The 72089-nt window shown below is 38.8% G+C and overlaps 1 protein-coding gene and 2 non-coding genes across 3 annotated transcripts; 2 read left to right on the forward strand and 1 right to left on the reverse strand.

Annotated features, from left to right (window-relative positions):
• Positions 1-7387: 7387 nt before the first annotated feature.
• On the forward strand, positions 7388-8701 carry LOC127078984 (uncharacterized). The gene is made up of 3 exons (XM_051019402.1): positions 7388-7948; positions 8069-8271; positions 8389-8701. The coding sequence occupies exons 1-3, from the start codon at positions 7388-7390 to the stop codon at positions 8699-8701; spliced, it is 1077 nt and encodes a 358-aa protein (XP_050875359.1).
• A 39660-nt stretch (positions 8702-48361) lies between these two features.
• LOC127090194 (small nucleolar RNA R71) lies at positions 48362-48468 on the forward strand. Its single transcript, XR_007791722.1, has one exon. It is a non-coding gene; the product is annotated as a small nucleolar RNA R71 (small nucleolar RNA).
• A 13014-nt stretch (positions 48469-61482) lies between these two features.
• Positions 61483-61589, reverse strand: LOC127089414 (small nucleolar RNA R71). Its single transcript, XR_007791013.1, has one exon. It is a non-coding gene; the product is annotated as a small nucleolar RNA R71 (small nucleolar RNA).
• Positions 61590-72089: the final 10500 nt, after the last annotated feature.

Raw genomic sequence — 72089 nt, forward strand, 5'->3', positions numbered from 1 at the left:
GTGGATGACTAGTTGAGTATTCTCCTTAAAATGACAAAATGCTTTTTCACTAAAAATGAATCAAAATAAACACTTTTGTTTTTTTTACCACGGACTATGAGTTTTTTATCATCCATTGCACTTTGTTGGTACGTAGGCACGAGACTCAGAAAGTCCTGGAAAACAATGGTTTTTAAAGGACTATGAGTAAAAAACATTTATTTTCTCACCACTCTAATCTTTTTCAAACAACACCCTTTTTTAAATCCAAAATGCACATATTTTCAAAGAGGTTCCTATAGAGTACTATAAATGTTTAGGGTGTTAATATCTTCCTTTTGCATAACCAACCCCCGGATCTTTATCTCTTTTTTTATTAGTGTTAAAACTTCTTTGGGTTTTGTTCATACGTTTCCCCCTTTCCTTTGTAAATAATAAAAGGGTGATGGCGACTCTTGCTTTGTGAGTTAAGTTAATCAATAACTTAAACTCAAAAATTTTACCACTTCACACAGGAGAACCAAGAATACATAAGAGCATCAGAAAAAGGTACCTCTTTCTTCTATGACATTTCCTCATTGCTTGAGATAATTCTAACAGTTTTTCTTTCAGATTCGAAAGCGTGAGACTCCCCTGTTACCAAATCCAAGAAAAAAAAGAAGTCTATAACCACTTTGATTCAGGTATATAATTGATTTTGACATTCTTTTATGATCTTTTTAGAAACTATATGTCTCATTTGACTTAACCTTTAGGCTACTCCAAAGCCAACAAAAACTCAGGATGAAAAAGAAAGCTCAGAGGAGACTGGGGAAAATCTTATCTTCTCAAGGACAAGGCCTAAAGCCTCTCCCAGACCAAACATAAACCAGAAAAAGAAAGGAACCCTCAAGAAGTCGAAACTCAAGAAGGATACCATTGCCTCAACTGTCGGTCCCTCCAACAAGAACAAAGAATAAGTAGAGGCAGGAAGAGAAAATGATAAGAAAAAAAAGAATCAATAGAAAGCTCAAGATCTTCCTTCAACCGAAAATCAAAAAACAAACGCGCCTCAAAGAAAATCGGTCGCAAAACCAGACAAAGTTGACTCTCAGGTACTTCTCAATTCACCCCATACTCTGCTTTTTGTACCTTATTTTAGGCTTCGACTCATTATTCTTTCCTCTTTTTTGGGAACAATGGAAATGAACCAGAGTGAGGAAAAAAATCCACCAGGTATCCTTCGTTGAATTCCTTCTAAAACAGTATCTCACATCCATTGGTCGTATTTTCTTGATTCCAACATTTCATTTGTTCATCCAGACAACCAACCCATAAACAAAATACCAAACATTTCTCCAGAAACTGAAGTGGAACAAAACGTCGACCGACTTTCTCCACAATGCAACGACAAATTGGACGACACCATTATATTCGTTTAAGATAACATGGCTTAAAATTCCCCACAATCTGATAGCCCAACAAAAACTAAAGAAGAGAAGGCTATGCCCAACGTCAAAACTTCCCCACTCACAGAAAATGATCAACCTGCCACTAAAGAACCAGAGCAAGCTCAAGTTGACGTCCATGATTCAGTGTCGAACACGTCTTTGAGCCAAGAGGAAATCCTTGCTCCCAAAATAAAAAATCCCATTGAAGCTCTCAAGACACTCCAAAAGCTCTGCAAGCTGTAGACAGGCTCCAGGTCAAGTCACTTTTCTAACGTCTCGTTAGCTGATACTGGAAATGACTCAATCAACTTCTTGATTCAGTAATTGAAAGCCAATATCTTTGAGGTCGACCTTATCAACGCCATCGAAGGATATGCTCGACTAATGGATGATATTCAACACTTGCTGGCTGAACTTAACAAACAACAGATGTCTGATACCTTGGTTTGATATCTCTTTGAATTTGAGGCTTACTTTGATTAAGTATACAAATACATTGATCTCAAATGACCAAATAACTCTTAGCTTCAAAAGGTGAAAGACGCCATGGCAGTGGCTTGGGATGCAAGAAATGCACCTGAACAAGAGGTCAACAAGCTCGAATCAAAACTTAAAGAATACAATGAATAAAAGACCTCACTAGAAAACTAAATTGCATAATGTCGAGCAAATATTCTCGAGCTAAACAAAGAAATTGATAACATGGAAAAAGAGAAAGTTGAGTTAGCCTACAAGAAATCACTCCCCTCCAGAGAGATGATCGGTGAAGAAGCCACTAGAGGCATCGAACATGCTGAAGTCGCTCTTAACTTATGGCTTGAAATTAACTCCCTAGAAGAAATCAATGATCAAATGGTTACCAGAATTGACTTCTCCAAGACTAAACTTGAGGAATTCATATCAAAATTTCCAGTTTAAATCTCAGTGTCATAACCTAATTTTTAATCCTAAGATCCCATATATCATTTGCATCATTGCACACAAATAAGGTCACATCATGGTCTTTCCCGTTTTCCTTCTTTGGTTTTGCTTCTTGTAGGGATCACTAAGCACCTCTTTGCTATTTTTTTTACCTTTGTGTTTACATGATTGATTGCTTATCTAACCACTAATAATAATACCAAAAATATGTATTCTTTCCCTTAACTTTATTTTCAAGGTAGGGCTTTTTAACCAAGGGCATCTCAAAGTTTTGTGGCTTACTTCTCAAAGAAAGTCAAAGGTTCATGTGTTTATTTTCATACCTTCTTCAACAAGAAACTTCAAGCTTTAAGAAATTTAATCAAGAAAAAATCAAGGACACCTTATTTTGAGTTCATATGATCACCCATGTGCTTTGAAATGCAAGAAAAGACCAAGTACGCAAGCTTGTTCCAAGAGGTTTGACCAAAAAGTCAACATTTTGAAATCAAAGTTCCAAGGATCACAACTCCTTCAATTATCAACATTTTTTAATGCTTCTTTTTTCACATGACTCTTATCAACATCCTCTACAATTTCTATTTACATGACAAGAGCCAATTATGCTTAGAGGATCATCAAAAGTTTGGAGACATTATTGGTGATTTATGGACTTAGTGAAATTTGACCTATTTTCAAGTGACTTTTCCCCAACTTTCAAGATTTATAACTTCTTAAATTTTCAACATATGAGTCTGATTCATTTTGAACAATGTCATCTGTGATAACCTCTACAAGTTTGCTTTAAGGACCAAGGTCAGAATATGCTCAGAAGGCCTTGGAATTCGTTGAGACATTACATGCCACTTTCATCCATGAAGCACTCCGAGTCTCCAAAAGTTAATTGACCCTTCAAACGCATCATTTGGCTGAGTTTTGATGAGTTTCCAAGTCACACTTTTCACACACTCAGATCAAATTCATTTTGCATGAATTCTGCATCATTTCACACGTATTTGGATCCAATCACATTCCCTATAAATAGAGGAAGTTATTGCATTCATTTCCAAGCTTTTGAGCGCCAAGAAATCCCTGCTACAACTTGGAATTCTTCCAGAAAATTCAATTATCGTGTTTTGAGTTTCAATTTGTTTTAATCCAATTTCTTGATTCCATTAGCACCTTCAGCATCCGCTGAATCTTTTGCAACAATTCCCAAGCTCTGAGACCTTCTGAAGTGCTCTAATCAGATCGAGCTTCATCAACTTCTGATCACCATCTAGACAAGGTAGTTATGAGCATCATTTAAACTCAAACAAGTTATTACAATGTAGTCCTTCACTCTCTGATGTTTTCACCTAACTTAGCGGTGTTGATTGATCGTGTTCATCATTTAATTTTATATTTCGTGGCTTGCTTGTTTCTAAAACTTCTCTAAAATTCCCTTTGCTCAATTCACATAAATGAATTTGGAGCATAAGGTTGAATTCGGGATGAGAAGAGGATCACAATGGTGGTGGTCTCGTGTCTTGAATTTACCAAATGATGAAACTCCGATGAGAGCTCACCGAAGAAGACGACCAGAACTTTCTCAGGTTGTCTGAGTTTGATCATACACGTTGGCAGAATGAAATGTTTTGATTAGTTGGATTTAAACTGGATCTTGTGTTTGCCTTGCAGTGCGTTCCATCGTGTTCTCTAATATTTGGAGTGTTGGGTCTGCCACGTCAATTAATGAGGCGTGATCCAATGCTTCGTATTTTTTCTGATTTTAATTATTTTACTTTTATTATTTTAAATTTCTTTTTTGTTTAAAAATTCATAGTAATTCCATTTTTTATCCAAAAAAATCCCAAAATAATTTCTAAAATTCTCTTTTATTCTTCTTCACCTGATTTTTATTTTTCCATTTTTATTTCACTGATTTTCTATTTTCTCCTTTGTTTTAATTGGTTTAAAAATATTTTTCTATATTTTAAAATTCTGAAAAAATTATTATATACTTCTTATTTTATTTCCAACCTTCCATAATTTTCTTGGCCATTTATTTGATGTTTTGAAAGACTTTATGGATTTTCCATTTTATTTCTATTTTAAATTTCATTTAAAAATACCTTTGATGCATTTTTATTTAATTTAATTGCATTTTATTTTGGGTGGCTATTGTGAACTTCTATTGGCCTTGGATCATGAGGGTTTGGACTTTAAGTCTCATCAAACTCAATGGATCTTGGGTGTTGATGGGGTGAAAACCCTAATCCACCAAAATGGATGATTGATTTTGATGATGACTTGATCAAACTTTTGGTCAAATTTGGGTGTGACTTCTCTTGTGTCTCTCTTCTTCATCTCCTTCTTTTCCCTTTGATCAATTGGATGGCTAGTGCCCATCTTGTTCATGATGTATGGATTGGTACTTGATGAACTTTCATTATTTCAAATTGACCTCCTAATTGATCATGGATCATTTAGGGTACTTTGGATTGATGCATAAGTTCATCCTAGGTATCATGAAGTATGGATTGAAAAGTAATGGACCATCCTCTTAGCCTTTGTGCTTAATCATCCCCTTTCTTTTCTTTTTTGTGTGGCATGTCTTTAGGAGAATGATTTACATATCATCTCTCTAGCGTGTTTTAACACAAATATTATTATTGACCGGCCTCAGATAGTTGTGACTTCTATATAAGTCCAATTATGATTTCTTAACATAGCGCTAAATTTGTCCCAAAGAAAACAAATGCGGTTTTATAAGTGAGATTGTAAGTCTCCTATTCCTCATGGTATTGTGTGAAAATGTTGCTCCTTTTTCATTTTTGAGAGTTGGTGGCATGCTTGTTAATGTTATCCAAGTTGGAGCCCTTCTCATGAATGGTGTATAGGTTCATATTTTCATGCTTGTGAGTGGATAGTTAAGTGTTCTCCAAAAAGTGACCAAAACATATTTTCATCTTTTACTAACACTTTACTTGCATTAACCTTTTACTTCAAAGTCATTTACTTTATGCTCTTTTATTTTATGCCATTTACTTTATACTTTATGTTTAACATTTCATATCATATTGTTTGTGATTATGTCATTTGTTCTTTGGATTTTACTTTCATATCTTTGTAAAGAAAACATTAATGAAGAAAAACCTAAAAAAACTTGGTTATCCTGATTAATGGACTTGTGGTTACTATCCTTGGCATCATTGTGAAGTTATGGACTTTGAATTAGGATCTTGACCTTTACTTTGGACTTGTGATTTGACACCTTGGGATTCATCTGATACCTTTGACTTTGGACTTCCTCTGGTGACTTGGTTGAGTTAATTTGGTTTCATCTGATGCATGGATTATTATTTGCTTATTCTGGCTTACTTGAGGCTTAATCCAAAGGAGGGAATTCTTGCTTGACTTATATCATAAAGCTTGATATTTCTTGGTTATATCTTTCCTCCCTAGCTTTTACTTTATTCTTTAGGATAGTCTCTTCTTCTCCTCCCCCCTTCTTTAATTTTAAAAATCTTCTCTCTTTTTAAAAACTTCTTATTTTTTTAACTTGAACTACTTTCTCAATAAACCTTGACTTTTGTCAAGAGATTTTCAAAACCTTTTTCTTAATAAATGCTAATCCATCTTAAGCATATACAAATCAATTTTAAGAGACTAAAAAATGCATAACTCATCCAAATCATTTTGGGCCCTTGTGCACTTTTCATTTTAGAAACTTTTCTCAAGGTATTAGACATGAGTCATTTCCATAGTTGAGATATAATTCTTCTATCCCCATAGTATTGATGACAATTATTTTCCATCTGTGAGAGCTATTGGTATACTTGTAGATCCTTATCCAAGTTGGAGTCCTTCTCATGATGATGCAAAGTACTCATACTTGTGGAGTGACTAGTTGAGCATTCTCCTTAAAATGACAAAATATATTTTCCCCTAAAATGAATCAAAACAAAATCCTTTTGTTATTTTTACCACGAACTATGAGGTTTTGATCCTCCATTGCACTTTGTTGGCACGTAGGCATGAGACTTCAAAAGTCTTGGCAAACAAAAAAATCATAAAAGATATTTCCTTTCCCATCTCTCCAATCTTTTTACAAACAACACCCTTTCTTTCAAACTGAAAGGAACATTTTCAAAGAGGTTCCCATGGAGTACCGTGGATGTTTAAGGTGCTAATACCTTCCCTTGGCATAACTAACCCCCAGATCCTTGTTCTCACTTTATTAGTTTGTTTTAAAACTTCTTCGGGTTTTGTTCGTACTTTTTCAATTTTCCTTTGGAAACAATAAAAGCACGGTGGCAACTCTTGCTTTATGAGTTAAGTTAATCAATAGCTTAATTTCAAAAAATTTACCACTACAAAAAAGTGGCGACTTTGCCGGGGAGTAGTCCCTAGTGGGTTAAGCCTATCTTTGTTTTTGTGCATATATTATGTTTGTTCTTGTTTGTTATTATTTGTTCTATCTGGTGCTTGGTGATCTCTGTGTGGTAAGATAAGTCTTATGATAGGAGGGTGGTATAGTCATGTTTGGCTTACGTGGAGTTAATCCTTAATAAGTTGACTTGAGATCCCTCATTCAGTGGAGGCCACTTTGGAATTACTGATGTCACACAAATAGTCGTAGTTGGCATTACTTTTTCCGACCTGGGAGCCCGAGAAGCTGAGGACCTTAGAACCCTTAAGCCATCTTGGCCTTTTAGGATGTAGTGCAGTGGCTATTCAGGTGTAGACTTGAATTAGTTATTACGTGATACTACACTCGGACGAGTTTCTCTTGAGAATATTATTGGTTCACGAGTAGTCGTATAAACCGATAATATCCAAAAGATGGAATTATGACTCTGGGAAGTTGTTAGAACCTTGTTCTACAGGTGATTATATCCTTAGTACACATATTATGGGTTGGTTCTTACCCTTGGCTCCATGCTCGTGACTCCGAACCTTTGGACCATGTTTGTGTGCTTTGTGTGATCTTGTTTGTGGTTGTTGCATCATGCACTCATGGCATTCATAAGAATTTTTCTTAGTTTTCAAGGAACTTAGAGACTCTTTTTGTAAACATCGTAGATATTTTGATCATGGATATTGGAAGAAGGAATACTCGGAAATACAATTTTAGATGTCCTGATCTTATGGAACTAAGGAAGCTAACATCTTATATGGATGATCCTAAGAGTTTCAGAGACCGTTATGGAAGACTTCTATCTATTGTATCTATTGATGTTGAGGATGACCTTCTTTGTACTTTGGTTCAATTCTATGATCCTGTTTACCAGTGCTTCACTTTCCCTGATTATCAGTTGTTGCCTACCATGGAGGAGTATACTGATCTTTTGGGTGTGCTAGTTTGTGATAGAGTTCCTTATAGTGGAGTGGAAGGAATCATGGAATCCCAAGTTATTGTTGAAGCCATTCACCTTAGGAAGTCTAACGTAGATGCCAATCTCACTGTCAAAGGAGGTATCAGAAGGTTGACTTTAATTTTTTTGATTGAGAAAGCCTTTTCTTTTGCTAACGCTGGTAGCATGATGACATTTGAGACTATTCTCGCCTTACTCATCTATGGTTTGGTCTTGTTTCCCAAAATTGATAACTTTGTTGATGTTAATGCTATGAGGATCTTCTTGATTAAGAATCTGGTTCCAACTTTTCTCGGTGACACTTATTTCTCCATTCATCATAGGAATTATAAAGGAGGTGGAACTATTGTCTGTTATACGCATTTACTGTACAGGTGGTTTATTTCACACTTGCCACAGTCTCATATCTTCATAGAAAACAAGAATTGCTTAAGATGGTCCCAAAGACTTATGTCTCTCACTAATGATAACATAACTTGGTATTCTTCTGTTTATGATAATGTTGAGATTATTGATAGTAGTGGGGAGTTATCTAATGTGCCTCTTCTTGGTACACAAGGAGGAATCAACTACAATATGGCTTTGGCGAGACGTCAACTTGGGTTCTCTATGAAGGACAAACCTCATAACACTTTGTTAGAAGGTTTATTTTTCCAAGAAGGGAAAGACACTCAAGGGTTGAAAGTTAGGATGGTTCGTGTTTGACACAATGTTCATAGGAAAGGAAAAGGTGAGCTTGGATGGAATAGTTGTAAAACTTTGGATCCTTACACTAGTTGGGTGAAGAAGAGAGAAAAGGAATTCAAGATGCCATACGCTTATGAAAGAGCTATGTCCCTAGTAATGGTTAAACCGCCCACTATTAAAGGCATAGAGGAGTTGCACGAGGATTTGGATAGGATGAAGCAAGAGAGGGATGATTGGGAAGACAAATTTCATACCTCACACCTTGAGAAAGTAGAATTGCATAAGAAACTAAAAGAGAAGGATGACTTGATAGAATTGCTTGAGAAACATGTTGTGAAGAGATGAAGGGACCAAGAGGATTTATTTTCCTCTAATAGCTCATCATCTACTCATCTTCCTACTTTTGGAGTTTGGAAAGGCATTGTAGACCAGCTCGGGATAGAGAAGGATGATTTGAAAAGAAACTACGAAAGCGAGATCAAAAGGCTTCGCAAGAAGTATCAACTTGGAGTTGGGTCGACATCAGATATGATTCCATAGATCTAGGTTATTTCCGTTTATGATCATTGAAATTGTATTTCTGATTGTAATTCTTTACGCTATTAATAAAATGAGATTTTTAGCACATCAAAATGTGTTATTCTTATTATGATGTTTGCAATTTATGTCTTAAAGTTCCTTGGGAAATAATAATACATTCGTGTTTGCATATCATGCATCATGTTGCATCTTGGTCTTACTTTGAGCAAGTTTGCCAGGGGTCTTATTTCTTTCTTGGTCTTCATCCAGACAAGTTGTCTCACTGGTACAATACTCGAGCTAATCAGTTGAAGAAGGTGGACCCCCTAGAGCAAGATAATCGTAAACTCCATGAAGGGGTGACAACTTTGAGGGACAACTGTAAGACCCCAATTTTGACCCTAAGATCCCTCATGTCATCTCATCATATGCATTAGCATTGGGATCATACCTTACCCTTTTTCCATTGGGTTTGTTTTGGGAGAGATCACCAAGCATCATGTGATTGTATCATTCTTGTATATTATCATTTTACTAACCAAAATACCAAAAACATGTCTTTGCATTTGCCTAACTCTTTTGTAGGTAGGGCATGATCACCATTGATCTATCAAGTTCACATCTAGGGTTTAAGACCCTCATTGCTAAAGAGAACAACCAAGGAATGACCCACAATGTCTCTAAGCATCATATATTAGTCCCAATGATCTCTACATGTTATTTTGATCAAGATTTCTTCAAGAGTTTGGAGTTGGTTTGCCTTGGAAAACCTAGTTCATCTGGGTATCTTGAGTAACTTCTTCAACAAGATTTCTCACCAATTGATCAAATTTCTAAAGTAAAACTTCAAATTCCATCATCTTATGCATATATGATCTACCATGAGCCTAAAAAGTCAAGAGAATTGCAAGTCAGCAAGTTGGTTGATGGTGGTTGGCCATATGAATTCATCTGATCAAAACTGGGTCTCCCTAGACCCTATCTCCTACAATTTTCATCATATTAAAATTATTCCAAGAGAAAAGTTAATCTAAATGACATTCCAAACAACTTTCATGTTGAGGTCTAGATCTAATTTTTCTTGGAAAGTCACCTTCTATGTTGAAACATTATATGTCATTTTGTCTAAACCTTGATTTGAAAGTCAACTTCCCAAGGCCGTAACTTGCTTAATTTTTATGAGATGAAATATTTACAAGTTTCACAATCAAATTAAATATGTATAATTAAAATTTTATGTTTGGAGTGAGAGCTAAATCAAATTTTACGAGCATATGATATGAGGATACATTATAGGTCATTTTGGACCAATACCATTGAACAAGTGATTTTCCTCAACTTCAAAAATGCTTACCTTACTCATCCTAAATCCAAATGATATCAAATTTGTGACCATTTTGAAGTTATTTGAAATATCTACAACTTTTATGAAGACCCCTTTCTCATTTGGAGCTCACATAAAAAGTTAAGCAAGGTGGAATAATTGAATATGTGACTTGACACTTAGAAAAATTATCAACATGTTGAAATTTCTAAACTACCACCTCAAATTTCACCATGATACAAGTTCCAAATGGAAAAGTGTTCAACATAAGAGTTGTTACTCTTGATCTAAGCTTTCCAAAGAGTCCCAATTCATTCATTTTGGACTAAGTTTGATAGGTTGGCGCGTGGTGTAAACATGCATGTATCAGTTGGCAAGATCAATACTCCAAATGTCCAAATAACTTTTCCTTAGCATTCAAGCTTCATGCAGACCTCATTTCAATTGATTATGGACCTAATTGGATTGCTTCATGGGCCTGTACACGCCCATGCAAGCATGTGCATTGCATTACCAAATTTGGACAATTTTTCAAGTGTGCAAATAACACTTCTCTTGGCTATAAATAGAGGTCTGATGCATCAATTCAAAGGACCTTGCGCGCCAGCTTTTCCCCCAACCTTTCAAACCCTCTCAATTCAAAGGAAAACCTGAGAAATTTCATTTAAAATTTGAGTTTGAATATCACTGTTTGGAAATTCAAAAACTCCAGGATCCAAAGCTTTGCATTATTCTTAAGCCACTTCCACAAGCTCCATAAGCAAGATCAAGCACGAATTAAAGCAAGAGAGATCCATTTCTACACAGTATTGAAGGTAATTTTCCAGATTTTTCTTCTCTTCGATTCTCTCTTAATACTCATCAGTTCTCTTGGATCTTTTGTTGTCTGAAGTCCTACCAGCTGTAGCACCTCAAATTTGCACCTCCCATTTTGTACATACATTTTCATATTAGGTCATTAACATTACATAGTCCACTGCATAGCATTGCATTGTCCTTTGCCCAAGTGCAAGCCATCAGTCAAAACTGGTCAGGAGATCTAGTCAAGCAAGCAAGCAAGTGCAAATCCTATTGAGACAAAGCCCTAGGGTTGGTTCATTAAGTTCATATGACTTAGGGATCATTTTGAAGTGGTTTAGCCAAAGATTGGATGATCAAAGCTCAACAGTCAAGCTGAATTTCATCTAAAACCCTAGAAAGTCAACTGTGGTCAACTATGCATGAATTCATGGATTTGAAGGTGGGAGATGGTTTGAAAGGCTTCATTTATGTCCATACAAGTCTCCTTTGACATTTCAAAGATCAAGATTGAAGAATTTGAGGTCAGATGAAAAGTTTCCAAAAATAGTAAGTGACCTATAATTTCAAACTGCCAAAAATGGAAAGTTCTTCTCCTCAAATTTACATCATCATACAAGCTTCAAATGGAATTTTGTCCAACATGAAAGTTGAAGATCTTGCTCTCACCTTTCCAAAAAGTCCAAGAACATCCATTTCTCATTTGTGGTTGGCAAGTTATGATCAAATCATTGGCAAGAAATTTTGAACTTCAAAGTGGGATAACTTTTGAACCAAAAGGCCAATTCATGTGATTCTTTTTTGAGCAAACTCCATTTGACATGCTTTATCATAATAATTCATCACACTTCATCAAAAATCATCACATAAAAAGTCCATTTTTCAAGTGAATCAATTTGAATTTTGGTGGGAAAAAAGGTGAATTTGAAAAGTACACATAATTTTCACTCCAAACCAATTGCATTGGCCTTGAAACAGAAATTGTGACTTGCTGCAAGGGATTTTGGCACTGTTCCATTGGCACATGATCATAAGGGCATTTTGGCATTTTTGCATAACATGTTCAACTTCACTAATCCATTTCATTTTTGCTAATCATGTTTAGCTAGTGTGATTAACAGGTGGTATAAAGCACTAATTGTAACAGAATTCTGCATCAACAATTCACAATCTCAGATCCAAACTCATTTTCATCTCAATTCTCTCAAATTCTCTCACTTTTTTTCAACTTTTTCCATCAAATTCCTCGATTCCTTTTGCTTTCTCCTTGTTCTAATCATCATTTGCAGGCATGATGAAGATCTGTTGAAGCAAGGTTGTGCATAATTCAAGCCAGATCGCAGCTGTTGAACTTGGAACATTCACAAGGCAGTTGGAATTTCAAGAGGAATTGAGCATTGCTGAGCTATTTTCTTGCTTTCATTCATCAACATAAGCACCATAGAAGTTTTGTTTCACCATTACAAGGCCAAGGAATCACGATTTCAGATCTGCTCTTCGATTAAGGTTGGATTTCGATGCTTATAATTCATGAAATTAGGTTAGGCATTGGATAGATCTTTGATTGTGGAGTATGCTGCACTTTGTAGAATCGAATTTCATTGAGAATTGATTGAGTTATCTTGATTCAAAGTTTGATGTTCAAAACTTTCTTTGCTCGATTTGGTTGATGTGATTAGAATTAGGTTTAATGGACATTGGATTGTTATTGTGCATGCTAAGGCGAGTGTAACGGTCTATCATTTGTCAATTTCTGTGAGATTTGTTCATCACCTGGATTTTGGACGAAGAACAGTTTGAATGCGCTCATGAACCCTAGCCAGAAGCGTGTAGATCCATTTGCCCGTGTTTCTGCATGAGATTCGTGTTTCTAAGCCATGTAGCCAATCGCGTTGCGCCACACACTTAAGTGAAACGCGGCGTTTCACTTAAGTGGCACCATATTTACGCTTTTGCCATTTTCCATTTAATCCATTTTAATTCATTTTCATTTCAAATTTTAATTTCATTTTCATCTTCAATCTTCCAAAAATCATAAGTCATTCAATACTTGTCCAAGTAATGTGGAATTTTTTGTGAAATGTTCCTCATGATCTCTAGTTTTTTATGCTGATTTTTCCAGAAATTATGCACGTGTGGATTTCTGTTTTGCCTAGGGTTTGTTCATGTGTATCCAATTTGTACCTTCCATGCCATTTTGCTTGTGAAATGATGATGCTTAATTGGATGGAGCTGAAATTTTGTATGCATATTCTAGACACCTTGAGGAGCATTTTGATATGTGGTTTGTGATTTTTGAGTTTCTGGATTGTGAGATATGCTATGATCTTTGGAGGTGTGACAATTTGTGTCACACCATTTCATGTCCAACTTCTTGATTTTATTTGCCATGCTTATTGAACTTGATTTGAGCTGGATTTTTGCATGAGGATACTTATGAATGTTGAGAATGTATATGAATTTTTCTGGAATTTTTGAGTGCATTTCCTATTTGATTGAGATTTTCTCCCCTGTTTGACCAAATGTGGACTTCTTGTGAGACATGATTTTATTTGATTTGTGAAATTCTTGTGGTTTATTGGATGGACTTGAAATTTGGCATGTGTATTATAGATATCTTGAAGTTTGCCATGGCTTTGGTTTCATTCATTTATCATGTTTGGTTGCTGTTTTATGATTGCTGGAAGTTGGTGCATGTTTTGGTGCATTGTATGAGCTTGTTTGAACTTGGCTTGACTTTATGAATTTAAATGACTTGCTTCCCTTGGTCCAAATAACTTGAAATTTGGTATGATTGTCATGTTATGAATTCTGTTTGACCATGAATTTTTTGGGGATTTATTGAAATGTTTGTGAGTTGATTTGAGTTGAATCTTTCTGTTTGCTTCTATGAGGTTCTAAATTGCATGTATTGCACTCTTTGCCTTATGAAATGATCTTAGTGAATGATATGAACATGAAACCACTTGGACTTGTTTCCTAATTGATTGATTTTGATTTTTGATAAGTTTTATGTTCTGTTTTGACTTTTTGTTCTCATTTTTGACCCTAGTCTTGTACTAGAGGTTTGCATCTCACATTTGAGCTATGTTTCAGGTCAAAGAGCACAATTGCTTATACTTGATGATGTGCACTCAATTGGAGTTGGCTTATAGCTTGTTTATGACTAACTTTGAGTTTATTTTGTAGGCTTTGAGACTTATGCTTATGCCTTATGGCTTGCACCTTTGTGCAGTGATGCTTGTTATCTGTTTGTGCTGTGGACTTGTAATTTTCTGTTTGACTTGTGTTTGTCTGGTACTGATTATGTTGGATTGATTTCAGGTACCTTAGTTGCTATAGTTCCATTGTGAACTTGTGTTTGCTTTGCTTGCTAGCTTGAGCACTGAGGTATAATGATCTCTTCTCCATGTAGTCTGGAAGACCTGGCCTGTTACTTGGCCAGGCACCTGTCTGAAGTCCTCCTTAAGAGGCAATGCTTGTGCTTGTTTATTTTTGTCCCCAAGCAGGAAAAGACCTTTGTTAAGGCAATTGGCAGACACAAGAGATGTGCAATCCATCTCCTGCTATTCTGTTGAGTCGTCCCTTGGCTCACATCACATGTTGATGCCTTGTGGACATTAACCCCAAGATCTATGTTGAGTCAGTGTCATAAGTGTAGAAGGGTTCCCACTTTCTGGACCCACACTTCATTGTCTGAAGCTCTCCCAGGCCAGGGATAAGAGCTGTGAAGTCTCATCTTCACTCACCTTTCATCAGCTTCACCTTGACTCTCAATGTCAAGGTTAAGAGCTAACATCACCCTGATACAGTTGGCTTGCTCTTGCAGCCTAACTTTTGTTTGAGCCCCACTTGGTGTGTATATAGTGTGTGCTATCTGTGATTGTTTGCTTTGCTATTGCCTGTGCTTTAGGTTTAGCTTGCTCCCTGTGCAAGTTAGATAGCAACCTTAACTTAGGGATGATTTTGCATGATAACATCTAGGCTCGAGTTAGTCTCCCTAGTTGTGTCTCCCTCTGTTATCTGGTTAGGCTAGTCCTTTGTCCCTGCGTAGGGGAACTACGTCGCCCTGATCCTCATACCAGATGAGGTACGTAGGCAGGAGATGAGCTGATCTCTCCGGGCGCCCTTTTGTTTTGTTTGTGTGAGTTGTTTCTCCTTTTCTGGTTGGAGCCCGACATAAGTCCAGCGATTGGCAGTTGGTTTCCAGTGTGCGTGTGTTTGGTTCGGAGTCTGATGTAAGTCCAGCGATTGGCATTCGGATTCCATGTTTGCCTGTTTGTGTGGAGTTTGACGTAAGTCCAGCGATTGGCAGTCGATTTCCTGTGTTTGTTTTGTTTGCGTGCGTTAGCGGAGCTACGGATGCTCTGATTCTTCTTAGTCCAAGAAGATACGTATGCATAGGATGTGACATCCTAGCGAGCATGTGTTTTCCCCTAGTCCGAACTACTTTGACTCTGATGTCTATGCTTGATAGACTAAGTAGGCCCAGGATGCGATATCCTGCCGAGTCAGTTTTGTTTGTTTTCTTGTGTCTCTTTCAGCCAGTGTTTGTTTGTTTATGAGCAGTGTTTAGCAACCATTTTCCTTCCTTTTGTGTGTGGATCCCGTCGAGTACGACGGATGCGTAGGGGTGCTAATACCTTCCCTTCGCATAACCGACTCCCGATCCCATTCTCTTTGGTCGCGAGACCATGCTTTTTCCAGGTTTACTTCGAGCGTTTCCTTTCCCTCTTTTGGGATAAATAACGCACGGTGGCGGCTCTGTTGTTCTTGTTTCCCGCCAGTTTTTCGCATAATGCGACAGCTGGCGACTCTGCTGGGGATACATAGAGAGGTTGACCTCTTGCTGGTCCATCTTCCCTAAGCGAGTCTCTCCTAGCGCTCTCTAGGTTAGGGTTTTGGTTGCTGTTTGCTGCTTTATTTATTGCATTCATTTATTCATTGTTTGCATTTATTGTTTGCATTGATGTTTGCATTCTTTCATGTTCATCTATTCATCTGGCGGTGATGTGTTCTCTCTGCTGGGGTGGGAGTTACTCGAGGTAAAAGGCCCAATACCCAGGCTATGAGTGAAATCTAGGAAACCTAGGAATAGAGTGATTCATGGGAAGCGGGTGGTATGCGCCACTTAGCGGAACATTGATATCACGAGCAGTTCAGACCCTGGTGGGATATTATCGTTACATACTTCGGGTGTGTATATGATGATATTCTGCGAAAGGTTATTTATGATGCGTTTCTCTCAACCTTACCCTGGCCTAGATGACACCCGTGAGTGGGAAGGGAATGATCATTATTACAGGTACAGTTGGTGACTTGTCGGTGACTTGTTGGTGACTTGTGGTCCTGTTGGTGACTCTTGGTTCTTCAGATGACAGTTCCTCAAATGACTTTGGGTTTCAGATGATTTGTGATTCCGAGTTCAGGCCGAAGCTTTGATCCTATGCCTTGGGATGCACAGCCTGCCAGTCATGTTCGCATCATTTGCATCATAGCATGTTTATTTTCAAAAAAAAATAATGCATGAAAAAAGGAAAAAAGTTAACCCGCATGTGCATATCCTTTATCAGGATCATTCATGATAAAATAGCATCCGCATCATACGCATATCATGCACATATCATCCTGGCATTACAGACAAGTTTGGGGTTAGACTTCTCACTCTGGTTCCTGTCCTAGGAAGGATAGCTGATCGAAGACCGCATCGTTACTCAACCAGACTCAATCATCAGAGGATTATGGACCAAGTTCAGACGGAGTTGGCTGAGATGAGGGCGAATATGGCCCAGTTCATGACGATGATGCAATGGGTTGCGCAAGGTCAAGAAGAGCTTCGAGCCCTGGTTCAGAGACAGGAGACCGTGATTCCGCAGTCCAACCGAGCGTCGCCGGTGGGCGTGCCTGTTCATGTCAATGTTGCTGCTCCCGCTAACGACTATGCCATCGGGGATGAACTCAGAGGAATAAGGATTAATGGACATCCTCTTGCTGCTGAGAATGGCAATGTTAGAGCTACCCGGGCTCCTATTCGTCATCCTGCTCCGATTGTCGACAGACAAGAGGACATATTCACATTGCTGAGTGAAGATGATGAGGTGGTCAGAGTTGAGGATAGGGATCGTAAGGTTGATGCCCTGGCTGAGAAGATTCGGACGATGGAATGTCAGAACTCTCTTGGGTTCGATGTGACCAATATGGGGTTGGTTGAAGGTTTGAGAATCCCATACAAATTCAAAGCGCCGACTTTTGATAAGTACAACGGTACCTGTTGCCCTCGCACCCACGTGCAGGCTTATTATCGGAAAATCTCTGCGTATACAGACGATGAAAAGATGTGGATGTATTTTTTCCAAGATAGTCTATCTGGGGCTTCTTTGGACTGGTACATGGAATTGAAGAGAGATTCGATCCGATGCTGGAGGGATCTGGGTGAGGCCTTCTTAAGGCAATATAAACATAACATGGACATGGCGCCGAGCTGAACCCAACTGCAGAGTTTGTGTCAGAGATCTGGTGAGAGCTTCAAAGAGTATGCCCAGAGGTGGCGTGAGCTAGCCGCAAGAGTACAACCTCCGATGTTGGAGAGAGAGCTGTCTGACATGTTCATCGGGACCTTGCAGGGTGTGTTCATGGACCGCATGGGGAGTTGCCCGTTCAGTAGCTTCTCTGATGTTGTTGTCTGTGGGGAGAGGACTGAGAGTCTCATCAAGGCAGGAAAGATACAAGATCCTGGCTCTTCGAGTTCTTCGAATTCTAAAAAGACATACTCCGGGGCACCCAAAAGGGGAGAGAGTGAAATAAATGCTGTGCACCGTCGGAGAAATGTGAGCAGAGGACAGTATCGTCAGGTTGCTGCTGTGACTGTTCCAGCAACTCAACCTCAACAACAGCAGAGAAGGCCAAATCAGCAATATCAGCATCAACAACATCGTCCTCAGCAGCAGGCTTACCAGCCTCACAATGGTAATCAATCTGGTACGAGTAATGAGAGGAAGAAGATCATTTTTGATCCAATTCCTATGTCATACACAGAGCTGTATCCCTCTTTGATAGAGCGGAACTTGATTACTCCCAGAGATCCGCCGGCTATACCCGTCAACCCTCGGTGGTGGTATAGGCCTGATCAGCATTGTGTGTATCATTCGGGTGCTCCTGGTCATGATGTGGAAAGCTGCTTTCAGTTGAAGAATAAGGTGCAAGACCTTGTGAGATCAGGAATTCTGAGCTTCGAGGACTTAGGTCCCAGGGTCAATCAAGCTTGAAGATAACAAGTCTCGGGCTGGCGCTGACTTTTCTTCTGAGGTCTTCAACGAATAGGGTTGTTCAAAAGCAGAAGCTGCTGATGCAAAGGATACTGACAGTTGTCATCCCTGGCGGGATCTATCACAATTGGGTCACTGTGGGCGTTCCTACAGTTGTTCATAAGTCAGAGTAATAATCACTTTGTTTAAAAACCCTTCTCCCATGCCAAAAGGAGAAGTGATGACATTGTTGGCAACATTTTGTACAATGATATTTTCATTCAAATAAAAGCATGTTAAAACATTTGTTTTTCCATTTTTTTTCCATTTTCGCTTTTTACATGAAATTGGTGATCACAAAAAACCCTAAAAACAAGAATAAAAGCAATCTTTTTATCTGCATAACGATTGTCTTGTTTGTTTTCCAAAAAGCTTTTCATCTCAAAATCATTATGCAGGTTGATTCTTAAACCCATTGAACATAATGATCCAACGCCATCTCCCAAATTTTGAATTCCCTGTATTCGAAGCGGAAGAAGACGATGTTGAAGGGATTCCTGACGAGATTTCTTGACTTCTTGAGCAAGAAAAGAAGATCACTCAACTGCATCTCGAGAATCAGCAGAACAGCCAACTGGGGCATTTCAAAAAAAAAAAAAAAAGGGGAGAAAAAAAGAAAGAAAGAGGAGGGTGCAAAATCAAAAGAAATCGAAATCAAAAAAATCAAAAGAAGGGAAAAAGAAATAAACAAAGGAAATAGCACCCTCGAAGTCCCAAGTTGACTGATGCTGAATGGATTCAGAGTCGCTACGACCAACTGAATCTAACCAAAAAGAAGAGATTAACTGCCATGTGTCATGGTCAGTTATATCAGCAGAGAGTGAAGAAGGCATTCGACAAGAAGGTCAAGCCTCGTGTGTTCCGAGAAGGTGACCTTGTGCTCAAGAAAGTCTTGTCTTTCGCGCCCGATTCCAGGGGTAAGTGAACCCCAAGCTGAATGTCCATACGTTGTCAAGAGAGCCTTTTCAGGCGGTGCTTTGACACTTACAACAATGGATGGAGAAGTTCACTCGTTCTGTGAATCCAGATGCAGTCAAGAAATACTTCGCCTAAAACAAAAAAAAAGCAGAACAGCTCGCTAAGTCGAACACCCCAAAGGGCGACTTAGGCAAAAAGGAGCGTCTCGGTGGATTGAAAACCCGAAAGGGCGATCCAGGCAAAAGTTAGAGACATGAAAAAAAAAAGAATTTGCATCCCGCTAGATTGAGCACCTCACACTGGGGCAATCTAGGCAAAAATTAGGGATTTGGCAAGTAACTGCATCCTGACAAGACTGTGCTCTATATCTGTCATCCGCCAGAGATTCTCGATTCATCGTCGACTGAAGCTTTGAATACATCGAAATTCGGAATGGTAGAGAAAAGGTTATTATGTTCAATGTAGCCCTCTTCCAATATATATCACCGATTTCAAACTTGTACAGATCTATGGAGTCTTGCCATTTGCAGACTACCATTCCATCACATCAATTTGAGCTTTTATCCAATTATTTGCACTCTTATTTGTTTCAACTCAACAAATGTTTTGCATGTTTTTAATTGATAAAGTATCATTGTTTTCAAAATAAACAAAATTTTCACAAATTGTTCTTAAACAAAGTGAACATTCACAATGATGGAAGGATACTTAGGAGGCCCGCAGTGCTCTCCCAAGGGTGGTATGATTACCAACAGGTAAGACATTTGTTCGTATCTCGAGCATAACTGTATCTTTTTCCTGTAGAACCTCTTTTGGTTTCTCCTCAGCAAGGTTGCTCAGTGCAATGTTGGTTGAAGTTGTTTATCTTCATGTCCCCGGCAGTGCAACATGCTTCCTCCAGGTCCCTGTTAGCTCTATTGTGGGGCATCCCCAGTAGAGTGTTGTTTGAGCCCTATCATGGGGCATCCCCAGCAAGGTTGCTGTTGAAATACTTTTGTGGGGCCATTCCCCAAGTAGAGTGTTTATCGAAGACTTCAACTCCCGTCTCTCCAGCAGAGCAGTCTTCTCCTCTCCCCGGCATGGGTGGTTTTCTTTGGAAGATTCGGTACTTAGTGGATTGATATCCCAGTAATCCGGTATGCCCTCGGATAGATCCCTCAGCAGAGTTGTTGGCATGGGGAGCTTTACCAATGCCTATCCATCTTCATCAGAGATCTGATTGCTTCTTGGTATCTCTGATCTCCGGCATGAGTTGTTATTGTGGCATGTCTGCCTGTATATTGAACTCTTCTCTCTGGTTGAGATTGATGATCCCTCCGGAAGCTTCTGGTGGCCTTCCTCCCTTGCAGGAAGATGTCGTTCCCTGATATCTCAGTTTCCAGCAGATCGCGTTTGCTCTCTGGTGATTTTGGATTTCCCTATGGAAGAAAAGTAGCACCGGATGGTTGATTCCTGGACCCTTTGTGTGTTAACATGTCTGTTGGTCAGCATTCATCATACATTCCTCATGCATAATGCATACATGCATAATCATAACATTCAGGTACTCATGGGGCATCTGTTGCCGTGTATCTGTTGATGGTTGTCTCCTGCTAATTGGTGGTACAGATCTCCCCAGTGGAACCTCCCCTAGCAGAGGTGGATGTGTCTGATATCTCCATATAAGAGTCAACCCCTTAAGCAGAAAGTGTCTGTCACTTCCTTCTGCGCTCCCCACGAGTTGTATCCTCGTGGATGACGGTTGTTTCCGTTCCCTCCCCACATCTAATGGGATGGGTTTTCCCTATTGAGCTCTTTCCTCATTAGGATGAGTCTTGATTCAGTCTGCCTTTTTTGGATCGATCCTAAATTGGCTTCCTATTGGCTGTCTCCTGTGTTTCCATGTGGTATAAATGAATAGTTGCTCACTAACCGGCACTCATTCAGCTTATCCTCAGCGGAATTTGGTGGCCTCTGCCTACAAATCAGCAGTTGTAAGTCCTATCTTTGTGGTCTTCTACCTACTAACCGGTAGATGTAATCCCCTCTTTGTGGTTATCATTATCCAGTCGGTATTGATATTCCTTTCCCCTTTCGGATATTCGCTTTGATTAAGCAATCTTATCCCCCAGCGGGTTTTCACCTTTCGGATATTTGCTCTGAGTCAGCAACTTTATCCCCAGTGGGTCTTCTTTCATTCACCGTTTGCCGGTAATGCTTGTTGTTTCCCCTTTTGATTGGTCATCTTTGCATACCTAGTCTGGTATCCCGATGCCTTTCTTTTCGGTCGATTTATCCTCTAACAACCTACAAACCGGTTAGGATAATCTTCCATGCGAGTGTATTATCTACGTTTTGACGGCTATAGGTAATATATCTCATGCGCTCTTTGGTCAATCTTTTGATTGTTTTCACCATCAGAGTAAGATTCGTATTCCTTTGTTCGGAATCGAATGTCCATCCTTTAACAAGATTGCTTTGCTCGCTCTCTTCAGGATGATGTCGGTCGATTTATCCTTTAACAACCTACAAACCGGTTAGGATAATCTTCCATGCGAGGGTATTATCTACGTTTTGACGGCTATAGATAATATATCTCATGCGCTCTTGGGTCGAAGTTTTGTCCTCCCCAGCTGAGTAAGATTCGTATTCCTTGTGGAATCGAATGTCCATCCTCTAACAAGATCGCTTTTCTAGCCCTCTTCAGGATGATGAGTGTTTTGGAACACAAACCAATTCACGCTTTGGTCGGTCACCTTTTTCATGCCTACAAACCGGTATCCTTGGTGTTCCTTCCTGTCTGCTCTCTGTTGTGTTCAGTATCCCCAGAAGAGTTCTCCTTCTCCGTTGGTGTCGATAAACGTTGAGTTTTTCCTATGCGTCCGATGACGTATGGTTGCTTATTCCCCACAGATCATTAGTTAATGGTTGTTGATTCCCCCCAGAATTACCTCTCCGTTGGTTTTGGTAAACGTCGAGTTTTTCCCGATCGTCTGTTGACGGTTGTTGGTGATATATTTCCCCATGCAGAGTTACCTCTCCGTTGGTCTCGGTAAACGTGGAGTTTTTCTCATTCGTCCGTTGACGTCTGATTGTGTATCCTATTCTCCAGTCATTCGTTGATGTCTGGTTGCTTCCCAGCCAGAATCCCTAGTAGAGTCGTCGGTGGACGTCTTATTCAGTTTCCGGTTGTCATACCCCTTCCTTAGTGAAGTGGCTTCTCCTCTCCGTTGGTGTCGATAAACGTCGAGTTTTTCCTAGTTATCCGTTGATATCTAGTTGTGTTTTCCCCAGTAATGCTCCTTCTCCGTTGGTGTCGATAAACGTCGAGCTTCTCCCGTTCGTCCGTTGACGTCTGGTCGAGTTTTCTCCTTCTCCGTTGGTGTCGATAAACGTCGAGCTTTCTCCCGTTCGTCCGTTGACGTCTGGTCGAGTCTTCCTATTCATCCGTTGATGTATGGTTACCTCTCCGTTGGTTTCGATAAACGTCGAGTTTTTCCCGATCGTCTGTTGACGGTTGTTGGTGATATATTTCCCCATGCAGAGTTACCTCTCCGTTGGTCTCGGTAAACGTGGAGTTTTTCTCATTCGTCCGTTGACGTCTGATTGTGTATCCTATTCTCCAGTCATTCGTTGATGTCTGGTTGCTTCCCAGCCAGAATCCCTAGTAGAGTCGTCGGTGGACGTCTTATTCAGTTTCCGGTTGTCATACCCCTTCCTTAGTGAAGTGGCTTCTCCTCTCCGTTGGTGTCGATAAACGTCGAGTTTTTCCTAGTTATCCGTTGATATCTAGTTGTGTTTTCCCCAGTAATGCTCCTTCTCCGTTGGTGTCGATAAACGTCGAGCTTCTCCCGTTCGTCCGTTGACGTCTGGTCGAGTTTTCTCCTTCTCCGTTGGTGTCGATAAACGTCGAGCTTTCTCCCGTTCGTCCGTTGACGTCTGGTCGAGTCTTCCTATTCATCCGTTGATGTCTGGTTACCTCTCCGTTGGTTTCGATAAACGTCGAGTTTTTCCCGATCGTCTGTTGACGGTTGTTGGTGATATATTTCCCCATGCAGAGTTACCTCTCTGTTGGTCTCGGTAAACGTGGAGTTTTTCTCATTCGTCCGTTGACGTCTGATTGTGTATCCTATTCTCCAGTCATTCGTTGATGTCTGGTTGCTTCCCAGCCAGAATCCCTAGTAGAGTCGTCGGTGGACGTCTTATTCAGTTTCCGGTTGTCATACCCCTTCCTTAGTGAAGTGGCTTCTCCTCTCCGTTGGTGTCGATAAACGTCGAGTTTTTCCTAGTTATCCGTTGATATCTAGTTGTGTTTTCCCCAATAATGCTCCTTCTCCGTTGGTGTCGATAAACGTCGAGCTTCTCCCGTTCGTCCGTTGACGTCTGGTCGAGTTTTCTCCTTCTCCGTTGGTGTCGATAAACGTCGAGCTTTCTCCCGTTTGTCCGTTGACGTCTGGTCGAGTCTTCCTATTCATTCGTTGATGTCTGGTTACCTCTCCGTTGGTTTCGATAAACGTCGAGTTTTTCCTAGTTGTCCGTTGATATCTAGATGTATTTTTCTCCAGTCATTCATTAATGCCTGGTTACCTCTCCGTTGGTTTCGGTAAACGTTGAGTTTTTCTTAGGCGTCTGTTGACGTTTAGTTGTATAATCCCCACAGGTCATCCGTTGATGTCTGTTCTCCTTCTCCGTTGGTGTCGATAAACGTCGAGCTTCTCCCGTTCGTCCGTTGACGTCTGGTCGAGTCTTTCCCATTCATCCGTTGATGTCTGGCTACCTCTTCGTTGGTCTTGGTAAACGTCGAGTTTTTCCTGGTCGTCCCCAGTAGGGTTACCTCTCCGTTGGTCTCGGTAAACGTTGAGTTTTTCCTAGTCGTCCGTTGACGTCTAGTTGTGATTTCTGTTCCCATTCATCGTCTTGAGATGTCTGGAGGTGGTTGTACCCTTGAAAAAAAACCAGAAAAATCAAAATCCCAGTAATAAATATCAGATCCCAGTGGACGTTTCCTTTGGTGGATCCCCTCAGTGTGCAAATTTCTACGGTTCTTCGGTATTCAATCCCTGTTTACCCTGAAAGTCTGACAGCTGTTGCTCTCATCCATTCAGGTTCCCAGTTGATTGAATAGGGGCAGCTGTAGCACCTCAAATTTGCACCTCCCATTTTGTACATACATTTTCATATTAGGTCATTAACATTACATAGTCCACTGCATAGCATTGCATTGTCCTTTGCCCAAGTGCAAGCCATTAGTCAAAACTGGTCAGGAGATCTAGTCAAGCAAGCAAGCAAGTGCAAATCCTATTGAGACAAAGCCCTAGGGTTGGTTCATTAAGTTCATATGACTTAGGGATCATTTTGAAGTGGTTTAGCCAAAGATTGGATGATCAAAGCTCAACAGTCAAGCTGAATTTCATCTGAAACCCTAGAAAGTCAATTGTGGTCAACTGTGGTCAACTATGCCTGAATTCATGGATTTGAAGGTGGGAGATGGTTTGAAAGGCTTCATTCATGTCCATACAAGTCTCATTTGACATTTCAAAGATCAAGATTGAAGAATTTGAGGTCAGATGAAAAGTTTCCAAAAATAGTAAGTGACCTATAATTTCAAACTGCCAAAAATGGAAAGTTCTTCTCCTCAAATTTACATCATCATACAAGCTTCAAATGGAATTTTGTCCAACATGAAAGTTGAAGATCTTGCTCTCACCTTTCCAAAAAGTCCAAGAACATCCATTTCTCATTTGTGGTTGGCAAGTTATGATCAAATCATTGGCAAGAAATTTTGAACTTCAAAGTGGGATAACTTTTGAACCAAAAGGCCAATTCATGTGATTCTTTTTTGAGCAAACTCCATTTGACATGCTTTATCATAATCATTCATCACACTTCATCAAAAATCATCACATAAAAAGTCCATTTTTCAAGTGAATCAATTTGAATTTTGGTGGGAAAAAGGTGAATTTGAAAAGTACACATAATTTTCACTCCAAACCAATTGCATTGGCCTTGAAACAGAAATTGTGACTTGCTGCAAGGGATTTTGGCACTGTTCCATTGGCACATGATCATAAGGGCATTTTGGCATTTTTGCATAACATGTTCAACTTCACTAATCCATTTCATTTTTGCTAATCATGTTTAGCTAGTGTGATTAACAGGTGGTATAAAGCACTAATTGTAACAGAATTCTGCATCAACAATTCACAATCTCAGATCCAAACTCATTTTCATCTCAATTCTCTCAAATTCTCTAACTTTTTTTCAACTTTTTCCATCAAATTCCTCGATTCCTTTTGCTTTCTCCTTGTTCTAATCATCATTTGCAGGCATGATGAAGATCTGTTGAAGCAAGGTTGTGCATAATTCAAGCCAGATCGCAGCTGTTGAACTTGGAACATTCACAAGGCAGTTGGAATTTCAAGAGGAATTGAGCATTGCTGAGCTATTTTCTTGCTTTCATTCATCAACATAAGCACCATAGAAGTTCTGTTTCACCATTACAAGGCCAAGGAATCACGATTTCAGATCTGCTCTTCGATTAAGGTTGGATTTCGATGCTTATAATTCATGAAATTAGGTTAGGCATTGGATAGATCTTTGATTGTGGAGTATGCTGCACTTTGTAGAATCGAATTTCATTGAGAATTGATTGAGTTATCTTGATTCAAAGTTTGATGTTCAAAACTTTCTTTGCTCGATTTGGTTGATGTGATTAGAATTAGGTTTAATGGACATTGGATTGTTATTGTGCATGCTAAGGCGAGTGTAACGGTCTATCATTTGTCAATTTCTGTGAGATTTGTTCATCACCTGGATTTTGGACGAAGAACAGTTTGAATGCGCTCATGAACCCTAGCCAGAAGCGTGTAGATCCATTTGCCCGTGTTTCTGCATGAGATTCGTGTTTCTAAGCCATGTAGCCAATCGCGTTGCGCCACACACTTAAGTGAAACGCGGCGTTTCACTTAAGTGGCACCATATTTACGCTTTTGCCATTTTCCATTTAATCCATTTTAATTCATTTTCATTTCAAATTTTAATTTCATTTTCATCTTCAATCTTCCAAAAATCATAAGTCATTCAATACTTGTCCAAGTAATGTGGAATTTTTTGTGAAATGTTCCTCATGATCTCTAGTTTTTTATGCTGATTTTTCCAGAAATTATGCACGTGTGGATTTCTGTTTTGCCTAGGGTTTGTTCATGTGTATCCAATTTGTACCTTCCATGCCATTTTGCTTGTGAAATGATGATGCTTAATTGGATGGAGCTGAAATTTTGTATGCATATTCTAGACACCTTGAGGAGCATTTTGATATGTGGTTTGTGATTTTTGAGTTTCTGGATTGTGAGATATGCTATGATCTTTGGAGGTGTGACAATTTGTGTCACACCATTTCATGTCCAACTTCTTGATTTTATTTGCCATGCTTATTGAACTTGATTTGAGCTGGATTTTTGCATGAGGATACTTATGAATGTTGAGAATGTATATGAATTTTTCTGGAATTTTGAGTGCATTTCCTATTTGATTGAGATTTTCTCCCCTGTTTGACCAAATGTGGACTTCTTGTGAGACATGATTTTATTTGATTTGTGAAATTCTTGTGGTTTATTGGATGGACTTGAAATTTGGCATGTGTATTATAGATATCTTGAAGTTTGCCATGGCTTTGGTTTCATTCATTTATCATGTTTGGTTGCTGTTTTATGATTGCTGGAAGTTGGTGCATGTTTTGGTGCATTGTATGAGCTTGTTTGAACTTGGCTTGACTTTATGAATTTAAATGACTTGCTTCCCTTGGTCCAAATAACTTGAAATTTGGTATGATTGTCATGTTATGAATTCTGTTTGACCATGAATTTTTTGGGGATTTATTGAAATGTTTGTGAGTTGATTTGAGTTGAATCTTTCTGTTTGCTTCTATGAGGTTCTAAATTGCATGTATTGCACTCTTTGCCTTATGAAATGATCTTAGTGAATGATATGAACATGAAACCACTTGGACTTGTTTCCTAATTGATTGATTTTGATTTTTGATAAGTTTTATGTTCTGTTTTGACTTTTTGTTCTCATTTTTGACCCTAGTCTTGTACTAGAGGTTTGCATCTCACATTTGAGCTATGTTTCAGGTCAAAGAGCACAATTGCTTATACTTGATGATGTGAACTTGTGTTTGCTTTGCTTGCTAGCTTGAGCACTGAGGTATAATGATCTCTTCTCCATGTAGTCTGGAAGACCTGGCCTGTTACTTGGCCAGGCACCTGTTTGAAGTCCTCCTTAAGAGGCAATGCTTGTGCTTGTTTATTTTTGTCCCCAAGCAGGAAAAGACCTTTGTTAAGGCAATTGGCAGACACAAGAGATGTGCAATCCATCTCCTGCTATTCTGTTGAGTCGTCCCTTGGCTCACATCACATGTTGATGCCTTGTGGACATTAACCCCAAGATCTATGTTGAGTCAGTGTCATAAGTGTAGAAGGGTTCCCACTTTCTGGACCCACACTTCATTGTCTGAAGCTCTCCCAGGCCAGGGATAAGAGCTGTGAAGTCTCATCTTCACTCACCTTTCATCAGCTTCACCTTGACTCTCAATGTCAAGGTTAAGAGCTAACATCACCCTGATACAGTTGGCTTGCTCTTGCAGCCTAACTTTTGTTTGAGCCCCACTTGGTGTGTATATAGTGTGTGCTATCTGTGATTGTTTGCTTTGCTATTGCCTGTGCTTTAGGTTTAGCTTGCTCCCTGTGCAAGTTAGATAGCAACCTTAACTTAGGGATGATTTTGCATGATAACATCTAGGCTCGAGTTAGTCTCCCTAGTTGTGTCTCCCTCTGTTATCTGGTTAGGCTAGTCCTTTGTTCCTGCGTAGGGGAACTACGTCGCCCTGATCCTCATACCAGATGAGGTACGTAGGCAGGAGATGAGCTGATCTCTCCGGGCGCCCTTTTGTTTTGTTTGTGTGAGTTGTTTCTCCTTTTCTGGTTGGAGTCCGACATAAGTCCAGCGATTGGCAGTTGGTTTCCAGTGTGCGTGTGTTTGGTTCGGAGTCTGATGTAAGTCCAGCGATTGGCATTCGGATTCCATGTTTGCCTGTTTGTGTGGAGTTTGACGTAAGTCCAGCGATTGGCAGTCGATTTCCTGTGTTTGTTTTGTTTGTGTGCGTTAGCCGAGCTACGGATGCTCTGATTCTTCTTAGTCCAAGAAGATACGTATGCATAGGATGCGACATCCTAGCGAGCATGTGTTTTCCCCTAGTCCGAACAACTTCGACTCTGATGTCTATGCTTGATAGACTAAGTAGGCCCAGGATGCGATATCCTGCCGAGTCAGTTTTGTTTGTTTTCTTGTGTCTCTTTCAGCCAGTGTTTGTTTGTTTATGAGCAGTGTTTAGCAACCATTTTCCTTCCTTTTGTGCGTGGATCCCGTCGAGTACGACGGATGCGTAGGGGTGCTAATACCTTCCCTTCGCATAACCGACTCCCGATCCCATTCTCTTTGGTCGCGAGACCATGCTTTTTCCAGGTTTACTTCGAGCGTTTCCTTTCCCTCTTTTGGGATAAATAACGCACGGTGGCGGCTCTGTTGTTCTTGTTTCCCGCCGGTTTTTCGCGTAATGCGACACCAACGTAGGCAAGAAGATTGAGTTACTTTGAGGTGAAATCGAAGAAACTCAGTTGACACACCTCAAAATTCAACTCCACATATCTCTCTATATATTTGGAGTTAGTTAAAATTGAGGTGATATTTGTGATCTACGCCATTTTGTCTTTAAGATCATGTCCTCCTTTTTCATTTTTATGATGGTGATGAGTGGACCAGTCCGACCAAGGTCGCCTGAGAAGACGACCAGCGCTTTGCTCCGACAATGATGTGGCGTAGTCCAGAGCCATTGATCTGTTTCAAAATGTTTTAATCATGAACGCCCATTGTGATTACCATTGGTACAATGCACTGACTCGTGTGTTTGGTGGAGCGCACGTTTCAGACCACTTGATCTGCCACCTCAATTAATGAGGGAGATCAAGTGGTCCACGTTTTTTTGATTTTTTGATTTTTGTTTTTATTCCTTTGATTTTCATTAATTCATATTAATTTTAATATTGATCCAAAAAATATGAGAGTTTCACCAAAAAAATTTAAATAAAATCCTCTTTCATTTTCTAAATTAAAATTACTTTTTGGATCATTATTAATATTTTTCATGATTTAATTGGTTTTGTGAATATTTTTAATTGTTTAAAAATACTTTTAAGTTTCCAAAAATTCTGAAAAATTTTCTCCAAGGTCCTTTGACCTTGTTTGACCTATGATAAATCTCATTGCTATTTCTTTGGTGTTTTGATGAGGTTTTAGGAAATTGACCAACCATATTTAATTTAATGAATTATTTTTAATATTTTTAATTGATTAAATGCCAAATTAATTGTGTGGAGTTATTTTAATTGACTTTGTAAGTTTGACTTGTGTTGTTGGGCCTTGGTCAAGGTTGATTTGAATTTGCAAGGTTAAAATCATTGAATTTAGGGGATTGATGGAATGTACATTCCATCTCCCAAAATGAATGAATGACCTTAACTTGGTAAAAGTCCTCCTTTGTCCAATTTGAGTTTGATCCATTTCCCCTCCCTCTTCATCTCATTCCCCTTCTTTATACATTAATGTCATGGACCTATGATATCTCCATATCCTAAGTCTAGTTGATTGCAAAATCAACATAAGTATGGATGAGATTAGGTCCCCCACTTTGCATATCCTTTTTGTGTGTGGTATGTTTAATGAGCATAGTTCATCATACTATGTCTCTAACATGAATTAACACCAAAATTCTATTGCCCGGCCTCAAATACTTATGACTTCTACATAAGTCCAATTACGTTTGCTTAACATAGCGCTAAATTTTGACACAAAAGGCATAGCATTCTAGTTAATGAGATTGTAAGTCTCCCCTCTTTCATGGTATTATGTGGAAACTTGGCCTTTTTTCCTTCCATTGGAAGATGTCTTGGTTCAAGGATCCATGCTTGTGATAAGTGGGTTGAGTGTTCTCCAAAGAATGACTTTAAGCAAAAAAAAAAACAATACTAACTTCTAACTCATTAACAACTAACATTTAATTTCAAGTCCTTTTATTTTAATGCACTTTATTTTTTAAGCCTTATTCATTTTCCATTATTCATACCATTCTAATTGTTTATGTTAATGTCATTTTCACTTTGTCCACTTGGACCATATTTTGTGATATATTTTGTTTATGTATATTGTGTTTGTTTGTATGGTCTTTGACCATTAATGTACATAATAAGAACAAAAACCATAAAAAAATATCTTGTGTGGACTGTTGGTTTGATTTGAGACAAATTGGACTTAGAATTTAGGCAACACTCCCTATGCAAAGGACTTGGCCAATGCCAACTTTCATGTAACCAAGTGCTTGTAATTTGAAACTTCATCTGATACATCATTGAAGATCCATTTGTGTTCATCTGCAACATGATCATTGTGAAACTGTCCTTTTGAACATGTGACTTATGCATTGTGGAATTCATCTGCTACATGGGAAAATTTGAAGAAGATCATGGAGTTGCTAATCTTGGATTTGGCTATCTTTATTTGATGTCTTGCTCTTCAAGTTAATATTTTGTGCATTGTTTGTTGCTTGATTCTAATGTCCAAGGGAATTTGGGTTTCTATATGACATTCTTGTCTATTGGGTTGCAGCCCATTGGTCAGATCTTTTCAACTCTCAACTTTTAAATTTTTTGCTTAGGATTAGTCTCTTCATCTTCTCCCCACTTCTTTAATTTCAAAATCTCTCCCTCCTTTAAAAAAAACTTCTTTGCTTGTGCTAGTTTTCTAAACTTAGACCATATTGCAAATTAGAAACTTTGGCCTTATGTCATTGCATTTTCAAACTCCTTTTCTTAATCAAACTTGTAAATAGACTTAACTATACTTGACTTAAAATTTTCAAAAGCCAAAAAGAACTAACTCATTCAAACCATTTTTAGGACTTTGTGCCTTTCAAACTTAAACTTTTGTTAAAAGTAATGCATCCACTTTGAAATTTATACCACGAACTACGAGGTTTTGATCCCTCATTTTATGTTGGTATGTAGGCACAAGTCCGAAGGTCTTGTCAAACACAAAAATATAATTAATGAATTCTTTTCTCATCCCCCCACTCTATTTATTGCAAACATCATTTGTACAAAAACACATATGCACATAAGAAAGGGCTCCGTAGGAGTACCTAGGACACTTTGGATGCTAATACCTTCCCTCTGTGTAACCAACCCCCTTACCTGTAATCTCTGACATTTTATTAGTTTTGATTTGAAAACTTCTTATTTTTGGGTTTTGTTCGTACTTTTCCCTTGGAAACAATAAAAGCATGGTGGCGACTCTTGTTATTTGATGTCTTGCTTATTCATAGCTTGATGATCATGAATTTACCGCTACAACAGCTATGAGAGGCTTACTGCTATGATGGAAGCTTTGGTGGCTGCTCAGAATCAGCCACCTCCACTTCCTCAGACTCCACTTCAGAGAATCATGATTTCCGAGATTGTCTCTACGCCCATCTTCGTGGCTCTCATCAGTGTTCCGCAACACCACATGCCTTCTGGTTTCCCTTGGGGTATGCCTCCTAACTTCGTGCCTGAGGGGTACCAGCCTGATGTTGAAGTTCCGATGGTGATGCGGTGTTTCGCAAGTATACGAATGCGTCAGAGTAATATAAAAGATTGTCGAATCCACAGAGACCAAGTGTCAATCTATCGTTATCTATTGCTATGGTGTTTATCAAAGGCAATCAAAATAGGTGTTTTTAGAGTGTGCAGTGAAAAGTAAAGTATTGAATGAAGTTTAATTAATAAAGACAGGGTCGAATGTAATTCACATAATCAATTAATAATCCAAGTACTTGCTAATAGAGCTACTTATGGGCAATATTTTCTACTTTGAAAAGAACTAATTTAACGGGAACTGTCGCTTTCGCGTATTCAGAACCGAGTTGTACTCCCTAATCGAACCCTCTTATTGTCACTTATAAAAAGGCGCGTATTGCGTTAGAGTAGTAAATCTATTTTAAAGAAATATAGTGTCTTGACTAAGTTGAAAAGTATTATAACCTGGATTTCTTAACCAAAAGAGGTTCTTACGAACCAGACTCTAAACTTATAAACGCGTCCGAAAATAGTTTTAAAATCTCTTTTCTTCTTAAATTAAAAACTCCTAATGAACTAAACAAAGCGCTTTCGCTGTTTTTGAAATAGTTAAAAACAATTAAGTTTAGATAGACGTTGGACGGCTTTCGATCTTACCCAACGGAATTGAAGTGCGGGAAAACTTAAGTTGAAAGTTAAAATAGCCCTTAAGTGTTTCTATGAACAATTGTACGGATTATCGGTTCAATTACGATCCTTACATTCTAACCTTATAAATTTAGTTAGATATGGTAAAGTAAAAGTGCATTAATTTAAATAAAAGTAGTGCGAGTGCGGAAAGTAAATAAAAGTAGTGTGAGTGCGAGGAATTAAATAATTTAAAGCGAGTGCGAGGAAATAAATAATCTAAAGCGAGTGCGAGGAAAATAAATAAAGTAAAGCGAGTGCGGGAAAAAAAATAAAGTAAAGCGAGTGCGGGAAAATAAATAAAGTAAAGCGAGTGCGGGAAAATAAATAAAGTAAAGCGAGTGCGAGAAAATAAATAAGATAAAGACAAGTAATAAAAACCTGCTTCAATCGAAGGGTTGAATAAATTGCAAAGCGGAAATGAAAATGGCGGCAGGATTAACTCCCTTCCAAAGTGCTCCAAACTCGATTACAGACTCTATCACAGACTTGATTACACAATTGTGGTAACACTCCAATGCGAAGCGATTACCACTTTAAAATACTGAATATATGCCTAAGTGAAACAAAGTTGCTCTGAGTTTACCTTTGTTCTAAGTTTGGATGATTGTAAAAGTGATTTCGAGTTTCTATTTATAAGCAAGTAAAAAGATGGAAATGACAAGGATGCCCTTCAACTTGAAAATGGGAGGGAAAACTTTTCCTCTTGTGGCGCCCGCCACAAGGCCATGGCGCCCGCCACAAGGCCAATCTGAGGCGCCTTAGTGGAAGTAGTGGGGAACGTGGCAGTTGAGGGAAGTTGAGCTTGGACACGTCATGGCAGGGTCTATGGCGCCAGCCATGGGGTAGGCCACAAATACAAAATGATGAATTTTAGGGTTTTTAGCTCTTTTTCACTCATTTTCTTGATCGGGGCTCCGATTAAAGTAAAAACCTGAAAACAAAGGAAAACATAGCAATAACACAACAAAATAATAATAAAACAACTAGAATGCATGTGAAATCGGAGTCGAAAATACGGTAAATTTCAGTGTTATCAAACTCTCCCACACTTAAACCTTTGCTTGTCCTCAAGCAAAACATTAAAAAGCTCATAAAAGAAATATTTGTGTAAACGAGTGCTTCAGGTAAAAATTCTAAGTTCAAGTCGGGGTGCAGTGATAGGTACTAACTGAGTGAACTAAGGGTATCATGATGACACTAATCCGCAAATACGGACATAAACTTCATTCCTATATTAACCAACCCATATTATCCCACAATACCTAGGCCTGCCTCTTCATCTCTTTTTGTGTCCTTTTCATTCAGGCGCAATCACATTAAGCCCGTTATCCATACATGCTTCATAGTAGAGTGGCCTGTTAGTGATTATGATATGAGCATGGGGTTTCTGGCACATAGATATGTGTAAACCCTTTTATTGGACCCAACTGTAGTTGTGGGGGATCGGATCGTAATCCGCCCTACCGAGTTCAGTGCCAGATACCTCTGAACCAACTAACAGTGGGTAAGTTTTTCTTTTTCTTTTTCTTTTTGTAGCAAATTTTTACAATTCTTTGGTTTAAATGACTTTGTGAGGGTCACCTATACCGGAGTTGCCTTTTTGCTTTCTTTTATTTTTTTGTTTTGCTGGATCATTCACTTATTTGCATCAGTCCCCTACGTAGAGGATGCGTAGGCCGGAGCTGACTGCTGAGATAAACTACTGAGGACTTATACGGAAATGATGATTAAGGCCATGGTATATGGGGTTTCGGGAGTGGTTCCTATATTTACGAAGTCTATGGTGCTAAAATAATACTGATGTTTTGCAAAGTTCTCCCAAGTCACCACATCCTTACTCAAAACATGTCTTTAAAACCTGAAAACTTTCGGAATAACACTATTTTCTTTTGCAAAAAAAAATTCGGTGGGGCTAAAGGTATGGGGAGATAGGGTTGTACTAAAGATCTACTATATTTGGTGACTCGTCAGACTCATGCATTATACTAAAAAGCAAAATAAACAACTAAAAGGAAATAAAAATAAATAAACTATCTAAAAACAGCAAAGAAAAAGTGATAAAGAAAAGACGAGAAAAACAATAAAGAAAAGACGATAGAGTCTCCTCCCACACTTAAATCGAACATTGTCCCCAATGTTTCGAAATAAGATAAGGGAAGAGTTACCTGACAACCTATTTCTGACCACTAGTGCCCTCGCCATCCTGAGGTGGACGACGGGATCGGGTACGACGACGGTCTCTCTGATCCATCCTCGCCTGCAGGGCATCCTGAGCGGTCCTCACCTCCCGAAGGTTACCCATAATGGAACCTTGAGTGGCTTCAATGAGTGCCATGTGTCTCTGGTGGTAGTGTTGCTGACGGGCTTGTGTATCTGTGATCGTTTGCAGGGACTGTAGAACAGTGTCGTAAGACCTGTCTGTCCTCCGCTGCGACTCTTGCATGAAGCTCATGTTATTCGCCAGCTGTTGTTGGATGGTAGAGAGTAGGTCGTCACGCCTTTGCTCTCTAGCCATGTGGTTACGCCACATCTCCTCCGTAATATAAAAGCCAGGAGTGGTACCTGCAGAAGAAGAAGATGGTGCGGTGTGTGGTGGTGAAGGATGATGGGGGGACACATGGGGTACGGGAGATCTCTCTCTCCGATCATATTCATCATCAGTGTCATGTCCTGCCTCATCAGGAATGTTAGGAGGAAGGGGACCCAAAACAGGTGGAGCATCTAAAGTGTAGGTCCAATTCCTTTCATCTCGTACATTTGTACGTCTAGTGCACGGTAAAACAACAGATGGGATGGCTACACCATGAACCATAAGCATATAGCCTCCTTCTCTCCTCAAACGGCACAATTTTATGTCTCTCAAAAATTTTAGGTTAATTGTGCGAGGAGGTAAGGGGTCTAGGGTAGCCATCTCATTGTTCAGGTTAAGCACCCAAGCAATAGATGTAATCAATCCACCAAAAGAAATCGGTCCCGCTTTATTCAAAGTTAAAGTCATATGAGCAAGCATGAACGGGACCGAATTAATTTGTCTATTTGTGAGGCTTCCTTGTTAAAATAAAAGCTCTCTAGCATCACTACGCCAAAAACTGGAATAGACAGCGCCCCTTAGAGGGCGCTTTATTACAAAAGCGCACTCTAAAGTGAAGAGAAAAAATAAGGAGCATACTATTGGAATAGACAGCGCACTTTAGAGGGCGCTTTTGTAACAAAGCGCACTCTAAAATGAAGCGAAAAAATAATGAGGAAATGGAGGGACACCAATAGAGGACGCTTTATTGAAAGCGCCCTCTAAGGGTAACCTTAGAGGGCGCTTGTTAAAAAGCGCTCTCTATGTCCATGTACATTTCCAGTTTATAAGGCGCTTTTGGAAAGCCTTAGAGAGCGCTTTTAGAAGCGCCCTCTTAGGCCCCCTTTAGAGGGCGCTTTTGTAACAAAGCGCCCTCTAAAGTGAAGTAAAAAAAAAATAATGAGGAAATGGAGGGACAACAATAGAGGGCGCTTTAGTGAAAGCGCCCTCTAAGGTTACCCTTAGAGGGCGCTTTTAAAAAAGCGCTCTCTAAGTCCATGTACATTTCCAGTTTAGAAGGCGCTTTTGGAAAGCCTTAGAGAGCGCTTTCAGAAGCGCCCTCTTAGGCCCCCCTTTAGAGGGCGCTTTTTTTACAAAAGCGCCCTCTAAGGTCCCCTTTAGTAAACATTAAAATTATAACATATACTGCATGTCTCTTTATTTTCCCTCTCTACAAGCTATTTCGTTTACGTAACTGGGTTTTCTCTCTACTGCGTCCACCGTCTACTGCGATTACTCTCGTCCTCCGTTCGTTCTCCCTCCGTCACCGTCGTCGTCGCCGTCGCCTTTTTCTGCTGCTGCGTTCACGTTCACTGCGTTATCTGCGTCCACCGTCACTGTTCACTTTCTTCTCCATCGTTACCGTCACCTTCAAGGTATTTCTCTTCTCCATCGTTACCGTTCACTTTCTTCATGTGTTTGATTAGGGCATTTTCTAAACTTAGTTTTACATTTTGTGCATTATGTTGATTAATGTTGTTTAGGGCAAACTGAGTTTTTTATTTCTGATTGAAAACTGATATCATTTGAAGTGTGTTTGAGCTTGTGCTTGGAAGTTTGATGATTATGGATGCAAGTTTGTTCATGTTCCAAACACCATAAGTTTGCATTGGTCTTTTGCATGCAGTAGGTGTGTGTGAGTTTGTATTCAATAATGATAAAAAAAAAAGAGTTTAGATTGTTGTAACATGAGAGAAATGGAAGGTATATGAATGTGTTCACGTATTGAATCATTGTCTTACTTGGGTCTTATTGAATCATTTCTATATTACAGATAAAATGGCTAACCAAGACGATACCCATGACGCGAATGGATCACGTAACAATGTTGAAAAAGAAATCAAACGAGGATTGACTGTTATGAAGTCAATCATTCGTGCAAGAGACAAGGGTGTAAAATTTGAAGTGCATTGGAGTGCTGAAGACCAACTAATTGAGCCTAACGGTTCAATGTTGGCAAGTTACATTGGTTTCCTTGTTCGACAACATATTCCGATTACATGTGATAATTGGAGAAGTCCGGACTTGAAGGTTGGCAAAGAAAAAATATGGTCGGAGATACAGGTACTTACCATATATTGTTATATGTTTTTTTTGTTGACTATTTGTTGACCATATATTGTTATAATATTACTTTATAATAACACACTCCATTTGTATGTTTTTTAGAGATCCTTTCACATCGATGAAAGCCGGCAAAAATATTGTATTCAATTGGCCGGAAAAAGACTCCGAGGATTTCGATCCTTTTTGTGCAACAAATTTCTCAAGGATGAGGAAGGAAAATTTGTTGAAGGAGAACGGCCAATGAAGTATGCCGAGATTATTTCAGCCGATGAATGGGATAACTTTGTCGCCAAACGAAGAAACGAAAAATTCCATGTAATGTCTATTAATTATGGTATTATACAATTGTTAAGTTACTTGGTTCTAATATGCCTTAAATTTTTTTATCCAGGAAGTAAGCGACAAAAATAGGAAAAGGGCATCAAAACCCGCGTATCCGTACAAAAAAGGGCGTACGGGTTATGCACGGTTACAACAAAGAATTGTGAGTATATTCAAATGCTATGAGCTTATACATTGTCACAATATGTTATAATTGATGATCTTATAATCTAATTCAATGTGTAGCTAGCCGAGGAGAAAAGTGACAAAACATCTCTTCCGGATCACGTATTATGGAAGGCTGCTCGGGTTGGGAAGGATGGGGCTGTCGTTGAAGCGGTCCAAAATGTTTATGACGAATGTGTAAGTATATGTAACATTATTTCTTTAATCATATCGAAAATTTTGTTAGACATATAATTCATTTTTAATCTCCTCTAATAATATTTCAGGAGACTTTATCCCAAACCGTACCTTCAACCGAGGTCCAGGATTGCAGGAGCGTACTTAGTCGAGTACTAAATGTTCCTGAGTATTCCGGTCGTGTGAGGGGTAAGGGTTTTGGTGTGACTCCGTCGTCATTTTATAAAAAAACAAAAACAAAAAATCCTACCAACAAAGAGGTGATGGAGACCTTGGCGGAGTTAAGGGCACAAGTACTCCAACTGCAAAACGAGAATGCAAGGTATAGAGAGGAAAGGTGCGCTTCCGAGGCAAAAGATACTAGTGACCGAGCTAGTATCAATTATCAACCGAAATTTCCCGAGGTAATTATATATGTTATTATGAAATTAAAATAGCACTTTTTTACTTGACACATATACACGTTAACAATAACATTTATTATTGGTTTAGGGCATTTCACCTTGTCAGCTGTATCTATCGTCACCAACTTATCGCATGGTTGGCAAGGGAAAAGTGCACAATACTTCGGGTGAATTACTTCACCATAATCCCCTCCCGGTGGGATTTATGAAAGTTTCGGTTGACCTTGTATTAAATACGGACGCCCTTCTCCCATTACCTGACGTTGTTTCAGAGACAACGTTGATGCGAGATGCAGTCGGATCCTTTGTTGGTTGGCCGTCAGATCTAATTTTCCCTGATGCCGAGGTATATATGTTCTAAATGATTATGAATATTTAGTATTCACATTTCAATTCAGCTACAATTATGATATTTAATCAATCCTTATTACATGGTAATGTTAGACTCCTACAAGACCCACACATAAAGTTGGTAAAGGGATTTCAAGACGCATCGAGTCGGTTGCATCTCAAAAAGAGGTACAAATATATATACCCATTGAATTATATACGCAACGATTCTGTTGCATCACAAAAAGTCATGATTTATTTTATATGAATTTTTAGGTTCCCCGTCGAAAGTTGAAAAGCGCTGCTAAGGATATTCCAACGACGTCCGGGACAAAATCTCAAATTATGATGCGTCTTGAGAAAATGGTGGATGAGTCCGATATTATGCACGGGGCCATTCGTAGTATAGATTTTGATGAAGGTGTTTTCGGAGCTGCTCATTTCGAAATAATTGCAAAGGAGGACTTCCAACAACTTTTTGAACACACCGAATTGGGCATCGCTGTCATTCATACATACATATGGTACTCCGATCAATCTATAATTTACTTAGTTGAACAATTTATTTACACATTTCAATGAGTAGTCTAATGTTTATTATGTTTCTATTTAAGGTATATGTATGTAACATTGATGCGGGGAACTGAATTGTGTAACCGTTTCAATTTTATTGCTGCTTCCCGTATCAACGCAACGTTAATAACGAATAATCCAACATCCGTAAAGAATGATCTAGTCGATAGATTCATGGCGGCCGGCGATAATACTACACCCAGTTTGTATTTTTTACCGTTTAATTCTGGCAACGGGTTAGATTTTCTTTCTAATAATTTCATTCTAATCTATGTATATCTTTTACGTAGAAAATTTTCATTCATCTAAATTTTTGTTTTATTTTACAGTGGTCACTGGGTGTTGGTTGCTATGGATCTTTCGAGACTAATAGTGTATTATCTCGATTCTTTATCGGGTGATTGGAGTAAATATCCGAATATGAAGAAGACGGTTGACGCGTAAGTGAAATTCCCCTAAATAATCGTGTGTATTTGTATATTTAATTATGTCTGTCAGATTGATCTCAATATACGTTTTTATTTTGTTAGGGCAATAATAAAATTTAGATCGAAAAAGAATTACCGCAATAGGAAGGACATTACCTGGATCAGAGTTCAGGTATATATTAAGTATCTTATTTTTGCTTATAATAGTGTTTGTTTTTTTGCTTATAATAGTGTTTGTAAGAAATTAACTATATATATATTGTTTGTTTTTCTGTGTAGTGTCCTCAGCAAAACAATTCGGTCGATTGCGGATTTTTTGTAATGAGATTTATGAGAGACATCATTGCGTTGAATCGTATAGACATCCCAAAAATGATATGGAATAATAACTTAGGGTTTATTTTAATATTATCGGATATTTCATCTAATTTGTTACTAAATCATGAATATGTTTTATTCTCTTAATTGTAGTACTTTGAGGAATACAAATCTTACTCAAGAGCAAATTTGGATGAAATCAAGGATGAATTGTGTCAATTCATTGTTGATCAAAGAATCATATAGCTAGGTTGTATATTGTTGTACATATATGTATGGAATGTTGTTGTTGTATGCTGTTGTTGTATATATGTTGTATATTGTTGTTGTACTTTTACTAAATCATGAATATGTTGTTGTATATTGTTGATCAAAGAATCATATATTAATGTTGTATATATGGAGGATTAATGTTGTATATAAATGGATTCATGTTGTATATATCAATGGATTAATGGTGTATAACATTGGATTAAAGGATGAAATCAATATGAATTTTACACTTTTGCAGCATGCGAACAGGTTAACAATCAAATATCCACTGTTTTTCAAACAAATTTTTTTAAAATAACTAACACTTTAGAGGGCGCTTTGTCCAGAAAGCGCCCTCTAAACACTTTACATTGACAACTTTAGAGGGCGCTTTGTCCTGAAAGCGCCCTCTAAACACTTTACATTGACAACTTTAGAGGGCGCTTTTTCCTGAAAGCGCCCTCTAAACACTTTACATTGACAACTTTAGAGGGCGCTTTGTCCAGAAAGCGCCCTCTAAACACTTTACATTGACAACTTTAGAGGGCGCTTTTTCCTGAAAGCGCCCTCTAAGGTGTCCCTTTATGGACCACTCCAGAGGGCGCTTTTTTCTGAAAGCGCACTATAATGTGGCCACTTTAGACAGCGCTTTCTCCAGGAAAACAAAGCGCTGTCTTTACCTATGCCAACGCCACTTTAGAGGGCGCTTAAAAGCGCTGTTATAGGCCAAAATAAGCGCCCTCTTTTCCCTTATTTGGCGTAGTGCATTAACCTTATTTGGATTCTCCAGGCCAAAAATAGTGCATGCCAACAGATATCTAAAAACTCTGATGGTCGGGTTATGGATAGTTGAGGCAAGAACTCCTTCAAAAGAGTTTATGGAAGTGTTTGATAAACGCTCCCAGAAGGAAAATACCTCAACTGACCACTCCGAATCCAAAGGGGCCTCACAAATAGCACCGCCCCCATGAGGGATGCCTAACAAGCTGGCTAGTTCGTCGGTACTGAATTCATATTCAACAGCAAACATTCTAAATTTGACAGTACCAACTGTGCTAGCAGTGTTAGGGTTGACAATATAGATTAAGGGACTCAAAAATTCAATTGTCAATCGCTCATAGGTGGGATCTTTGTTGGAAAAGAAATTATGCAAACCTAAGTTATCTAATAAATGAAATATGCTATGATAGATACCTAAAGTGTAGAGACAGTTTTCGTCAACATACCTTGTCGGGGGGATCTCCCGATTTTGCAACCGTTCGATGATTTTTCTTTGTCTATCCCCCGGTTTCCCTCCTCGAAGAATGAATCCATTAAACTCCATTTGGAAGCTCTTGAAAAGTGACGAAGAAGATGAAGTGGAATGTTTAAAGGTTGGATTTTTACGAAATCCGACGGATGAAAGTGAAAATGGAAATCGGAGAAATGATTTGTACGGTGTGATGGTTAGAAAGGTATGAGCTTTTTGTGGGTTCAAGGATGTTTTTCCAAGGTGAAAAAATGGGTTTGGAAGGTTGTAAGGTGTGAAAATGGTGAAGAAAGGGGTTCTGCCCCGACCTTTTATAGACGCTGTGGCGGGCGCCATAGGGGCTATGGCGGGCGCCACAAGGCCAAATCTGGCTGGGCCGGATTTTGGTCCTTTGGCGTTGGGCTTCTCTTGTCTTTTGGCTTTGAGGGGTCCGGATAGCATTTGTCTTGTGATTTCCTAGTATTATTGGCTTGCATAATTTTATAAAAGTAAAAAATAAAAAATGAAACAAAAGTTAAATATTAGACTAATAAATAAATAAATAACTGAAAATAAAAAATGCAAATAAAACAAACATAAGACATATATAGATAAAAGTAGAAATATCAATGTATAGACATAGTTTATATAATATTCCAAATGCGATAATATAAAATGAGTTATGTAAATACGAGAAATATAAAAAAGAGATAAAATAAGATGAAATGGTGAGATCATATAGTAGGGATGTCGTCTTCCTGAGAGGATCCACGGAGCATGGCTACCTCCTGCTTGAGCTTTGCGATCTCCTGATATAGACAGTCGGCTTCAGTAGCATGGGTGAGATCAGACACTCTCATCTGTAAAGTGAGGTCAGCCACCTCCTGTCTAAGCTCTGCGATCTCTCTACGACACTCAGCAATCTGAGTGCGGATGTCGGGGGTCTGCAATGAAAGATTATTAGAGAAAACAGTGATCTTGGGAGATGGTGGTGTAGGCGTGTATTCAGCAATGGGTGGTGATCTCGGCTCCTCGACGGCCTCTCCCTGGCCCTCCAGAGCATAACTCCAATTCGCTGGATCATGCACACTGGTCATCATAGGATCTGGCAGTGTGAAATAGTGGATAGCCTCGTTGTCGACCAGCAATCGAAACTGACATGGGTGGAAAGAGGCTCTCCTCATCAACCCTCTGGTCAAGCAGAAGTCGATGTCCATGGTAGTGTACCCACAGTAGATCCAAAGATGTAACAGCTTGCGAGACAGACCTAAAGCGACAACAATCTGTGTGATGATTCCGCCCACATGGATGACTCCTTCGGTAGATCTGGAGATACTGCTGAGACTATATAACAAAAAGTTCCCACATGCTACTGGGCGAGACTGGGATGCACAAAATAATAGGAAGATCTCCTCTTCACTCAGTAATGTCTCTGCATCCGGCCTTCCCAGGAAGGAATGTGCTAATATCATCTGAAAGTATCTAAAGGCGGGGTTATGTATAACATGAGATAGCTGCGTAGATGGATCTTGGCTTCCGCCACCTGATATATCAATCCAAAACTTCTCAACCTCCTTACCCAGAAAATATCCCATAGGTGTCTCCGGGATAGCATCAGGAGTGGTTTGGAAACCCAATAGGTCGCCGAACTCTTTCTGGCTGAAAGAGTACTCAACTCCAAAGAGCCTGAAAGCAGCATACCCATCTGGTCCAGAGTATGGGTCATAGTCGAATGAACTCAGCAACTCCAATGTCAGGTTCCTGTAGGTGTTACTCAAGTCATCAGCAAACTCATCCCAGTGAAGCTGGTGGCTAAGGAATCAGATACTCGGCTCGATGCCTAGTGCCTCCATACAGTGCTGATCAGGATAACGTGTGGGTGCCATAGGGTGCTGATACAGAGCGATGTAGCGCTCTCTCTGAGCATTATCTCTATAGGCCACGTGCATGTCATCGAAATCCTGCATCCTATAAAAGTTAAGAAAGTGATCCTGAAAAATGCAAACCATTCAAATTTTTAGTCTCGATGCAAAATACTATAAAATAAAATAAAATAAAATAAAATAAATGCGAAAAAGTAAAATGAAAGAAAAACCATGGGTTGCCTCCCACGCAGCGCTCGTTTAACGTCATTAGCTTGACGATTAGAATTTATACACCTGTAGTAGTAGGAATTGATGGATCAATCAAGGTGTGGCTTGAGTAGTATGCTGGAATGTCTCCTTCTTCGTAGAGCTTCAGTCTTTGTCTATTTACAATGAATGGACTACAGGTTTCGTTCTTGATTTCTACGGCTCCGGATCTCAGAATCTTGGATACTTCGAAAGGACCAGTCCATCTTGAACGTAGCTTTCCGGGGAAGAGTCGTAACCTAGAGTTGAAAAGGAGAACAAGATCGCCTATATTGAAGTTTTTCTTTACTATTCTTTTGTCATGATATGCTTTTGTCCTTTCTTTATATATTTTTGCATTCTCGTAGGCAGATTGCCTAAGTTCTTCTAGTTTATGAATGTCTAGGGTATGCTTTTCTCCAGCGGCTAGGTAGTCTAAATTCAAAGTTTTAATGGCCCAATAGGCCTTATGCTCTAATTCGAACGGTAAGTGACAGGATTTTCCATAAACTAGTTGGTAAGGAGTAGTTCCTATAGGGGTTTTGAAAGCGGTTCTATAGGCCCATAATGCTTCTTGAAGCTTCCAAGACCAGTCTCTCCTAGAAATAGAAATAGTTTTCTCTAGGATTTGTTTTATCTCCCTATTAGATACTTCTACTTGGCCACTAGTCTGTGGGTGGTATGGTGTTGCTACTCTATGCCTAACTCCATATTTTCTTAAAAGTCTATCAAATATTCTCGATATGAAGTGTGATCCTCCATCGCTTATGACTAAACGTGGTGTTCCAAATCTAGGGAATATATAGTTTTTAAATAGTTTGATTACTACCCTAGTGTCGTTTGTGGGTGCAGCTATAGCTTCAATCCACTTGGACACATAGTCTACAGCTACTAAGATATACCTGTTCCCTAAGGATGGTGGGAAAGGTCCCATGAAATATATACCCCATACGTCAAAGAGTTCTACTTCCTGAATGTTTCTTAGAGGCATTTCATCACGCCTTGAAATGTTTCCAGTGCGTTGGCATCTATCACATTTGACAATGCAAGCATATACATCACGCCACATGGTAGGCCAGAATAGGCCAGCTTGAAGAATCTTGGCGTATGTCTTAGAGGTGCTCGCATGTCCACCATAAGGTGCAGAATGACAATGCTCGATAATACTATTTACCTCTTCTTCTGAAACGCAACGACGAAAATTGCCATCTTTACCCCTTTTGAAAAGGAGCGGTTCGTCCCAATAAAAGTTTCTCACATCGTGGAAGAATTTCTTCTTGCGGTGGTAGTCAAGATCAGGGGGTACTATATCAGCAGCTAGGTAATTAACGAAGTCTGCATACCATGGTACGTTACTTATTGCTAAGGAATTTTGGGAGTGCTCATGAGGGCTTAGGTTATTATCTTCAATGGTTTCTACTCTAACTATCAGTCTATCATAGGCGAAATCATCATTTATGGGTACTAGTTCTGGTTTTAGATGTTCTAGCCTAGAAAGGTGATCGGCTACTACATTTTCAGTGCCTTTTTTATCTCTTATATCTAAATCAAACTCTTGTAGTAATAGAATCCATCGGAGTAACCTGGGCTTGGCATCTTTTTTACTTAATAGGTAACGAATGGCAGCATGATCGGTGTAAACTATAATTTTTGCTCCTACTAGATAAGATCTAAATTTGTCTATATCAAAAACTACGAGTAATTCTTTTTCAGTTGTTGCATAGTTAAGTTGGGCAGCATCTAGGGTTCTACTGGCATAATAAATGGCATGTAATTTTTTATCTTTCCTTTGACCTAGAACGGCTCCAACTGCATAATCACTAGCATCGCACATTATCTCAAAAGGTTCTGACCAATCAGGTGGTTTCATAATGGGTGCTGAGATTAACGCTTGCTTTAAAAGATTAAATGCGTCATTACATTTTTCATCGAAAATGAATTCAGCATCTTTCATTAAAAGTCCAGTCAAAGGTTTGGTTATTTTGGAGAAGTCCTTAATAAAACGTCGATAGAATCCAGCGTGTCCAAGAAAGCTTCGGACTTCTCTGATGGTTTTTGGTGGTTTTAGGTTTTCTATAACTTCTATTTTAGCTTTATCTACCTCTATACCTTTTTCGGAAATTATATGTCCTAAAACTATTCCTTCGGTCACCATGAAATGACACTTTTCCCAGTTTAGCACGAGGTTCACCTCCACGCATCTCTCCAGGATTTTCTCAAGGTTAGCAAGACAATTGTGGAAATCAAATCCGCAAACCGAGAAATCATCCATAAAAACTTCCATGATACCATCTAGGTAATCTGCAAAGATTGACATCATGCAGCGTTGGAAAGTAGCTGGGGCATTACAGAGGCCGAATGGCATTCGTCTGTAGGCAAAAGTTCCATAAGGGCATGTAAAGGTAGTTTTTTCTTGATCTTCGGGGTGGATAGGTATTTAGAAGAATCCAGAGTATCCATCTAGATAACAGAAGTAGGAGTGTCTGGCTAGGCGCTCCAACATCTGGTCTATAAATGGTAAAGGGAAATGATCCTTCCTAGTTGCTTTATTTAATTTTCTATAATCTATACACATCCGCCATCCTCCTTCTAAACGTTTTGCTATATGTTCGCCTTTATCGTTTTGCACGACTGTGATGCCTACCTTTTTAGGTACTACATGCACAGGGCTTATCCACTTACTATCAGAGATCTGGTAGATTATACCTGCCTCAAGTAACTTAAGAACTTCCTTTTTAACAACATCACTCATTATAGGGTTTATTCTTCTCTGATGTTCCCTGGAGGGTTTTGAATCTTCTTCGAGCGAAATCCGATGCATGCATACGGATGGGCTTATACCTTTCAGGTCAGAGATATTATATCCTAAGGCTGAGGGATATCTTCGTAAAACGTCTAAAAGTTGGTTCGTCTCCTCTTGGCTCAAGGTAGCACTGACTATAAATGGACGGTTCATCTTTTCATCGAGGAACTCATATCTCAGATTCTTAGGCAGTTCCTTAAGTTCTAAGGTTGGTTTCTTAGGGCATGGCATAGGATCTGGAGTAAGGGATAAACATTCGTAAAGGTTATCATCGATGTAGGGTTTCTTAAAGTCATCATCTTCCCTTATGAGAGTTGATGGTAACTTAATTGTTTTTATAATTTCTTTTTGTTCTAATTGTCTAACACATTCATCAATGATATCTAAGGCATAACACGAGTCTCCCATCACAGGTGCCATAAGAAATTTCGAAAGTATAAATTCTATTTTCTCGTCACCTACCTCAAATGTCAACTTTCCTTTCTTGACATCTATTATGGCTCCTGCAGTCGATAAGAATGGTCTACCTAGAAGGATTGGTATATCATTGTCCTCTTTGATGTCCATGACAACAAAATCAGTAGGGATAAATAACTGATCTATCCTAACAGGGACATCTTCTAAAATGCCTATCGGATATTTAACATATCTATCGGCTAACTAAAGTGACATCTTAGTGGGCTGTAATTCTCCTAAGTTTAACCTCTCACAAACTGCTAAAGGCATTAGGCTCACACTAGCTCCTAAGTCTAGAAAAGCTTTTTCGATGACATGATTACCCAAAAGGAAAGGAATGGAGAAATTTCTAGGATCTTTATCTTTGTTTGCTAATTTGTCCTCGAAAATAGCATTACATTCCAAAGGCTTCGGATCGTCAAGTCTACGTTTGTTGGTAAGGATGTCTTTGAGAAACTTTGCATAAGAGGGTATTTGGGTGATGGCTTCTGTGAAAGGGATTTCTACATGAAGTTTTTCTATAACTTTAATAAATTTTTGATACTGTTTATTAATCTGGGTTTGTTTGAGTCTTTGCGGGTATGGTATAGGTGGTTTATATGGCGGGGGTGGTACGTAAGTTTTATCTTTAGGTTCTTCTCCTTTTTCTCGACCTCCCTGGTTTTCAGATTCCTCTGGTTCCTTTTCTTCGTCCATGGGTTTGGTACATTCCTTAGAAGTTTCGGGTTCACTCAATCTAGGGTTTGGTGGCTCATCATAAGCGTTCCCACTTCGTAGGGTAATGGCATTAGCTTGTCCTCTCGGATTTTGTTGAGGTTGTCCAGGGAATTGTCCTCCAGGTGTAGTCTGAGGGGCTTGGTTTAAAGCTACCTGAGAGATCTGGGTTTCAAGCATCTTAGTATGAGTAACTATTTGGTCAACCTTGGTTCCTAACTGAGTAATCAATTCGTTAACATGAATGCTTTGGTTCATGAACTCCTTGTTTTGTTGGGTTTGAGCGGTGATAAAATTTTCCATAATTTTCTCAAGGTTCGGCTTTGGTGGTACAGGTTGCATAGGTTGATTTGATCTAGGGGCTTGATAACTAGGTCTTGGAGGTGCATTATTTTGGATAGGGTTATTGTTTTTATAGGAGAAGTTCGGGTGATTCCTCCATCCAGGGTTATAAGTATTCGAGTATGGGTTCCCTTGGGTGTAGTTCACTTGCTCAGAGTGGGTTTCATTTAATAGACTGCATTTTGCAGATTGGTGTCCTTTGGTTTCACATATCTCACAATCCGACGAAACTGCGGCTACAGTATTCGGGTTTATGTACATATGCTCTACCTTAAGGGCTAATGCGTCCATTTTAGCTTGCATCATGTCTATAGAGCTTAGTTCACGCACTCCTCCTTGGGCTTCCTTCTTCTCAACCGTCGCTCGTTCGACTCTCCATGATTGATGGTTTTGAGCCATATCTTCGATGAGGGCACTAGCTTCAGGATAAAGTTTGTTCATCAGAGCACCGCCTGCGGCAGCGTCGATGGTCATCTTAGTGTTATAATGAAGTCCATTATAGAAGGTTTGAATGATTAACCAATTTTTTAAACCATGATGTGGGCATGCTCGTAACAACTCTTTATATCTCTCCCAAGCTTCGAATAGCGATTCTCCTTGGTTTTGGGTAAATCTAGTTATATGATTTCGAAGAACGACGATTTTACTCGGGGGAAAATATCTAGCAAGAAAAACTCTTCTAAGGTTATCCCAAGTCGTAATGGAATTGGGTGGAAGGGAATCTAACCATGATAGGGCTTTATCTCTGAGGGAAAAAGGGAATAATCTTAAACGTATTGCCTTAGGAGAAGCTCCATTGGTTTTAAAAGTGTCTGCTAATTGAAGAAATATTTTTAAATGTTGGTTTGGGTTCTTAGTAGCGAGACCTGCGAATTGTCTCTGTTGCACTAGTTGCAACAAGGATGGTTTAAGTTCGAAATTATTAGCTGGGATGGTTGGGTTTACTATACTAGAACTAGGTTCTTCATTTGATGGTTGAGCGAAATCTTTAAGAGGTATTTGGTTTTGATCTTAGGCCATAGCTCTCTTAATTCTATGAAAGAATAAACGTGCGCGATCGTAACGTTCAGGTCCCGCTAGAGGATATACTAAGCTTAAACTTCCGGTGCTGCGAGTTCCTCGCATTGACCGGCGGGAAATAACCTAAGTCTAAACGATATAACAACAGGGAAATGAAATTTGACGAAATTGGTCCCCGGCAACGGCGCCAAAAACTTGATGCGGTGTTTCGCAAGTATACGAACGCGTCAGAGTAATATAAAAGATTGTCGAATCCACAGAGACCAAGTGTCAATCTATCGTTATCTATTGTTATGGTGTTTATCAAAGACAATCAAAATAGGTGTTTTTAGAGTGTGCAGTGAAAAGTAAAGTATTGAATGAAGTTTAATTAATAAAGACAGGGTCGAATGTAATTCACATAATCAATTAATAATCCAAGTACTTGCTAATAGAGCTACTTATGGGCAATGTTTTCTACTTTGAAAAGAATTAATTTAACGGGAAATGTCGCTTTCGCGTATTCAGAACCGAGTTGTACTCCCTAATCAAACCCTCTTATTGTCACTTATAAAAAGGCGCGCATTGCGTTAGAGTAGTAAACCTATTTTTAAGAAATATAGTGTCTTGACTAAGTTGAAAAGTATTATAACCTAGATTTCTTAACCAAAAGAGGTTCTTACGAACCAGACTCTAAACTTATAAACGCGTCCGAAAATAGTTTTAAAATCTCTTTTCTTCTTAAATTAAAAAATCCTAATGAACTAAACAAAGCGCTTTCGCTGTTTTTGAAATAGTTAAAAACAATTAAGTTTAGATAGACGTTGGACGGCTTTCGATCTTACCCAACAGAATTGAAGTGCGGGAAAACTTAAGTTGAAAGTTAAAATAGCCCTTAAGTGTTTCTACGAACAATTGTACGGATTATCGGTTCAATTACGATCCTTACATTCTAACCTTATAAATTTAGTTAGACATGGTAAAGTAAAAGTGCATTAATTTAAATAAAAGTAGTGCGAGTGCAGAAAGTAAATAAAAGTAGTGCGAGTGCGAGGAATTAAATAATTTAAAGCGAGTGCGAGGAAATAAATAATCTAAAGCGAGTGCGAGGAAAATAAATAAAGTAAAGCGAGTGCGGGAAAATAAATAAAGTAAAGCGAGTGCGGGAAAATAAATAAAGTAAAGCGAGTGCGGGAAAATAAATAAAGTAAAGCGAGTGCGGGAAAATAAATAAGATAAAGACAAGTAATAAAAACCTGCTCCAATCAGAGGGTTGAATAAATTGCAAAGCGGAAATGAAAATGGCGGCAGGATTAACTTCCTTCCAAAGTGCTCCAAACTCGATTACAGACTCTAACACAGACTTGATTACAAAATTGTGGTAACACTCCAATGCGAAGCGATTACCACTTTAAAATACTGAATATATGCCTAAGTGAAACAAAGTTGCTCTGAGTTTGCCTCTGTTCTAAGTTTGGATGATTGTAAAAGTGATTTCGAGTTTCTATTTATAAGCAAGTAAAAAGATGGAAATGACAAGGATGCCCTTCAACTTGAAAATGGGAGGGAAAACTTTTCCTCTTGTGGCGCCCGCCACAAGGCCATGGCGCCTGCCACAAGGCCAATCTGAGGCGCCTTAGTGGAAGTAGTGGGGAACGTGGCAGTTGAGGGAAGTTGAGCTTGGACACGTCATGGCAGGGTCTATGGCGCCAACCATGGGGTAGGCCACAAGTACAAAATGCTGAATTTTAGGGTTTTTAGCTCTTTTTCACTCCTTTTCTCGATCGGGGCTCCGATTAAAGTAAAAACCTAAAAACAAAGGAAAACATAGCATTAACACAACAAAATAACAATAAAACAACTAGAATGCATGTGAAATCGGAGTCGAAAATACGGTAAATTTCAGTGTTATCAGATGGCTCAACCAGTGATGTCATACCACCTCCCATAGTTCATGTTGTTCCTTATGTTGAAGAACCTATCTTTCATGCTGACCAGAGTGAGACTATGGGTGTTTATTAAAGAATGGACGAGTTCCAAGATTAATTTCAAGCTATGCAAAAAGAGATTCGCGCTTTGAGAGAGAAAGATATGTTTGGGAAGAATGCTCATGATTTGTGTTTAGTTCCTAATGTGAAAATTCCGCACAAGTTAAAGGTTCCAAATTTCGATAAGTATAAAGGCAACTCATGTCCTCTGAGTCATATGGTAATGTACGCTCATAAGATGTCAACTTAGACTAACATCCATCAATTTTTGATTCATTACTTTCAAGACAGTTTGACAGGTGCTGCTCTGAAATGGTATACGGGGCTCGACAATACTCATATCTGAACATTTAATGACCTAGGCGAGGCTTTTGTTCACCAGTACAAATATAATGTCGATATGGCACCGGACAGGGACCAACTCCGTGCTATGTCCCGAAAAGATAAAGAAACTTTCAAGGAATACGCACAGAGATGGCGCGAGATTGCTGCACAGGTTAGTCCTCCGTTGGAAGAAAAGGAAATGATAAAGTTGTTTCTGAAGATGTTGAGTCTGTTCTATTACGATCGGATGGTTACAAGTGTGCCTAGTGACTTTACTAAAATGGTAAATATGGGCTTGAGATTAGAAGAAGAAGTCCGTGAAGGACGATTGAAAGAAAATGGTTCGGCCAAGAGTTCCATAAAGTATGGGAATGGGATACTTAAGAAGAAAGAACATGATGCTAATGTTATCTCGCAAGAGAAACGTAGAAGGATTCTGAGGAACATTCAACATCATTAACATGCGGCGTCTGTAACTTCAGTGATTAATTATGCCCCGGTTGTTCAAGCAGCACCAAGTTATCAACCGCGTTTCCTGCAACGCACAAATCAACAAAATCAACAGAATCTTGTCCAAAGGCCTTCACAATTTGACATGATTCCAATTACCTATACAGAGTTGTTTCCTGCTTTAATTTAGAAGAATTTGGTGCAAACAAGAACCCCATCGGTTGTTCTGAAAGAGATTTCGTGGTGGTATAAGCCTGATCAACATTGTGCATTCCACCAAGGAGCACCTAGACATGATATTGAGATTTATTTCACTTTAAAAGCCGAAGTGAGAAGGTTAATGTAAAGTGGTATCTTGTCATTTGAAGATTCTAATCCCAATGTACAAGCTAATCTGTTACCAAAACATGGAAATGCAGTTGTGAATATGGCCGAAGGATATCCAGGAAAGTATCGAGTTTTTGACGTCAATCTAATAAGAATATCCCTGGTTGAAATGCACGCCACTTTATGTGAATTGAGCTATTATGAGCATGACCATGGTTCTTGTGAAGTTTGTTCCAGAGATCCCTGAGGATGTGTTGTTGTGAAAATACACTTACAAGAGATGTTGGACCAAAATATTATTCAGGTTACGAGGGACAGAAATGAAGATGAGCATGACGTGAACGTCATAGTTCCCCGTTTTAATCTCCCATAACCAATTGTGATTGCATATGATGGTCAAAAGACTGTTGTTTCTCCGTTGGTTATTTGTTTGGCGGGTCATATGCCTTACGAGTCTGATATACTTATGTCTTACAAGTATAATGCTACAATGGTAGAAGACGGCAAAGAAGTGTATATTCCTTCTTTCTCGTCTATTGTAAACATTGTTGATGTAAGTGGAGTGACCCGAAGTGGTCGGGTATTTGCTGATGCAGCTCCTAAGAGGGCTAGAGATGTGGTGATAAAAATCAAATCAAGAGAAAACTCTTGTTGTACAAGCCATCCAATCTAGTAGTGTGAATCGGAATGTTGATCAAGATGAAATGCTGAAATTGATAAAGAAGAGTGATTTCAATATGGTAGACCAGTTGTTGCACACTCCATCCAATATATCTGTGTTATCCTTGTTGATAGGTTCAGAAGCACACCGAGAAGATTTATAGAAGCTCCTAGAGAAAGCATATATGGACCATGATGTAACGATCAATCAATTTGATGGAATTATGGCCAACATTATGCATGTAACAATTTGAGTTTCAGTGATGACGAGCTGCCCAAGCAGGGGAGGAACCATAATTTGGCCCGACATATCTCTATGAATTGTCAGGAAGATGCTTTATCCAATGTGATGGTGGATATTAGGTCCTCTTTAAATGTTTTTCCTAAATCTATAATGTCTAAACTTGCTTACCAAGGTGCTCCGATGAGATTCAGTGGAGTTGTTGTGAAGGCCTTCGATGGATCAATGAAGACTATAATTGGGGAGGTTGATCTCCTAATGAAGATAGGACCGTGATTATTTCAAATCACTTTTCAAGTGATGGACATTCATCCCAATTATAGTTGTCTCTTAGGACATATGTGGATTCATGAGGCTCGGGCAGTTACATCAACTTTAAACCAGCAGCTGAAGTTTATGAAGAACGGGAAGTTATTGATGGTGGCGAGAAGGCCATGCTGGTGAGTCATCTCTCTTCATTTTCATACATTGATACCGACTAAGCTGAGGGAACATCATTTCAAGCCCTTTCTGTTGATAATATTGCTGCTAGAAAGAATAGGAAATCCATGGTATCCTTGAAAGATGCCTAACATGTGTTGAAGAATGGTGAGTCGGCTAAGTGGGGACAAGTTGTTAAGCTTGCAGAGAACAAGAATAAATTTGGTTTGGGTTTTTCACTTGGTGAAACCCAAATAGGTCTAAAGATAATTCAGAAGTGTTTTATAGTTTTGGCTTCATTCATTCCAGAGATCAGACTGTTGCCGCAATTTTAGAAGATGATGAAGAGCAAGGAATTCCAAACTTTGTGATACGTGGATCGATGTGCCAGAAATGGATTAATGTTGATGTTCCTTATGTTATTTACTTATCGAAGTAATTTTTTTTTCATTTTGAAAATCCTCTCACCATGCCCACTGTGAAAATGGATCTATGTGGGCTTTGTTTCAATTTCATTATCATTAATAAAATATTATTTCGATTATCCATATTATGTTTTTCCTTTTTGCATCGAAAAATGGAACATAAAAAACAAGATAATAATCACTTTTATATATACATCATAATGTGCGTTTATTTGTTCATATTCTAAAATCAAGCATGAAATCATTATGCAGATTAATTGTTAAACCCATTAAAATAATGACCTTATGCCCTCTCCCAAATTTGAATTCCCTGTGTTCGAAATGGAAGAAGAGGATGATGAAGAGATTCCTGATGAGATTTCTCGATTGCTTGAGCGCGAAGAGAAAAGCATTCATCCTCATAAAGAGCCATTGGAACTGATTAATATGGATTCCAAAGATAACAAGAAAGAACTCAAGATAGGGGCACTACTTTGTCCAGATGTTAAGAAGAGGATGGTAGAGCTTCTTAGAAAGTATGTGGATGTGTTCCTTGGTCTTATCAAGATATACCAGGTCTTGATACTGATATTATGAAGCATAGATTACCATTGAAGCCAGAATGTCCGTCGGATTACGTAGAAGTTGAGAAGATCTCACTCTGATATGACTGTCAAGATTAAAGAGGAGGTGCAAAAGAAGATTGATGATGTGTTCCTTGTTACTGCAGAATACCCTTAATGGGTGGATAACATTCTACCTGTTCCAAAGAAAGATGGTAAGGTTCAGATGTGTATTGATTATAGAGACTCGAATAAAGCTAGTATGAAAGATGACTTTCCTCTACCACACATTGACATGTTAGTAGATAATACAACTAAGCTCAAAGTCTTCTTCTTTATAGATGGGTTCTCCGGTTATAATCAGATCAAGATGGCACCCGAGGACATGGAAAAAACAACATTTATTACATCCTGGGGAACATTTTACTATAGAGTGATGCCTTTCGGTTTAAAGAATGCTGGTGCCACGTACCAAAGATCCATGACTACTCTTTTCCATGACATGATGCACAAAGAGATAGAAGTATATGTTGATGATATGATTGCTAAGTCAAAGACTGAAGAAGATCATGTTGAGTATTTGCTGAAGTTGAGAAAGTTTAAACTCCGATTGAATCTTAATAAATGTACTTTTGGTGTCCGTTCAGGAGAGTTATTAGGTTTCATTGTCAGCTAGAAAGGTATTGAATTAGATCCTGATAAAGTTAGAGTTATTCAAGAAATTCCTGCACCAACGACAGAAAAGCAAGTCAGAGCGTTCCTCGGGCGTCTGAATTATATATCCAGATTCATATCTCACATGACTGCCACGTGTGGGCCAATTTTCAAACTTCTCCGCAAAGATCAAGGTTGTGTTTGGACAAAATATTACCAAAAAGATTTTGACAACATCAAAGAGTATCTGCTTGAACCTCCTATTTTGTCTCCTCCAGTGGAAGGAAGGCCTTTGATTATGTATTTGACCGCGTTAGAAGAGTCCATGGGTTGTGCACTTGGACAACAAGATGAAACTGGTAGAAAGGAGCATGCCATCTAATATCTAAATAAAAATTTTACCGACTATGAGTCTCGGTATTCCATGCTTGAGAAGATATGTTGTGGTTTAGCATGGGCTACCAAACATCTACGCTAGTATATGATTAATCAGACCACTTGGTTGATATCCAAAATGGATCCAATCAAAGTATATTTTTTAAAAGCCTGCTTTGACTGGAAGGATAGCTCAATGGCAGATGTTATTGTCTGAATATGATATTGAGTGTCGTACTCATCAAGAAATTAAAGGAAGTATTCTTGCATATCATGCAGCTCACTAGTCGGTCGGTGATTATCAATCTATCATGTTTGACTTCTCTGATGAAGATGTTATATACTTAAAAGCTAAAGATTGTGATGAACTATTTCCTAAAGAAGGACCAGAGCCCGGACCCCTGTGGGGTTTAGTGTTCAATGGAGCTGTTAATACTTATGGTAATGGAATTGGGGAAGTCGTTATTACTCCTAAGGGTTCTCATATCCCTTTCACTGCAAGATTGATGTTTGATTGTACGAATAATATGGAAGAATATGAAGCTTGTATCATGGGTCTTGAAGAGGCCATTGATTTGATAATTAAAATCCTTGATGTGTATGGAGATTCAGCCTTGGTGGTTAATGAGATTAAAGGAGAATGAGATACTCGTCTTCCTGGTTTAATTCCTTACAAAGATCATGTAAGGAGGTTGTCAAATTTCTTTAATAAAATAGAGTTTCATCATATACCTCGTGAAGAGAATCAGATGGAGGACATTATGGCTACGTTGTCTTATCTGTATAAAGTAAATCGTTGGAATAACATGCCCAGTATCACGATTATACACCTTGATAGACCTACTCATGTTTTTGCATCAGAAGAAGTCACAGATGACAAGCCTTGGTATTGTGATATTAAATATTTCCTCCAAAGTCAGGAGTACCCACTTGGGGCATCCAGCAAAGATAAAAAGACTTTGAGAATACTGGATGGAAATTTCTTCATGAATGAAGATGTGTTGTACAAGAGAAACTTTTACATGGTCTTGCTCATATGTGTGGAGAGATACGAAGCAGACATGTTAATGCAAGAAGTTCATAAAGGATCCTTTGGTACGCATGCCAATGGACATGCAATGGCTAAAAGGATGTTAAGGGCAAGTTACTATTGGCTGACAATGGAATTTGATTATTGTAAATATGTGAAGAAGTGCCATAAATATCAGATCTATGCTGATAAGATTCATGTGCCTCTGACACTTCTCAATGTTATTTCACCTCCATGGCATATCTCTATGTGGGGAATTGATATGATTGGTATGATTGAACCCAAAGCTTCGAATGTACATCGTTTCATCCTGATAGCTATTGATTATTTCACCAAATGGGTTGAAGCAACATCTTTTTCTAATGTGACCAAGCAGGTAGTGGTCTAATTTATCAAGAATCAGATATTTTTCTATATGGTGTTCCAAGTAAGATCATTACTAATAATGGGCCGAACTTTAATAATAAGATGATGAAAGAGATTTATGATGAATTCAATATTGAACATCATAACTCTTCTCCTTAAAGACCTATAATGAATGAGGTTGTTGAAGCTACGAATAAGAACATTAAGAAGATTATCCAGAAGGTGATTGTGACATATAAGGATTGGCATGGGATGCTTCTGTTTGCTTTGCATGGATACCGTACATTTGTACGCACTTCAACAGGGGCAACCCCCTTCTCTCTTGTGTATGGAATGGAAGAAGTGCTCCCTGTGGAGGTAGAAATCCCATCAAAGTGAGTCTTGATGGAAGCAAATTTGTTTGAGGCTGAATGGTGTCAGAGCAGGTATGATTAGTTGAACTTGATTGAAGAGAAAAGAATGACGGCCTTATGTCATAGCCAGCTATATCAAAAGAGAATAAAGAAAGAATTTGAAAAGAAGGTTTGAACCCGTGTATTTAGGGAAGGGGACCTTGTGCTCAAGAATATATTGTCTTTCAACATTGATTCTAGGGGAAAGCGGACTCCTAATTATGAAGGCACATACGTTGTTAAGAGAGCTTTCTTCGGTGGTGCATTAATTCTTACAACTATGGATGGTGAGGAGCTCCCTCGTTATGTGAATGTCGTTGCAGTCAAGAAATACTCCGCCGTGAAAATTAAAAGAACAACTCGCTAAGTTGAAAACCCGAAAGGGCGGCTTGGGCAAAAATGAGCGTCTCAGTGGATTAAAAACCCGAAAGGACAGTCCAGGCAAAAATTAGAGACATAAATAGAAAGTAATCAACCCGGTAGATTGACCCCGAAAAGGAAATCTAGGCAAAAGTTAGGGATTATGGCAAGTAACTGCATCAGTCCAGACTTGATCGCTTGAAGCAACAGTGCCTATCAAAGGTTCCTATTCAGTCATTCTCGACCAAAGTCCAGAGCATAATGAATTCAAAGTGGTTAGGGAGAATAGTGGTCATTGGATTTCAATGTAGCCATTTCCATGTATTTACCATTTTCTAACTTTGTAATGATCCATGGAGTCACGCCATTTGCGGACTACCATTTTATTAATAAAATTTGATCCTTTTTCCCATTTGTTCGCTATTCTTATTTTGTTTCAGTTTACGAAATTTCATTTATTTTTTATGACAGTTTTTGAAATAAAAATATCTAAAGAATAATATTTTTGAAAATTTACAAAAAAAGATATGTATTCTCCTTGACTTGTGAATACAAAAGAGGAATTTTAATAGCAATCTCAAGGATGGTAAGATCTAGAAGAATGGAATTCAGTGACTTCCCCGGGCCGAATTTTCTTTTGTTACATGTATAACAGTCTCCCCAGCATCAGACTGCAAGAATGGTAGAATCCCTAGCGAATCTCTGCCAGCATCTCCATCTTGTTGAGATTAGCTGAGTATTTGTTTGTAATGTGCTATCAGTCTCATACTATTTGTGTTTTTTTGTCACCGTAAGCATACACATGTTGCATAACATCATGACGGTTATTTGTACATTTTGCATTTTTCAATGCTTCCCCCCGCTCTCTGGACCTTTTCTCCCCATACAGTATGTGCATTCTCTCTCTCTCTCTCTCTCTCTCTCTCTCTCTCCAATAGAGTGTCAACCATAAGCATAAAGAGTTTATCCTTTCTAATTCCCCATTGAGTCTGATCCTCGTGGAAGATTTTTGTTTCAGTTTTCCCCTCCAGTTCATCATCTGGATGGAATCAATCTCCAATTGAGTTCATGCCCTCTTTGGATTAAGTTCTCCTCGACCGCTTCTCTCTAGTTCATTCTTGGGTTAAACTTTGGTCCCCTTTGGTTGGTTACCTTTTTTAAGCTATCACTTGGTTGGTAGCTGGTAATCATTCCATTTTAGCTTATTACTTTTTGTTAAGATATCACTTGGAGGATAGTAGGTAATATTCCTTTTACCTTTGGTTGGTTACCTTTGTTAAGCTATCACTTAGTTGGTAGTTGGTAATCATTTTGTTTTAGCTTATTACCTTTTGTTAAGCTATCATTTGACTGATAGTAGGTAATATTCCTTTTAACTTTGGTTGGTTACCTTTGTTAAGTTATCACTTGGTTAGTAGTTGGTAATCATTTTGTTTTAGCTTATTACCTTTTATTAAGCTATCACTTGAATGATAGTAAGTAATATTCCTTTTGCCTTTGGTTGGTTACCTTTGTTAAGCTATCACTTGGCTGATAGTAGGTAATACTTCTCCTACCTTTGGTTGATTACCTTTGTTAAGTTATCACTTGGCTGGTAGTTAGTAATCATTCATTTTAGGCTTATTACCTTTGTTAAGCTATCACTTGGGTGATGGAAGGTAATACCTCTCTCACCTTTAACTTATTACCTTTGTTAGGCTATCATGATAACATGAAATAGTATCACATTCTAGGACTCAATTTAATTAAATTATATTATTATTTACTTCAATTTATTTCATTTTATTAGATATTACGCGGTATTTTCTTTCTATTTATCTCAGGTGGTTTATTTGAAGCACAAGTAAAAAAGGAAGAAAAGGAGGTGCAAAAAGGAATGAGAAGAACCAAATATCAAAAGCCAAAGCCCAGCCCAAAAAGCACAGGCGTTGTGCCTGTGACGAGCGTCACAAAGGCTGTGACGAGCGTCACGCTTTACACACTTGTGTGACGAGCGTCACACATGGTGTGACGGACGTCACACATGGTGTGACGGACGTCACACCATTCCCCTATATTTTTGGCACCAGGAACGCAACAGACCACGTTGAAGCTACTTTCACGCCTGACCCTTGGAACGTGAAGACCATGTACACGGAAAACCCTTGGAAGCAGTTACAAAAAGTAGCAGTATAAATAGTAGCTTTTTGGAAAGCTCTCGGGTCCAGACTTCTTCGCCGTTTTCTCTTTTTCGCAATTTTTCTCTTCCAGCAGCATAAGTATCTTACAGCATTACTTTTACGATTTTTATATTGTTTCCTTTGCAATTTCTATTTTCTTTTCCAGCAATTAATTAATTTTTCGCACAGTAGTTTCTACACCGGAAACTATTGTGTACCTTTCACCGGATCTAACCTTACGTTAGAATCTAGTTTTTTATTCCTTCGCTTTTATTTTTCTATTTGATTGAAGAATTCAAGAACAAATTCAACCGGCCTGTGGTGGAGTGTTCAAGACCGCTATTTAATTTCTCAGGTTCTTTAATTATTGTTTGAATTTATATATGCTCTGCTTTACTGTTTATTTATATTATTTGCTTGAGATGAATCTGTTTATGCATGATAATTATTTAAGTCTGTTTAGCATGTCTGGCTAATTTATTTAGGTATCGGTATGTAAAGTAAGCGGAATGAAGGAATCAAAACCAAATTGGTTTAATTATGTTTAAAATTAAAATCACTCTTTTTACGGTCTCAATTTACAGGTTTAATAACAAGGTTTTTGTACGAAAGTAAAAGACATAAAGAAGTTAAAAGCAATAGAACGAGAGTTTGAGTTTTTGACTGGACAGTGTAAATTGGACATTAATTCTAGATCAGGGCGAGAGCAATTTTTAGAGTTAATCAAATTCTAATCTTTTTCAAAAAGTATTTTTAAAGATTGAATGTGAGGACGAGAGTTAAGCATTTGAATTTAATTATATAACCTAAGTCAACAGAGCGAGAGTTTGAGATAAGGGTGTTTAAACGATTAGTGTTTTCTTAAAAAGAGTTTCTACGGATTCTATTGTTTTCAAAAAGTGGTTTTTGACTTAACTATAAGTGACAGCTACGTTAATATAAAATCATAGTTTATTCAACAGAGCGAGAGTTTGAGATAAGACTTTTAATCAATAGTGTCAACTGAAAAGATTTATTTTAAAACCAAGAAACCAACGAAGAATTGATTCCCTAATTACGACGAACTACATACCGATATCCGCTTATTAGATATTTATTTTAGATCTTATCTTAGTTTTAGCTTTTCCCCCAAACAATCAAAGTATTACCTGCCTTAGCTTTACGAAGTAACCTTAGAAAACGGTATATCGATTCATAAGTCCCTGTGGGATCGATATATTTTAAAACTACGCGATAGAACTGTGCACTTGCAGTTTGTACCCCAAATTCGACTCATAAAGTCGCGATCAAGTTTTTGGCGCCGTTGCCGGGGACTTTTATTTAGTCGATATCGTAACTCTTCTGTTACGCTGTAGAGACTAAGGCTTTTCTTTTTTTTTCTTTCTTTCGTTGATTTGTATGCCACACACTCGCTCACAAGGCGAACCGTTCTACTTACAAATCAACGATATCGAACTATATCTCCGAGTCTTACGACGAATTCGGGAATATCGTGCTGCAAACAATCTCCCTCCTGTTGAACTTCCATATTTCAAAAATATTTTTCCTTCGATACCCGAGATGGCAGAACCAGCTCATGCTCTTCGAGATTACGCCGCTCCATCGCAAGATGAGCCGCATTCGAGTATTGCTCCACCCACAATCGAAGCAAACAACTTTGAACTTAAACCTTCACTGTTGCAGGCAGTGCAACAGAATCAATTCTCTGGAAATCCTACCGAGGATCCAAACCTTCATTTATCCGTATTTGTCCAATATGCTGATACTGTTAAAGCTAATGGTGTCACTTCAGAGGCAATTCGACTTCGTCTTTTTCCTTTCTCGTTAAGAGATAGCGCTAGAAGATGGCTTCAATCTCTTCCTTCCAACTCAGTCACCACATGGAACGAGTTGAAGAAAGTTTTTCTTGCCCGATATTTTCCGCCAAGCAAAATAGCTATGTTAAGAGCCCATATAAATGGATTTAAATAGAAAGATAACGAGTCTCTCTTCGAAGCATGGGAAAGATACAAAGACATGATGAGACTTTGTCCACACCATGGTTTAGAAGACTGGTTAGTAATTCATACCTTCTATAATGGTGTCCTGTACAACACGAGGTTAACAATAGACGCCGCCGTAGGTGGTGCACTAATGAACAAACCTTATGCTGATGCTTACCAACTTATCGAAAGCATGGCTCAAAACCACTATCAGTGGGGAAGCGAACGAACAATGGTAGAAAAACCTCAAACGAAAACTGGCATGTACGAGATAAGTAACCTTGATCATGTTAATGCAAAAGTCGATGCTCTGGTCCAAAAAATTGAAAGTTTAAATGTATCACCTCCAGCCACCGTGGTAGCCATAACTCAGAATTGCGAAGTCTGTGGAATCCAAGGTCACACTCCTGCAGATTGTCAACTTCTAACAGGAATCCAAGCGGAGCAAGTAAACTACGCTCAAGGAAGCCCCTACTCGCATACCTATAACTCAAATTGGAAGAATCATCCCAATTTTTCATATAAGAGTAATAATGCTTTATACGCACCTGGACAATCTCCAAATCAAGCCCCAGCTATACCTCCGGGATATCAAAAGCCGATTCCATCTACACCTAACAATAATGCCCCTAGGAAATCCAACTTGGAAATCATGATGGAAAATTTTATAGCCTCTCAACAGCAAACCAATAAAGATTTCTTAAACCAGAATGTACACACTGGCGAACAAATTAAACAACTAGTAAGCAAAGTAGATGCCATGGCTACTCATAACAAAATGCTGGAAACGCAAATATCACAAGTAGCTCAACAACAAGCGCCTACTGCTGCCCCAACTGGTACATTTCCTGGCCAACCCCAACCTAACCCAAGAAGCCACGCTCATGCAATTATACTGAGAAGTGGAACGGAAGTGGAAGGTCCGTCTAACCCAAGGATAGAAAACCAAAACTCTAAAAAGTCAACTGAGGAGGAAAGTGAACCTAAGGAAAAGGGAGAGAGTAATAAGGAAACCGTAGAAAAGAAGGAACCTTATGTACCTCCACCACCTTATAAACCACCTATCCCTTACCCTCAAAGGCTTATTAAAACCAAAGATGCGGGCCAATTTAAAAAATTTGTTGACCTACTAAAACAATTAAACGTCACAATTCCTTTTACAGAAGCTATTACGCAGATGCCCTCATATGCTAAGTTCTTGAAAGAAATTCTCTCTAATAAAAGGAAACTTGAAGATAGCAAAACCGTTACACTCACCGCTGAATGTAGCGCTATAATCCAGAATATGCCTCCTAAACTTAAAGACCCAGGTAGTTTCTCTATACCCTGTCACATAGGAAAATTTGTCATTGACAAAGCCTTATGCGATTTAGGAGCCGGTATTAGTGTTATGCCTTTATCCATATGCAAGAGACTTGAAATGGGAGAATTAAGACCAACTAAAATGTCTGTGCAACTAGCAGATCGTTCCGTCAGATATCCTGTAGGAATTCTTGAAAACGTTCCAGTGCGCATAGGTCAATTCTACATTCCAACTGATTTTATAATTATGGATATTAGAGAAGATGAAGTTACACCCATTATACTGGGAAGACCGTTCTTAGCAACGGCCGGTGCAATCATAGACGTAAAACGAGGACGACTCACTTTTGAAGTAGGAGAAGAGAAAATTGAGTTCATTCTTTCCCAATTTTTAAAAGCACCTACAATAGAAGATACATGTTACTTCATGGATATCATCAATGAATGCATAAAAGAAACAGAGTTAGAAAAAGACAAATCATCTGACTATCTTGTAGAAGACAAACTTAACCAATGTTTAGCAATAACACCGGATCCTACGCAATGCCTTAAGAAACCAACCCTAGACCTGAAAACACTTCCCAAAAATCTGAGATATGAATTCCTAGACTTAGAACTTGAACGACCAGTGATAGTTAATGCTGACCTAGGAAGACTCGAAACAGAAAAACTCCTGCATATCTTAAGAAAATATCCAACCGCACTAGGTTACAACATCACCGATCTTAAAGGAATAAGTCCTTCTATTTGTATGCACCGCATCATGCTAGAAGAAGACTGTAAAACTTCTAGGGAACACCAGAGGAGACTAAACCCGATCCTGAGTGAGGTAGTGAAGAAGGAAATAACCAAGTTATTAGAGGCAGGTATCATATATCCTATATCTGATAGCCAATGGGTTAGTCCTGTGCACGTAGTACCAAAGAAAGGAGGTGTAACAGTCATTGAAAATGAAAAAGGAGAAACTATAACCAAACGAATCGAATCGGGATGGAGAATGTGCATTGACTATAGGAAACTAAACAAAGCAACCCGAAAAGATCATTTCCCTTTACCATTCATTGACCAGATGTTAGAACGATTAGCAAAACATTCTCATTTCTGTTATCTAGACGGTTACTCAGGTTTCTTTCAAATACCGATTCACCCTGATGACCAAGAAAAGACAACATTCACATGTCCTTTTGGTACCTTCGCTTATAGACGAATGTTGTTTGGCTTGTGTAATGCTCCTGCAACGTTCCAAAGATGCATGATGGCAATATTCGCCGATTTTCTAGAAAACATCATGGAAGTATTTATGGATGACTTTTCCGTATGCGGACAAAGCTTTGAAGAATGCCTTGAAAACCTAGAAAGAGTTCTAGAGCGATGTGTAAAAGTAAACCTAGTACTTAATTGGGAAAAATGTCACTTTATGGTACAAGAAGGAATTGTTTTAGGACACATCATCTCGAACAGAGGAATTGAAGTAGACAAAGCCAAAATAGAGGTAATCGAAAACCTTCAACCTCCGAAAACTGTGAGAGAAGTACGAAGCTTCTTAGGACATGCCGGTTTTTACCGAAGATTCATTAAAGACTTCTCTAAAATAACTAAACCTTTGACCGGGCTATTGATGAAAGATGCTGAATTCATATTCGATAATAGATGTTTAGAAGCATTTCAAACGCTTAAACAAGCACTGATCTCCGCGCCCATAATGCAGACACCAGATTGGAATGAACCATTCGAAATAATGTGTGATGCCAGTGATTATGCTGTAGGTGCTGTTTTAGGACAACGAAAGGATAAAAAGCTTCACGTTATATATTACGCAAGTAGAACTCTAGATGAAGCACAAATGAATTACGCCACAACCGAGAAAGAACTTCTAGCAGTAGTGTTTGCACTAGATAAATTTCGTTCTTACTTGGTCGGAGCCAAAATAATCATCTACACTGACCACGCTGCTATCAAATACCTCTTAACAAAAAAGGATGCTAAACCTAGAATCCTAAGGTGGATCCTGTTGCTACAAGAGTTCGATTTGGAAATCAAAGACAAGAAAGGAACTGAAAATGTAGTAGCAGATCACCTCTCTAGACTTGAGAACCTTGAATCGGAAAGAACATCGATTAACGATGATTTCTCGTACGATAAGCTTATAGCTACTTTGGAAGAAAATAACGTTGATAAACAGGTAGAAACCACCTTAGCTATATCTGTTACACCGTGGTACGCTGACCTCGTCAATTATTTAGCTGCCGGAATAGTTCCACCTACCTTATCCTACCAGCAGAAGAAACGATTCTTCTATGACATAAAACACTATTACTGGGATGACCCCTTACTTTTCAAAAGAGGCCCCGATGGTATTTTCCGTCGGTGTATACCCGAGGAAGAGGTAGAAAATATAATCCAACACTGTCACTCCGCTCCTTATGGTGGACATGCAAGTACATCCAAGACCTGCTCTAAAATCCTACAAACCGGTTTTTATTGGCCAAATATATGGAAGGATGTACATGCAGCTATTAAGAAATGTGACAGATGTCAACGCACAGGAAACATATCTAGACGTGACGAGATGCCACAAAAGGGCGTTTTGGAAGTAGAGATTTTCGACGTGTGGGGAATAGACTTCATGGGACCTTTTCCATCCTCTTTCGGTAACAAATACATACTCGTGGCAGTTGACTACGTATCGAAATGGATTGAAGCTATAGCTTCTCCAACAAACGACACACGAGTAGTAACTAGACTCTTTAAGAATATAATATTTCCAAGGTTTGGTGTCCCAAGAATAGTAGTCAGTGATGGTGGATCGCATTTCATATCCAAGGTACTCGAAAAACTACTACTTAAGTATGGCGTAAGACATAGAGTAGCGACACCTTACCACCCTCAAACCAGTGGGCAAGTGGAAGTGTCTAACAGAGAAATCAAAAAGATACTAGAGAAAACAGTCGCCACTTCAAGGAAAGACTGGTCATTGAAATTACCAGAAGCTTTATGGGCTTACCGAACTGCTTACAAAACGCCCATAGGGACAACCCCATTTAAGCTCATTTATGGAAAATCCTGTCACCTCCCGGTAGAATTAGAACATAAAGCCTATTGGGCGATTAAAAATCTAAATTTAAACTATAGAGCCGCCGGCGAAAAGAGAATCCTTGATATAAGCGAATTAGAGGAACTCAGAAGAGACGCTTACGAGAATGCCAGAATCTACAAAGAAAGAACAAAACAATGGCATGACAAGCGCATATCAAGGAAAATCTTCAAACAAGGCGATACAGTCCTTTTATTTAACTCTAGGCTAAAGTTATTCCCGGGAAAACTACGATCTAGATGGTCAGGTCCTTTTCAAATCACCAATGTTTTTCCCAATGGAGCAGTAGAAATTAAAGGCAAATCTATGGAACCATTTACCGTAAACGGGCAACGTCTAAAACATTATCACTATGCAGAAAACAATGAAGATTCGCAAGTCTTACACTTAGACGAAATGCCTCCAGAACTTATAGATTATAACTGATAGTTTTTATGTCGAGCTTGCGACATTAAACAAAGCGCTTAGTGGGAGACAACCCACCAATATTTGTATTTTCATTTCTTCCTTAATTATTCTTTTAAATTTTATTTAGTATTCTTTCTTAATTTATTTTAATTTATTAAAAAACCCTTTTTCTTCTTCTTTCGGCATTTGGCCAAATCCTGACTAAAACTCTTGTTTTTCTTTTCTCTAGCTAACATTAACCTGATGGGACAAATTTATCGTATGGGTATCAAATTCAGAGGAACAGCTCAGAAACAAAAGTTTGAGGAACTAGCCACGAGAGAGATGCTACCTAGCCTGTATGCTGATGACTGGGCAATGACTGCCCTTGGACTAAGACAAAGTGTCCTGTATTTGTTGAATCAGATTGGGTGGGAAACCTCCCCTATCCGTAGACATTTCGTCACTTACCGGAGACTAACACTAGAATTCCTTAGCTCCCTGATCTACCTACCCAGCCATGGAAAAGGAATAAGCAGAGGTTTCATCCAGTTCAGAATGTTTAACATGGAGTACCAATTTAATATTCAAGACTTTACCAACCTTTTAGGTTTCCCTACCTCCTTTGGCACATTCACAGTGAGCCAAGAAGAACTTTTTGAATATAGAGAACTTGAACACTTTTGGGGTAACCTGACTGGAAATGACGATCCCGAGGAACATGAGTTTCTCTCTGGAAACATACATAACTCGGCCTTTCGTTATTTCCATAAGATCCTGACCCACACCTTATTTGGGAAGAAGCCAAACAGTACCACAGTTTCACGTGATGAACTCTTCATCATATTTTGTGCTTCCCAGAACCGTCCAGTAAACGGTGCAACTTTTATGCTGGAAAATTTAGACCACCTTATCCAAGATGAACGAGCACCAATTCGAATAGGCGGTTTGATAACCATGATTGGTAATGCTATCGGATTACGTCAGCCTATGCTTGACTTAAGCCCTTTTTGTGGCATTACTATTATGAGTATACCCTTCCTCTTCAACACTATGTTTATAGCAAACCTAGGGTCTGACGAGTTTGAGCTTATAATTAATAACCAAGTTCTTTGTCTATTCACCATGCCCGATCCTAGGACTAGTGTTCATAACCGCATTAACTGGCTCTACAATCTGAACGAAACCCCCTCTCCTGCTAGATCCACTGAATCCATCCAGGACTATGAGATTTGTGATGACCAGATTCCTTATGCTGAATCAGACCCTCAGACACCATCTGGTTATTATGATATTGATCCTCCTCCTCAACCTGTTCAGACCGAAGAATCGGAAATACCCGACCTTAGACATCATATGCCCGGAATTGATTATAACACCGCCATTGAAGCTTTGATGTCAGAACAAGACGCCCTCAGAGAAGAGTTCGCTAACATGAGACACGAATTTCTAGGATACATGAACAGTATGACAAATCAGTTTCACGAGTTGCTATACCGTGTTAACTCCTTTGCTCCTCCGGCCAGAGATCATGCAGATGGATAGAAGTTGTTTTTCTTAGTTATTTAGTTTTAGTTAGATTTTTCATTTATGTTATTTCAAATTATGTTCGTATTTGTTTCTTTTTCGCATTTTTGTTTCTTTTTCCTTCCAATGTTACATTATGATTATTTTATGAAGCTATTGAATTATCCTATTTTATTATGAATTATGCAATATCTATCAATAATGCTCTCTACTGTTGCTGCCTACATAAATTATTGACAATATAATATATTTATGCACTATTATACAAAGTAGAATAGCATGCAGGAAAATTTAAATAGCAGAATAAAATAATCTGAAGCAAAACAAAATAAATAATAAAAATAAATTACTATAATTATTATGAAGAACGCTAGCAGAAACCTTGCCAAAAAGACTGTGTGACGAGCGTCACACAACCTATCACGGACGTCACGCTAAGTGCTTGTGACGCCCGTCATGCCCCTGTAACGACCGTAACACCTTGCTGGCCAGGTGAACGTTATAAAGCCGTTGGAGACGAACGTTACAACCCTACACCTTTTTACCTTCCCTATTTATTCACATTTACCCACATTTATTTACTTCTCAACCACTCCCTTTCCAACTTCAAAATTTTTCCTATAAATACCCACCATACCTTTCTTCCTACATCACAACTATTCTATACAATCAAACATATTTTCTTTTCTTTCCTAATTACTTCTTCCAACTCATTCATCAGTATGGCGGGAAATCAAAATTTTGGAAACATCATCTTCCGATCTGAAGATGATAACTATCAAAGAGAGTAATTCGAGCGTTTCCAACAACGAGGTGTCACCTCTACCAGGTATCCTGATTCAACTTGTTTACAACAATTAGGATTACTTCAAGGTATCGAGTGGATGCTCCGCCTTGCCGATCTAACCTTTCTATGCACGCATAATCAACCCACCTACCCATCCCTAACCTTAGAATTCTTAAGTTCATACGCGTACAACACTCCCACCGGTGAAGACGAATTCTTAACCGGTACTGCAACCTTCCGTATGTTCAACACCGAGTATTCCTTATCCCAAAACCAATTGAGCACCATGCTACAATTCCCCATAGAAGGTCAAGTCTACCCCAGAATCCCTCCAAACTTAAACTGGAGCACAGTTGCCGCTTTCGACCTCTTTAGGAAAATATCCGGTGTAGATGCCAACAACTGGGAAGAGCTCCTCGTTTCCCATATACATAACCCAACTATCCGGTACTTCATCCGCATCCTACAAAACACAGTTTTTGGAAGACCGAACAACAGCAAGGTCAACGCAAAGGAACTATTCTTCCTCGAATGCGTCTTCGAACCGAATGCTAAGGTAAACGCCGCCTCCTTCCTATTTCATCATATCCGCACCTTATGTGCTAGAGGCCGTCAACCTTTTGTAATTGGTGGATTAATCACCACCATAGCACTTGGCTTAAACCTAGGGGACCGACTCCAAACTTTAGAATCTTTACCTCCCCTATTTATGGATATAAGCTACTGTCGGTCCAGCCGCCTAATAAAGAACAGAGTAGGCGGAAAATATTACCTGATGGTGAATAACCAGGCAGTCCCAAGCATTGTTCTACCCAACATTGCCTTAACCGATGTCACCAATCCCAACCGCCACCTCTATGATCTGAGTGCTCCCGAAGCTACCGAGCCTTCACAAGCAAACCCGTCTACCGACGAGTTCGACGAAATGGAGCAAGGTGATCAGATTCCTGCACAACAGTCAGTCCCGCTCAACCCTTCCGATAATGCAGCTGGCCCATCCTCACGATGTCGTCGACGAAGAAGGCCTGCAACCAACGACGACATCATGGATGCTATTGATGGTATGCAAGCACAGAATCTCGAAATGATGCAAATGATACGCCAAATGCAACAACAACAGGAAGAGAGGAATGCCATAACCGACCAGCGGTTCACTGATTTGCTTAGCAGGTTTGATAACTTAGAAGTACATCAACGATCACCAGGTCCAAGAACACGAGGCGGAAGGCAGCATTGACTTTTTCTTTTCTTTTTCTATTCATTTTCTTTTGTTTTTCTTTTGAACCATTAGGGACAATGTTTCATTCAAGTATGGGGGGGAAAACCGTGTTCTTTCTATCCTCCTTTTTCTTTTTTCAAGTATGTATCTTTCTTTTCATTGTTATTTCCTTTATAAAAAAATAATAATAATAATAAAATAATATTTCTTATAATATAGATTTATTTTAAGTTAAGTCCCAAGTGTAAAAACTTTCTATTATCTATTCCCTCAATTTTCTTGAGCCATAACAAAAATTTAACACACCCAATAAGTATAAAGGTCGCTTATTTTATAAAACTTGAGTGAAATCAAGACAAAAAATTATTACCATAACAACGCTCTAAGAACCTCAACATGTTAGATCAGGATAAGTACCTATTATACCAATCCCTTGAACTTTTAGTTTTATAGTAACCCCGAGTAGTTTATACGAGAAGTCAGCACCATCTTAATAGCAAACTACATGGAGAGCCGATGAATATAAGTGAATGATTCCCAAAGTAACATAAAAAATATATATATATCAGGAAATGCACTAATTAAGTTAGGTGATCCTTACCAGATCATTTAATCTAAAGGTTGCAGATCATACAAAAGCGTAATATGAAAGATCCATTATGAGTTGGTTCAGCAGGTATCTGGTGCTGAACTTGGTAGGGCGGACTACGGTCCGATCCCCCGCAATTTGCAATGGACTGAATAACGAAGTTATCCGACTTATGTACCAGAACTTCTAGCTAAAAGGGGATCAGAATCACTAACCGGTTACTCCACTATGTGCGCGAAAAGATAAAGGGCTTAATGTGATTTCGCTAGAATGAAAACGGGTGAAATAAGAGTAAAGGAACTAGGATAGCTATAATGGCATTACTCGAACTGGTTTGCATAAGGTGGGGTTATCTGAGATTGTGACGGTGGTTGTTGATGTCAAGATTAAACTCAAGTTACTTCTAAACAAGGTTTACATGCAACCTAGTACGAATTGATGGGTGTTTTGAAATTTCATCTGGCTAAAATTTTTTAAAACAAGTTCTATACTGTATTTTGCTTGAGGACAAGCAAAGATCTAAGTATGGGGGAGTTTGATAACATGAACTAGTATCACATTCTAGGACTCAATTTAATTAAATTATATTATTATTTACTTCAATTTATTTCATTTTATTAGATATTACGCGATATTTTCTTTCTATTTATCTCAGGTGGTTTATTTGAAGCACAAGTAAAAAAGGAAGAAAAGGAGGTGCAAAAAGGAATGAAAAGAACCAAATATCAAAAGCCAAAGCCCAGCCCAAAAAGCACAGGCGCTGTGCCTGTGACGAGCGTCACAAAGGCTGTGACGAGCGTCACGCTTTACACACTTGTGTGACGAGCGTCACACATGGTGTGACGGACGTCACACCATTCCCCTATATTTTTGGCACCAGGAACGCAACAGACCACGTTGAAGCTACTTTCACGCCTGACCATTGGAACGTGAAGACCATGTACACGGAAAACCCTTGGAAGCAGTTACAAAAAGTAGCAGTATAAATAGTAGCTTTTTGGAAAGCTCTCGGGTCCAGACTTCTTCGCCGTTTTCTCTTTTTCGCAATTTTTCTCTTCCAGCAGCATAAGTATCTTACAGCATTACTTTTACGATTTTTATATTGTTTCCTTTGCAATTTCTATTTTCTTTTCCAGCAATTAATTAATTTTTCGCACAGTAGTTTCTACACCGGAAACTATTGTGTACCTTTCACCGGACCTAACCTTACGTTAGAATCTAGTTTTTTATTCCTTCGCTTTTATTTTTCTGTTTGATTGAAGAATTCAAGAACAAATCCAACCGGCCTGTGGTGGAGTGTTCAAGACCGCTATTTAATTTCTCAGGTTCTTTAATTATTGTTTGAATTTATATATGCCCTGCTTTACTGTTTATTTATATTATTTGCTTGAGATGAATCTGTTTATGCATGATAATTATTTAAGTCTGTTTAGCATGTCTGGCTAATTTATTTAGGTATCGGTATGTAAAGTAAGCGGGATGAAGGAATCAAAACCAAATTGGTTTAATTAAGTTTAAAATTAAAATCACTCTTTTTACGGTCTCAATTTACAGGTTTAATAACAAGGTTTTTGTACGAAAGTAAAAGACATAAAGAAGTTAAAAGCAATAGAACGAGAGTTTGAGTTTTTGACTGGACAGTGTAAATTGGACATTAA

This window comes from Lathyrus oleraceus, chromosome 5 (assembly GCF_024323335.1).
Source record: "Lathyrus oleraceus cultivar Zhongwan6 chromosome 5, CAAS_Psat_ZW6_1.0, whole genome shotgun sequence".
In the NCBI taxonomy this organism is placed as follows: Eukaryota; Viridiplantae; Streptophyta; class Magnoliopsida; order Fabales; family Fabaceae; genus Lathyrus; species Lathyrus oleraceus.

What these genes read in the sequence shown, in the direction of transcription:
- LOC127078984 (XM_051019402.1), top strand. Translation starts at nt 7,388, where the DNA reads ATGGATATTGGAAGAAGGAATACTCGGAAATACAATTTTAGATGTCCT. An exon ending in TCTTCTTGATTAAGAATCTG is followed by an intron (nt 7,949 to 8,068) that starts GTTCCAACTTTT and finishes CACTTGCCACAG; the next exon opens with TCTCATATCTTCATAGAAAA. An exon ending in TTGGCGAGACGTCAACTTGG is followed by an intron (nt 8,272 to 8,388) that starts GTTCTCTATGAA and finishes CAATGTTCATAG; the next exon opens with GAAAGGAAAAGGTGAGCTTG.